Raw genomic sequence first — 72,089 nt, forward strand, 5'->3', positions numbered from 1 at the left:
CTGCACAATGACCAATCGTGATCGACCTTATTTGCGATCAATTCTGTATCCATGAATGCAAAAATTAGACTATCAAACGTAGGAGATCACATCGTCGATGCTCCTTGCATTGTTGGTCTGGTTACGATGGCAATATTTTCCATTTTTTCGCAAATAGACTAACTGTAAGAGGACATAATGCATCGGCAGAGCAGTTGAGCTATGTCTTCTTGGTCAATTTCTATATGTAGGCTAAAGCAGCTGTCCACGGTACAGTGTACAGTGTACAGTATAATGAACTTACACTGTACTGTACCGACTGAATGTACTGTACGGTACTGTACCGCGTACCAGACAGCGTCTCTACCAGTATACTATACGGTATACTGTACACAGTTCAGGTTGCAAGCGTTTTCGATCGCTCTTCTCTTTCGTCCCATGGAGAGGAATATTGATTTCATCCCCTTGGACGTGTATGGAAATTAATTAACAAGTAGACCAAGGAGGCTGTTGTTGATCCAATTGGACCATTTTGAAAATCGCTATTTTCCAACATCTTTTACTGTCAAGGTAGTCGACTTTAAAAAGTTGATCGACCAAGTTGAAGCGATCACCAAGGTGGAAGATTATGACAACGCTAGTTGCATCGTCCAGTCCAGCCCAAGATATCGTAGCAAACATTGAATGAATGTGGAGTAGTGGTACTAGACGATACTGACATGGTTCGATCTTATTTAAGTATATCCATTGCTTTCTTTTTTGTCTGCCTTCATTGCATTGCTGAAATTTTGAGATCGATCTGGCAATGGGTATTCCCAATTCGTCCGAAATCTCTCCACAATGAAATTATAGTCATTACAGGGGCTGGTAGAGGATTAGGTAAAGCTTTGGCTTTAGAAACAAGTAAATTGGGTGCTATTGTGGTCATTTGGGATATCGATTCAGCCGCCAATCAATCTGTTGCTTGTGATATACGTAATTCTGGTGGAATAGCTTATGATTATACGGTAAAAGTAACAGCAAAATGAATATTTCTAATTGTCCCATTCGCCTAGAAATCGACTACTGTACATCAGTCATCGCTGTAGTATTCAATGGCTAGTTAATCTTGGCGATCATGTTGCGCACATATTTCCCAACTAGTCTAATATTACAACAATACTTGATCAATCAATCAATCCTAATGTTATAGCCAGGTTGATATCTTGCAGCTATCGTGAATTCTCTATCTATATATACAGCACTGTGTAAAGGTTACAGTAGTAGTTGTCTAATCTGCATAAAAATCGGCTACTGTACATCAGATATTATTATTTTTTGAATGGTAGTCTTTACGATCAAGTTGACCACTTTCTCCCAACTACTCCTATCTTGATGCACTCGATACAGTACACTTTCAAGCCAAATGTTATCGCTCTACTTGATCAATATAATCCAAATCGTAGCCAAGTTGTCATCTTGCAGATGTTATTCTTTCGATAAAGTATTGATAGATAAAGATAGGAGTAATAATTCTATACCTTATAGCTCTGTATTACTTTACCATGATACCGTTCACACGTGTACAGGAACGGTATGATGGATAGCATACGTAAAGAAGGCGTTGGCTGACTGACTGCAAAATAGTGTTACATAGATACAAAAACGCCTCTACAGTATTGTAAAAGATATTCTAGCCTTCAAAAATAATTGATTAATTAATTAATCTAATTTTTAAACGTGAAATAGTAATGTTTCTCTACTTAGTTGACCATAAGTATCGCCTCAAGACGCACTACTAATTGTCCTTTCTTTCTTTTTGATCATCACTTTCAATAGATCGATATTACAAATAAAGAAGCTGTTTATGCAACTGCAGAAGCTGTCCTGACTGACATTGGACCTGTATCTCTGCTAATTAATAATGCTGGTGTGGTCAATGGTAAAACTTTAATCAACAGCTGTGATAGTAAAATTGAAAAAACTTTAAATGTCAATATGGTTTCCCATTTTTGGGTAGGTTGATCTAACCAAATATCAAGATTGGTTATGGTTAGGTCGTACTAGTCTTATTAATTCCTTAAGATTGCGTCATAATCAATGATACTGTATTAGAACTTGCCTAGTAGCTATAAATCAATTGATTACAGCTACATCTTGTACCGGTGTAGCTACATCATGAATGGAAGTATTCGCATAACTTGCTAGTGATTTCAGATTATTCGTTCAATTCATCTAGTCTTGAGTGATATGTGATTAAATTGAACTAGATTATCAGTGATCATGCAGTAAAATATATTAATTAGGTAATGATCAAGATATGCTTCGATAATCGCTTACCAAATTGACATTTTTAGATATCAACGTAGCCATCAGCAGTTGTGGTTGGCTATGTCGATCTGATACTGTCAATTAGTAGCAAATAGTTACACTAATAATGACATTATTGTAAACTTTGTTAACGACATAGCTGTCGAAAAGTTAAAGATAGCCTTCCATTGCATGTATAAGTATTGGGTTGCAATAATGTAATTAGTTCGCTGCATATCATTGTAACGATGTTGTTTATAATCAGTATTTTTAATTCTCAGCGTTTAGTTATTTTGCGCTAGACTTTTTACACTTAAGTAGCATGAACATTATTACATTATAGTAGGATAGAATAAGGATGGCAACCCGGTGGACTTTTACGATTAGGTGGCTACAACGAAGGCTAAGCTTACACTTAAAATATACGCATTTACCGATTCATAGCTATGGCTGATGAAATTATTATCTAGTTACGGCCTTTCAATTGTAGTCCACTAAAGTCAATAGGAATCTTGTTATTTTAGTTTAGTTTCTTATTGACTATACCAACGATGATAAGGACATAAATGCTCGCGGTGCAATCACTAAAGTCCATAGTAAAATTGATTATTTTCATTCGATTCCATTGACTACGCCAATTACATTATTTAATTTAATATCGGCCACTATCAACCTGTATAGTAGTTACATCAAATTAATGATAGAATAACATTATCATTTTTAAATGAATATTGCAGACAATTAAAGCTTTCTTGCCTTCCATGATGGCAAAAAATCACGGTCATATCGTTGGGATCGCATCTCAACTCGGATTTATTGGTGCAGCTGGTCTAGTTGACTATTGCTGTTCTAAGTTTGCAGTACTTGCTCTTGTCGATTCATTAAGAGATGAATTATGGATATCAAAATTTGATGGTGTACATTGCACATGTGTTTGTCCCTTCCTCATGGATACTGGTTTATTTCATGGTATTACTATAAGGTAAGCTCTCAATTTATCGAGTAATTGTTAGTTGTTGTTTCGTTATTATACGTATATAATGGCTGTTATAGACAAGTAATAATACAGTCGGTGAGCGAAATGAACAAAAATATAAACTGAATAGATGTGCTTAATCATATCACGTGAAGAGCAAAGTTTAAAATATTTAAGTAAAGATACCTCTAACTTTAAGTGGATTAGATATACATACGTATTCTTACGTATTGCTTCATACTCGTAATTAGAATAAATTTGAAACTTTTGTCAAATTAGATTCTTACTCACTATGTTTTTTGATATACACCTATGGTAATACCACAGATTTCCTACGTTATTCACTGCCATTAAGGCCGATGATGCTGCAAAATATATAATTGATGGAATTCGTCGAAACAAGCAATATGTTACTCTACCGAAATTATTGTATTTGGGTACCGTCCTAAAAAGGTAATTTGAGATGGAAACATGAGTTCATAATGCGTGTACTAAATTGAATTAATAAATTAACGTTACCGTAAAACGTTAACATTAACGAGGCAGTGATATATTGCATTAATTTGTCTTTACAGCATACTACCTGTTCCAGCACTCAATGAATTGTTGACTTTTGTTGGAATGCATGATGCAATGAAAACATTTCAAGGACATTGACAGCGACTTTGTTCATTAATTGTATCGTATTATGTAATGATATGCTATAACATAAGTGCTTTTATGATGCATTATCTAACATTATTGTGAATTATGTCTTTGGCTAAAGTACCTGTAGAACGATATTGAGATAATATCAGAATTATTCTTTATTCTTTAAGCTGATTTTATTTTAAGATGCTTTTTTTAGAAAATTTAAATGAGATTTACAAATCGTTGTGTAATAGTCATAAATACATGCCCTGTTTTGTTTTATTTTGCTGTCATGTTCCGTTCAATTTGACGTTGGAATTAATGCATTCATGAAGCTATGCACAGAATATTCAATTTGCTTTTAAGGAGAGTAATATCATATGTGTTTACAAATTCTGGATTGGCAGGTATATTTTATTATTTTATACAGAACAGTAGAAAGTTGATGGCATACTTTGATTCGGATGGGGCAGATCTTCATTATATGTATATATATCTGTACCAATTCAGTCTTCATTACAAAATGTTATAACTAATCTGTAATAATTTACAGTCTTCATTAACAAATATAATCAATTGCAATGTTATCGAAATTTCATAGAGAAAATCTAGCAATTGTATATGGTACTCCAAAATAATTGAGAAAATATCTTGAATTGTATGTGATGTTGTCCAGGTGATAAACATTCTATTAATTAAAATATGGTAGAATAAGTCAAACCTATCAGCAAGAAGTTTGTTTTTATTTTTTTATTCTATCCTGTTAAAACGAAAAAGGAACGAACGCATTACTTTCGTCACTTAACATAAGCTGAAGGTTAAAAAATTTTATAACCTAATGGCACTGCAGCCAAGTCAATCGCTATATACTGTTTCGAATATACACATGTTGTAACCTGAAGCTACTTTAGTAAATTAGTCATATATTTTACGCTAATTCTATCATTAAAAGTCCTTCTATAGAGTTAAACGAAATAGAATTATCGATAAGAACGAAAGACTTCTCCAATAGCTACCTAGTTAGAGCGTAATTCCTACTTTGAAATTTGCTTTTGGAAGCCAATATTAATCTCGCTTATAACAAAATATATCGATAACTAAGCAATTGCAATATATTACATCTCAATATAGTAGAAATTTAAGTTATGATAATTATATGTATATGTTGCATGGCTATTAAATGGCAGTTAGCATTTAGTTTCTATAATTAATAAGATTCTAATTGGATATTGCTGTATCTGTTAATTTTTGCTGGCATTAAAATAAACGATCTCTAATCCTTTCATTCATATTCGAAATCATGTTTTAAAGCTATTTCTTAAATTGTAAAGTAACAACATCAAGACCAAAAGTACTAATGCGTAACAGCAAAAAGGCAGAAAAAAAGTACAGTTTCTATTCTATTTATTATCTATGTACGAAACAAGGCATCATAAAGTGATTAGTTTAATTTCATAGATATACAACGCAGGTTATAATTATAATTTCACAGTACATAAAAGATTACGATATAAAATCAAATTGTTAATCAAAATAAACAATTCCATAAAGCCATAGAGATGATCTCATTGCTTTATAATCACAGAAAATATTAAAAAATCCAACCGACAGTTCATAAAGTAACTGTATGTATAATACACAAATGTATTGTACATGAGAGTCGATTTAAATCCTTTCGAATATAGAATGCGGCAATATAAATAAATGGAGACTTTAGTCGATTGGCTAATCATTTTACTAATAATATCTGTGCATGCCATGATATATTGTACGTGTAAACTGAACAATTGGTTTTAAATAATATCAGTTTAACATTTGGGATAAAAGTAGAAGATAATTCGATATTACGGCAAATACTTAGCAATTTGCAATACAATTACAGTATTATAATAAGTTTACAAAGTTATATAAATGTTTACTGATTTGCCGTTATATACTATAATTGTAACGAAAATATTGCGTCTTTGTGCGGGTTTGCTGCAGCACTGTAATATGTACAAATGTAACTAACTTGAACATTTTTATAGATCCAATTACAATTGGGTCAAGAATATTTACGACATTTAATTATTAAACCATAAAATTAGCACGGTTTATAGTAGAAATGCAACATTCAAAAAATTTATAGTCTTTTAATAGTGATAGGTTTCGTATTCTTCATCTTCATCGACATCATTAATTAATGAAAGCTTTTCTTCGTTGTATATATTCATCGCGTACAGAATTTGTCGGCAAATCTATAGGAATAAGTAGAGCATCATAAATAATTAGTTTATGAAGTATACAACAGGTCTGGTTAAGTCTACGTTAATCTAAAACCTAAAATACCTCAGATGCAATAGTATAAATAGAAAAGAAGCTACTTTAACTAATGTTATAAATTATATAATATCGATACCAAGTAACTTAAGTTTTCGGATAATAATGAAAAACCACTACTGTACCAAATTAACTTATTGATTTCTATGAATTAATAGGGGTTTTTAACAGTCACATAATTAAATATTTAGGCCTAAGTAGAAGAGTATACTTACTCTTTGAGCGCAACGCTCATCAGAACATCTGAATTGTGGTTTACTGTATTCTTCTCCACTAGTATATGCGTAAGCCTTAGAGTAATCTCCTTTATAACATATTTCGATGGCATAATTATTGCCACTGACTAAATATTGACAACTAATCACATCCTTCAATTCAATAGTTTTTATTATTGACTCATCCGATGGAGGACCAGGTTTGACGATATAAATTCGTTTCGTTGATATAACAGCTCTAATTTGCCCACTCAAGTCTTCATTAAAGTTTTCAAAGGCAAGATATCTAAATTCGATAAAAAATTGTTCGCATCTATTAGTCGATCCAACTATAAATCGCTCTTTATATGATATTGTTTTAAATAATCGCCTACCTTTCGGAATTTTTACAATCTGAAATTTCATGCAAATAGTCTTGACCAAGCGCATCACGAGCTGAGTATCTCGGCAAGGTTCCACCAGGTCCCATACACACGCGTCTAGGTCGGCACCTCTTAATTCGATGACTGGAATCGGAAGACGATGAAGTATCTCTAAGATAAGCTGCTGTTCCAGCTGCCAGATCCAATACTCCAGCAGCGGGCTTGGCTAGGGATCCAACTATCCCCTTCCCTAGACCACTGATAAAACCCTATGTATATTATCAACGTATAACGAATAACAATCATTACAATAAATAAATAAAAGCTACAATAAATTAATAAAATTTTCGTAGCTTATGTATTCCTACAGAAAATCCCTTAGTGGCAGCTCCTTCAATTGATTCAGTTATGACACTAGTTACACCACTTAAGCCAGCGCCAAATCCTTTTATGCCAGCCTTAAACTGCTCTGATCCTCCTCCACGCGCATGCTCTAGTCTTATTTTTTCACGTCTATCCTTAAAATTGCTGTCAACGGAAGCTAAGCGACTTGAAATATTATCGGCAATCTGCAAAAATACCAATAAGAATAGTCATGTGAATGCTTAAGAATTTATTGCCACTTAAATAATTATAATAAACCTTGGATGTTGAGTCCGAAATACCATGAGTAACTTTCGATAAGAAACCTACAAGATCTTGGTCAATTACAAGCTCAGATAAACCGGAAGCAACATCTTTATATAGACCAATAGGATTACCGAGGAAATCTACAGCGCCAAAGATTCTCAATGATTGACGTATGACTTCCTACAATAAATAATTGAATAGTAACAAATTAGTAATTTATAATTACAATTCCAGGAGATTGTAAGGGCGATTATGAAATTAATTATAGGAACGCACCTGTAAATAATGTCTTTTTAAATCGTCAAAAATCCTGTCGCTTTCATTTATCAAATGATGACGATTGTATTCACCTATAATTAAAATAAATATGTTGTTTAGATTGCATATTATTGTAGCCCAAAAGTATTTAAAATATCATTGGAGTCATAAACCAAAAAATTGAACTGTATGAGAGTAGTACTCACTAAGTTCAATTTGTGCATTTTCAAGTTTCATGAGGAATAATCCTAGTTGGCTTCGCATTTTTCTTAATTCATTACTCAGTTTACTCGCAGTTGAAACACTGATGCCGACTTTGATTTCAGGTATTCGAATCATGTTAAAGTAAAACTGTACAACATTATCGGCAATAGCATACCTTGATCTATGAATATTAGGAGGCAGATACACATAACGTCAGTCGGATTAATTAGGGTAAGCATATGCAGAAGTAAAAGATCTATGATGGCTATTTACCCTTGAAAATCGAAACCAGCTTCACTAGCAAAGCTATCGTGTTTTATTGCTTTCGGATAGCCAATCATTTGAAGGAATTTTAGCAGCAATAATTCATCGATATTTAAGGCGATCGGTTTCAATCCAAAATGCAAGCGCTATAAATATAATTACAGATTACCTCGTCAGAATCATGGTAATACTTGTAGACTGTTTATACTGTAAACAGAAATAAAATACCTTAATGTTGTGTACATTATCGAAATGGCTAGGTAACATTACGACTGCTAAATGTAGAGCTGGTTGTCCATATTGTTCGTCATCCTTACTGCCAGGAGGCGTAATATAAAAAGTTACAGGATGCATTACATTTTCTAACTGATTGTCAATTTGTATATGCTGAATATTAATTTCCGCTGTTCGAGACGCCGATGTATGTATATAACTAATTTCAATTCCAGTTAGACTAAGGAAAAGTAATTCCTCTGGAAGAGATGTTACCATAGATACTCCAATACCGCCGGCTAAAAATAAGTGAATTTCAAACTCACTCTTGTTTGTTACTGTATCGGATGTGCCGTAAATAAGCGATTTGTGTGCGTTTTGTTCTATCGAGCTGCTTTTGCTTTCATTCATTTCAGTTGGCACAGACTTTATTCGGTTCATTTGAATTGGGAAATCTGATATTCGCAAAACACGCGTCGGCCCCTCACTTATCACAACCATTGATAACATTCCTGATCCCGGTCTTACTTTTACGGGGACAATAATCTGATCATTAGGTTTCTCTTTACCACTATCCAAGTCTTTGTGTGGAAAGTTTGTAGCAAGATCTAGCACCGCTAGACACCCATGTTTTAGTTGCAAAGACCCTCCAAAAGCTTGCACTACTAATCCTGGCAAACGACAAGCTAATTGACCTTCTTTGGTGAAATGCCACGTTTGTGTGTCCACCCTTCGTTCGTCAGGCCGATTAAGAAATAACTGAAAGCAATTTTTCATCTTGCTCTCCTTTGCATCAAGGACTAATCCAATATTAAGCCCTGTGGATTTTTTATTTGATAAAATTGATCCTTCATTGCATAATCTGCCAGCACTCGTCATCCGCCACAATTGCGATTTTCTTTCGTTTATTTTAGACCTAAAATAGACTGTTGTATCTCTGGGAAAAGGAGCATCTAATACTAAGGCCATATTTTCTATGAAATCCTTTGATTTTGATCCTTTTTGTGGAAGATTCGCAAACTGTTTAGCAGTCAAGTAAATGCAGTTATCGTAATATAAACGACGCTCTTCGCCTACTTTTTGTAAATTAATCTTTTCCTCTGATCCAGTAGGTACACTAACTACTAGCTCTGGTTTAAACATTGGTTCATCAGTAGCATAAGGCATCGTACAATGTGGCATGAGAGTAGTCTGTAAATCACTTCTACAGGATTGATGAAATAATATTGACACTTCAGCCATGTTATCGATTCTGTACGGAGGCAACAGTTCACTTGCTTCACTAAACAGAACACGTATAGAAGCGCCACTCTGCAGAATTTCCACTCGCAAAAATAATGGTTTATTATCATCAACTCTCATAAAGATCTGAAATGAGTCCATTTTGTCAATTCGAAAGCCACCAGACCACCTGCACCCATTTACGTCTTCAGCTTTAATAGCTAGTAATCGATCAAGATCTAGTCGTGGCCAATGAAAAAGCGTAACACATCCAGGCAGTGCATACAGAGTTGCATCAGGATTAATTGACTTTGTATTCGTTGTTACATATTGTTGAACATAGGCTAATTTATGATGAGTTCGATTCTCTAGCTGATATCTACAAGTAAAGGTAACAATTCTTGTAGCACTATATCGTCCTGATCCCGGCCTGGAATCGATACCAATTTCGTAAACTTGATCAGGCCTTCCCCCAGTTTGAATAGAATGAACTGATAGATAACTAGATGCTTCAGGTGAGAATCGTACACTCCATACAGGCTTTCCAGTATCGTATTCCTTGCCAACTCGTATTGAACATAAATTATTGGCTTCTACATCATTGAAAGAAAACAATAAAGGCTCTACATTTCTCGCAATTTCGTGTTCATGGAACTGACCAGCTGCTTCATCGCTTGAGTTGTCTTGCTTAAAGACGAGTGGGATACCACTTTTATTCATAAACCAATAGTTACAGAAAACAGAAATTTTTATTGTTGAATTATTAACTAGTGATAATTTAACATTAAGATTTAGCGGTCGTTGATGACGATCAACCAGTGTTAAACGTCCAGCACCAGAACGACAACCGGGAGGAATAGTAATACTGTAAGAATATTGTTCGAATCCTTCAATTGTTGCTCCAAATTCCATAGACGATAAAGGATCCATTTCATATAATGGCTTTTCTTTACCAACATCAGCTACACCATTTACGCTACCTAAGACAAATTTTATTCTGCACGGTAATAAATTCGCGACTACAACTACTGGCATAAAGGAGATTGTGTGAGCCGGCTGCTGAATATGACGTAATCTACCATCCAAAGAGGCTAAAGTGACATATTCGCGTGGATAATTTTCTCTTTTGATCTTGGCACAGAACCAAAAGGATGAATTATCATCCTGACAATTACAACTATAAAGCCTGTTACAAACGGATTCTTCCTTACGAACTAAATGCCATACTACATTATCTGCAGGATAAGCCGTACCCCAGCGATACGGCCGAGCATATAGTTCATGCATGCAATATTGTAGCGGGACTGAAGTAGTAGAACCAGATTCGAGTGGTGGCATTTCAAGTGATCCTTTAAATCCAGTATAAGTAGGTGTCTTAAAAAATAATTGTATCGGTGTATGTAGGAGATTCTTTATTTGTAGTGCAGAACGAACAGTAATAATCTTCTTTGAGCCAAAAACGGTAACGTCGAAAACGATACGAGCTGAAGGGGATTTATTCTTATCTGTACCCGGATGATTTTGTGGTAGAGCTTGCCGGAAAAAGACACCCACGCGATCTACAGTTATCGGAGATACCATTTTCCAGCCATCAACTTGAACGGAAATCTGATGAACTTTAGCAATATGAGTGTTGGTATGCCTAAATTTTTCGCGATGTTCAAACGTAAATGGAATGTCTTCCTCAATACCGACTGGAATCCACGTTAAATCTTCAGACTGATCATATGTAACTTGCTTCCTAATAATACCACTTTGCCCATAGGTAGCGGCAGTATTGCTGAAAGATAACGGCGCTGTTGTAATTGTTGCAAAATGTAATGAACATCCAGTACGATTGCGAAGAATATACGGTATGTATGGTGCACGTCTTCTATTTTCTTTCACTTGTTTACTGGTATTAGTTGCAGGATTATTCGAAATGGCCGACTTGAACCTGTAAAAAAATATTGTCTGATTAAATTATTTTGTTAAATGCAAGTCCAGTATTAATGGCCTTATAATTATAATACTTGTTAAATTCATCCACCCAGGTTTGTTGAGTGTTTTTGATAGTTTCCAAAAGAGACGATGTAACGTTTACGTCTAAACGATGCTTAGCTATCGCGGCAAAGGCAAGATTTTAGTGAATATTTTGTAACGATTTAACTACTAATGAAGTTGTTCCTAATAAAGTATGACACGAGTTTCCACGAATTTTTCGATAAAGACCTATTTTGATAAGAACGTTAACAATTTAACGTTTTACCTTCAATCTTCGCAATAAAACGTTCCGGTTTGAGTAATTCCGATGATCTTTGCTTTCTCCATTGAATGTTATATCTATATTTTTACAAAAGAATGTTTATAATCCTTACATAAACATTTGAAAAACTTACGGTATGGAGAGTAATTTCAGATACTAACGCCCAAGTTTCGATAACGGGCTCCCATGCGGATACACTTCGATTATAGTAATCAACACATAAACTTCCACGAAAATAGCTTCCGTTGCAGGATTGCATATCATGAGATAATGTTAAATCTAAAATATGGTGAAACCTCTATTTAAGAAGATTCAATAACTAAGGCTATTACTATATTAATTTAGACATTACCGTTGATAGAAAGTTCGAAAAGAGGTACGTCATGATCACCGCAATCATCAATAACACACACGAGAAGATAAGGGACACGAATCTGTATATAAATGTAAAAATTAGTTTATGAGAGTATACCTTCATACACATTCGAACGTTATCATGAAAAGTTTTTTATACGAGTAGAAGTGATAATCTGCTAAAAGGCTGAGCGCAAGTACCTTAATTCCTGCAATACCAGTATTTGAATCTGCTCTTTCGCTATTACGGTGGATTCTTGGAGAACCATCGTGATTTCTTCGACTCGAACTATTATCAGTATTTTCTTCCTGTTCGAGTAACCAATTTGAAGCTTCTTCTAACTGATCTGATGTCCGTTGTAAAGCTTGAATGCATAGTTGTCTGTTAAATCCAAGAGCAAGCAATTTCTCCAAATTCGAAACTGCAAAAGCAGTAATTTAAATTTTAATTGTCAAGTATTGTGACTATAAGGAATGTGCGTATGATTGCATTCGTACCACTTATTTCTGTAAGATCTTCGTCCATTATAGATTTTTTATTTAAACTAGGAGCCTCATTTGCAGATTTTTTACTTTCAGAACCAAATTTCGTTCTTGATAACGTATTTAGAATGGTAATAAAAAGTTGAACGTCTTGATATGATACTCGTGTATTCAATGATGGAGTTGCTGATAGCTATAGCAAAAGGAATGACTGAATTAGCTAGCAGCAAAGGTATACTTATAATATTAGAGATTATATCAGATAAACTATACCTCCAGAGCTGGTAGCTGCTGCTGGGTTGCATCTGTTAAGCCAAAGGCTTTACTCGATAGTTCAGTTGCAGAATTGAGTTCTATCAGCAGTTGGAACGGATCTACTATCGAGAGAGCGCTACCGTCAATATCGCTCATATTGCACGAAAAAATTTCGAGACCTTGTAAACTGCAAGACAAAGGACGCTCAGAGGCTAGATGAGGACAAAATTTAAGAACTGCTGTACCCTATAATAGTAAACGAATGGCCCACCATTATTATTTGTAGTATTCTATCATAAGCTAAGAGTTTACCGCATTATGACAACGCAATGAAATACATTTAGTAATTCAAGTGAAATCGAACCTTTAAAATAATTGCGTTCGTGTCACGACATGAAGCGTCTTCCACAACTATTAATTCAGTCTCCGTCAGATTGAATTTTATTTCAGTTGGTCGCGTATCCTAATACAGAATTAATTATTAAATGGTGATATTTAGCGTTACAGATGTTAATGTTGTAACTATAATTGTTAAGGCTTTCGAAAATGTTCTATTGAATAACATACTCCATATTTCATGGCCATTCGACGAGTGAAAATTCCTGTACCCATCGATAAAATTGGAGTTCCTACAAGTTCATCCGGTATTGAAGGTGAAGCGGAAAGAGAATCCTCTACAGAAAGTGTGATACGCTTTCGCTATTACAAAATATTCGTTAACTATCGGCTACATAATTCTTTCAAATCAATTGCGTTACGTAATACCTATAGGTTCCACTGTTTTCATTTCATTATCCTCAGCTTGAAAGAATGATCGCAATTCATTGAACCAGTCCAGTATACATATTATTCTTACTTCGTTGAAAATTATAAGCAATTTTGTAGCAGTTCGTGTTTTCCGGTAATTTAATTCAGCTTGGACTGTATTAATTTCGTCTGCATACTTATTAGGATACGGTTGGAGCACTTTGCCAAAAATATTTTTACCTATAGTGTAAAAATCGTGTATAAATTATTTCTTAATGAATAATACATTAATACTATGGTTTTATTACACAGTTAATCTTAATAGTAAAACTTTAATATCTACCTTCCGATCGAGTATCGTTAGCAATGATTGCATGACAGGATATATCAACAGTAATTGATTCATCAGAAAATCCATCATACATGATGCATGAATCAACCAGCTCGAATAGCGCCAACGAATTAGGTGTATTTTCTTTTCCAGTTTGAGAGCTCTTTAGAAATTCGATACGAAGATTAAGAAGGCCAAATTTGACGTGATTCATGATATAAACAGCTTCGTCTGCATTGGCCTAATTCCAAATTATTGAACATTTACTTCTCATACATCAATAGTTCTTATGAACTAACGAATTTTGTGTGGTTACTGTAAATATAAATTACCTTTACGAATGACCTTTGTACTTCTGTTTGTGGCGAACTTATTTTTAGATTCCTTAACTCGGCATTACTTGCCGATAAATTTTCATTCATTACTCCCATTAGCAAATCAAACTGCACCTTATCAAGTACGAAATGAGCGGTGGATAGGCTTCCAGAGATAGAATTTTCTGGTACTGAAGAAATTAATATCGAACTGAGTATTGCGCTAGGAAATGCAAAATTTTTTTATGTCTACATACCATCATGTCTTGTGTAACAATCGAGGTTTCTGATGACCTTTAAATTAAGGGCACATTTATCCTTAAGATAACGTTCACCATCATGCTTAAAACCCAAACGGTTATCTTCGTCGTCAGTTCTTACTGCAGAATATAAATCCATGTCTATAATTTCTATTTTAATACAGTCTAGAACGCAATTACGATAGCTTTCATCAATTGAGAATTCCTTCAACAGGACATTAGAATAAGAGGGCCTTGAGATGTTTTTACTATTCGATGTCGTTCCATCATTGTAAGATTGAGAGATACAATTATTTATACGTAAGTGGCCTAAGTCAGCTACAATTAATTCAGAAGAATCGTGATTACGAGGCAAAATAATAACTGGGCTTCCCATTTCCATATTCATTAGCATCCTTGATTTTTGTTTCAATTCATTACCACCCAGCTAAGTTATAGAAATTATGATTCTTTAGTATTAAAGATAATAAATTGGAAATTATAGAAAGTGCTACTATATACCAAGCTTTCTTCCGTAGCTTCTCTCATTTTTTTAAAGACTTCTTCCATATGAGTAAAATGATTAAAAAATGCCATTAACTCATCCTGAAAAAATTGAGTATGAACGTAACGCACTGACGACACACGAAGTTTTAATTTCATGTCACAATCACGATAGTGGTCAGGATCTTCACTACCATATCTGAAAAAATAAATAAGTTTATTGTCAGCAAGAATACCAAAACCGGACATCCTCGAGCATGCTACTAATAACCTGAAAAATTCAAAATTTAAGGCTTCATGATCCATAGTTGAAAACCTAGTCAAAGAAAAAAAAGGTAACATAATGATTGCAAGATAAAGCTCGGTATCAGTATTAGCTTACTTTTGTCTAAAATATATATTACCTTTCTTTATACAGGGAACCAGACGGCGATAAATCTAATAATGCGATGTTACCAAGTCGTCCTTTCACAGAAGTATTTCCTTGGCTTAATGCAACTTCCGTACATAAGTCTGATACACAGGCCTGAGCCAGCTGATACTCATTCTTGCTTAACCTGATGGTCAAGGATCGTACCTTAAATTTGATTTCATTATCAGTCATATTACCTGATCCACCAGACTGTAATTCTGTGCTAGAATCGGCGATATTCCTTCGATCATAATCTTGCTGTAGTTCGATCTCTTTAATAGGAAAGCAGTCGATTAGTAATAACATACTCTAAAATTTATTGCAGAAATTAGCGAAAATTCATTATTAAGTCAACAAGGTACCGGAAATGTTGTTATTTGTTTGATTTTGGAAGCACTCTAGTAAGCATAGACAAGATTCTAGGTTGACTACCATATCCAGCGAATTGAAGTTTATATCCACTTGTCGTTTTGTCTACACATGGTAACGGAAAAAATTAATTAATTTACTCATAACGTAGTACAGCATCGGTGTTGAGTGTCTTTGATGAATAACTTCATTGATTAAAAAACTTACAATATCGTATCTAGGAGCAGAAATTCCAGAATTTCCATTTATTATTGTAATATTAATTTTAACTAAGGCGCTATCCCGCTCTAGCTTATTAGATAAATTATCATCAATTACTGGATCAATTAAATCAAGGTGCGTAGAAGACACCCGATGAGAAGATTGAGATTTGGCAACAAATCTGCTTTCTGAATTTGTTGAAACCATAAGATCTTCTATTTGTAAGCTATACAGCTTTATTTCCACGAAAGTTATGAAATTAGATGTATTACTAGCAGTCATGCTGAAATCTTGCAAGGAAAAGTTCAGCAAAGGAATCTCGTCGCCGCTAGCTTCCTTGACGAGGGTAATTGATATGCATGGAATCGAAAATCCAGCTTCAAATTTCATATTCGTACTTGAGGTATTCATTAACACTGATGATTCACCTTTCTCTTCTTCATTGTTATTTATCTGCATCTTAGAACTATCGTTTTCAGCTTGATCTACTAATAGGTTCTGTAACGTATCGTTAATGTGATTATATATTTTAGGGTTAACAGTCACTTGCAAAGGATTAACGATTTCACCAGTGACTTTTAGCAATGGAGACTCATTAGCGAGTTTCATATCTTCGGAAAGAATATCACGACTATCAATAAATCTATCAATAACAAATTTAATTGTTGTATCTTTAAGAATGTCATAACCATTATAACACATTTCTTTTGTGTCGATCTTTGATTCAGAATCATATACGGCAGATAAACTGATATTTTCAATTTGTAGAACTATTCGATCTCCTAAAGTTTGTTTAAGGCCCGCTTGAGAGACGGTTAACGATTTATTCTGTAGTGAAATTTCGCCGAGGCGTGCAACAAGAGCTTCACTAGCAACGTTACTTCGTGGTAGTACAATCACGGGGCTTTGAATTTTCATATCAATAACGAGATTCACATTTGCCTTACTGGAAGAAGCGCAATCGACGCTCGTGTCTCCGGTAATAACGTTGCCTCGATCATCAGCATCATTTTGAGATTGGTAGCAATCAGTATTCCTATTTACAGGGTTTGATAAAAACTCAAGTTGATTGGACAAGGTCTGTTTTTCACTAACAATATTCCTAGCTACTCCACTAGCTGCGGAACGGATTGACCTGCCAAGGTTTTCCGTAGAAGTTCGAAATTCCCCGATACAGGAATGTAACTCAGAAATAAATAACGGTTTATGTACATATTGAGCAGAGGCCATGCGCAATGTTAGAGCAATTTTCGTTGATAATGGATCTTGATTTGATGACTCATCTATAGCATTCGAAGCATAGATTTCATTTGTTTTGATAATTCCAAATGATAAGGCTTTCGTTGGATTATTAGAATCTTTCGTTAATAAATTCGAAATTAAAGCGTCTCCTTTTGCTCCCCCAATACCAAGAGTTGAGAGATCGCATTGTTCAGAAAAGCTACCAAGTAAGAAGACAAAATTACGAACTGCAACATTCGTAAGGTCTATGCAAGTAAGACCATCTATTGCACCATCTAATTTTAATTCTCTTCCAATTGTCGCACTGATTCTTGCACGATTCATACCAATAATTGCAACTTTACGACCAATGGTTGCATTGTTAGCTGAAGTAATCCCGCGTACTAACACCACGCTTAAGCTTTGAAAATCGACGATAATGTCCACTTTATTGGACGATAATACCTTTGATACGGCCATGAAAAGAAATTACAAAAATTTGTCTAAATATCACATATTTGAAATTCAAAAATATAACAACTTACCTTCATGACGCTGTCATTGTCAACATCAGTATGGGTTTCCTTTGCAATGTTGACATTGATCTCAGAGGAAATACGATCAATAAACGCCATTATTTCTACAATAAGTTCTTGGTTGGCTACGGATGAATATAAATAGAACAGGGCTTTTACTCATGATGAAAGCGGAGTAAAACAAGTAATTTGTAAGTCTACGTGATCCATGATCTTTTTGCAAGTAATTTTGAATTTGATTACCTATCATTTCCAAAGTGTTGCAATGGATAGATGCAATTTTTAGACCTTCTTTAGGAATACCCTCCGAGGGATAATTTCCGTCGACCGCTTGATATTCAATGGAAATAAGGGTTCGAGAGTCCGAAAAGCTCTCCAGTCGACTATTAGTATCTTTTTCATCTTCTTCATTTAGAGAAGTCTTCTTAGAGGTAATAAAAGTGTCAAAGTCTGGTCCATACAACTGAAGTCTATCAAAGACCGAAAAGAGTTGCACTGATAAAGACACAGATATATCGTAAGGACACTTCGTAAAGTTTGCCTTCACTCCCTTAACTTCAACTTCAGCAATATCTCGTCCTACATCGATTCCCGTAATACGATATTATTAGTGATAGATCGTACTACAAATATTTAAGCATGTATGATATTAGGAGCTAATGATTGTGTACCTCTGCTAGAAACTATCAAAGTTGTCGTTTCAATCTGAAATTCTACTAGCAATAATTTCGATTCTACAACAAATTGAGGTTTGACAGGTTCTACTTCGATGTCTGGTACTTTACTTTCGGATATCCTAATATTATTGCACGAGCCATTATCATACGTAAGTGAATAGAAACGTTAAAGACATTTAATAACAGCTTGTATGTTTTTAATTATAAAAGCCAAGTAATGCTATATTACGATAAAAACACGTATATTAGAGTGTGTACCGTTGACTTTCAGTAACATCGTTAGAAATTGACGGATTGATGTAGGCTGATAATTCGTCATCGGACACTAGTTTCAATTTTATTTTCGGTTTCGTGTATGAAATAAGAAATAATTAACGTTTACTATAAAGCTTGGTTATACCCAAATTAAAATAGAACTATAAGTAGAATGATTATACTTTTTCCAGTTGACGTCAGTATCGGAGAGTCAACGCTATCATTATTCGCCAAAGCAGTTAGACACGAAACGAAAGCGATAAGCTGTAACAACACAGATCGATATTAGCATCTGTGAATAATACAGCTTTTGAATTTCAAATAAGAAAAATCTAGTAGAGAAAAATTGGCTACCTTTTCTTCATTTAAGTGTACCCTCAATTCTGGTAATGTGCCAGACAGTGTTGCGCTAGGCCATTGGGGATCGGTGGTAGGATAAAGACGTCTTAATATAGATCATACAGTATATTAGTCAGACAACATCACTTCATTATAAAAGTCACATCATATTAATTATTAAAACGATTAACATTACATTGTACAAACCTTTCCATAAACAATAAAATACTAAATTTATCTACTAAATAAGCATCAGTAGAATCTTCCACGAGTAACGTTTGCCAATCGTTACCAAGTTGATTAACGGAAATTTGCAAGTCACGCATCAATAAGTTGAATCTATACAGTGTAGTATGACACGATAATTAGTTATTAATTCAATAGGTTAAGTATCGATGTTGCATAAAAATATACATCGCTGAAAGGTACCTTTCGTATAGTTTATCGTGAACGGCATCACTAATTGATGATATATGGCTAGTATTTGTAATTATACTTTTAAATATGGCATCTTCTTCGTCCTCTGATGGCGTCGATGGTGGAGTTAAAAAAGAATCTAAATCCAAATAATGCAATCAAATGATTTAGTACTCTCAATATAGAAATAGGATCTATTATATTTGTAAATACTTTCCTGTATAACTTACCATCATTATTTGAAATCTGGCGGGTAAGATCCGCTGATTTTGCCTCTACATTAGGTAAATCTTCAACGTTGTGAAATAGCAGATGACCAAGATCGAGAATAACCTGAGATATAGCCATATAATATGCAATTAAGCATAAGCAATACTTACTATCAATAGACATAGTTTTAAATACTTGTCGCTATTCAACTAAGCATTTAATCCTGTCATACTTACGATTGGAGCATTAACATTAGTAAAATTTTCCGGGATCACAATCTGTGGAGCAGAGATATCTAGGTATACACTCCATTTCTTTGTCTAAAAGTGGTTTTGAATAAAGTATCTGTGTGATATACTTCATATTTGGTGAACAATCATACTTTTATAGCAAATTGGAAGTAGCAAAAGACCTTAATAGATCCATGCAAAAGCTGATCAAATGTATTCCGCAATTCTTCCTTCGTTTGATTTTTTAAATGTTCGTAACGGCTACGAGCAGCATCAGTAATAAGCTTAGATCTGGATGTTTGCTTCTGGTTAAAAAAGTTCATCAGCTTCGATATCACAGTAGAGTTATAAACAATAGCTAGCGGTTGAGAATGAACGCGTAGCCTAAAGTATATTTAAAATTAAGCATTTAGTCTGATGGTTAACAAAATAGTTCAATTTTATTTTCTTATGATTTATTGCTACTGTTATAGAATATCTATCTAGAAAAATAGTATAACCTATAGTCCACTTTAGCATCAAGTGGATTTCGTTCAAATTGAAGATGAAAGATATCTTCTGTAGATTTTTCCTGCTTCTGCATATGCAAATCAATATTACCGGTAAACATTGACAATTTAGCAGATAATAGAAGCCTGTATACGTATTTTACAACGCTTTATCAAACTAAAATGATGAAAAGTTCCGTTATTGTATCATTACATCCTGTTGATATATTGTCATACATTATACTTACCTTTGGAGCGGGAGAAATTACGTTTGGCAACAAAGATTCCTTAGTAATCATATCTTTTACTACTAATGACCCAAGGGACATATTGACATCAATAAAATCAGTGCGTAGTCCAAGCGTAAGATTTGCAGTAACTTTCATTAGGTCGATAGAAGCAATTGGTTGATAAATTGCTTTATATCCTAATTGAGTGATATTACCCGATTAATGCAGGGAGTTAAAATGGGGGCTTGTAAGAATGGAATAAAGTTAGCATAGCACGAACTACAGACAATCTATTACCCTGTGGTTCAATGAAAGTGATAAATTTTTACCTTGAGTGGTATTACTTGATGAATTTATAAATAATACCGATCCAGACCGCAAGCAGAAGTTAATAGATGCGAATATCAGGTCACGATATAAAATACTACTATCGACGGAGGTGTTACTGAAGGAATTGAATAATTCTTCTTCTACGAAGAAAAATGATCGGTTACAGGCGCATTGATACTGATCATAACTAATAAGTTGAAGTTGTACTTATAATACTAACCGAACTCAGTAATATCTTCATTTTCTTTGGGAGCGTCTTTAATTGGCTGCTTTGATACAACTGCAGCTTTTTTGATTTCAACTTCATTGGAATTGGTATCGCTTTTACTACCCCATGAAGTCCATTCAGGAAACCACCGATTAGCAGTAAGAGGGGCTCTATCTGTGTCAGTAGTTTTGTTCATCTCCTATTCGAGCATACAATATTTTTTCAGTTGACTGGATACTATGATATATAACATAAAACCTAATGATCTATCATATAAAGATCAGCAAACTTAATTGATCGACATCATAGTTAAAGTATAAAAAGTACCTTTTCTAATAATTTCTCAGCGAGAATTTTTTGCATGACCAATTCGCGCAAAATTATAATCTCGTTGATATTCATTTCATCTTCAATCCTTAATCGTTCTTCCTAAGATTATAATTCATTTTCGTATGCTTATATAAGACTGATTGCCAGTGATAGTGTAAAAAGTAGACGTGTAGTTATTAATAAAATAATTGGATTTTACGTTTCTTTACCGTAACATAATCTTCAACTTTTGATTCAGTTAGATGCTGCTTGTACAGATTCATATACAGTAATAGACTGTGAACACGTTTGATGACAAAGGAGCGTGATCGACGATGTAGGCGTTCTCGCACATCGTTCAAAGTAACAGTTATGGCAAATTGCCACCATTTCCTCGCACTAATTATTTAATTGAAATGAGCAGAATACATCTGTTAACTTTTGATATAAATATTGTATGCCAATATCATTCCATCAATGCAGTAATACGATTTAAGAGATCTATTATACGTATGTGTATTAAGTATAACCTTTGCTTATTAATGGGAACTTTTGGTTTCCATTTTCTAAATTTTCTTGATATACTATTTCTTTCCACTTCATCCATTGTATAAACCAAATTTTGTAACTGATGTGATGATAGTGTTATTGAAATTTTACTAAGTTCAGTATCAATAATATATCTTGGTTTATTTCGAGATTTCAAAGGTAACTCCGATCTATTCGTAGATAACTTTGTGACCGCACATAATGGTTCTAGAAGATAGCAATGCTTCTGCAAGATAAATAAGTTGCCATAATATGCTTAGTAATGAACTACACGGCAAGATTGTAGAAAAAACTTTATTACAGATAATCTCCTTACAATCTCTTTACCAAATCCATTGACTTGCAAAATGTCCTTAAAATGAATAAAGATCAAGAAGAGTCAATTAGACATAAAAATCGCTAATGGTATAGCTACTAGGCAGATTACCTGAAGCTCTATAATAGGAAGATCGCCGTAAAGATCAGTATCATCGTCATAATATATAGCAAGATTGCTTAGTGCAACAGATTTTACAATTAATGGATCTTCATCGGCGACTTGATCCTACGATAAAATACATCATATTCAAAGTTAAAAAGACATCAGTTGATTATTAACGTGGTAATGTATAAATGTAAGGTTACTTCTTTCTTTGCTGCTTGAACTCTTAAGCTAGAAATTGTTATTCCACATGCCACAGGCCTATTATTGTAAGCAGATGGTCCTTCATAACGTATATGGACATCGCTGATAACAATCTAAGACAATAGACAAGAAACTTAACCATGATTCTTTAATAAGCTGCAATGATTACATTAAAGACTTTCGTTATTAGGCAATACTCATGTGTAAATATATAAATAGAAATATCTAGACATTAGTATAGGTATTTTGACTATGCAGTAAGAATATTGACAGAAATGTTTACAATTCATGCGAAATTTTTACTTGTAAATTTTCAATGATGCTTGTAAATAGAGAATTTGATACGAAGCTGGAAGCAAACGATGTTGCAGCTGACCACCAACTCACTGACTCATTTGCAGTAAGACTTGCCTAATTTAATTGGTAAATGAGAATAATTATTATAAAGTATTTACTAATGAACGATTCCAGAACTGACCAAAGTATGAATATCACGAAGTTGTTGTGGTGAAATAATATTTACCCTCCATTGACTTTCCATGGCATCTAATTGCTGCCTCTTTCTATTGTTTTCAATTTGTTTTTCCTCTTCTGCATCATACGGCTAGCGATAGTACGTAAAATAGCGATAAATTTAGCTAATTTTATAATGTAGTGGAGCAGATATTGAGATTTGTACCTCATCTTCAGAGTGAGGTCCAGCTACTATATACAATTGCTCAATATGTATTTCCCAAGAACTCGTAGTACTTCTTCGCAGTGGTACTTTTAACTTTAATTTTCCTAAGAATCCTGTTAAAGATGAAGTATAGCGTTTGATATGCACCATTTAATTCTTTTTCTATGCTGACGTTATCGAAATCGGTATCCATCGCTATACTAGGCTACTGAAATGATAACCTATTGTATATAGGTAGTCTTGTAGCAATTATACTTCAATTATAATAAATGAGGCGAGATCAATTTGGCGCACCTGATTTAACAGCCAAAGGTAGATCCAATTTTCTCAGAGCATCCTTCCTGAGAGGTAAATTTTCCAACTCGACGGCACCTAATTGTGATAATCATTGATCCTTTCAGTTCCATTTTGAATTAAAGCACGATATGTTTTGCTTACGTGCAGTACTATTGCGATATAATAGAGTAACTAGTAAAGTCTATTTATACAGTCAATACGAGTCAATATTAAAACTTATGTAGGAGTATTAGGTATACTGTAACATTGATGTGAGAGTATCGTATAAACTCGTGATTACTATCAAGCTTTTAAGTAGGTTGAAAATCTGTGCCTTCATTTAAAGGGCGTTTTCTAGTACATTGCCCGGGCATTCTATAGAATGCCCGGTTCCGTACATGGACCTTGACATATATGAATATAAACATATCATCATTTAAGGTTAAAGTTGTTCATCTATTTGTTAATGAATAGATTGTAAATAGAGCAAAGCATGTTCAAACTCGATAAGGTAAAATTTCATCTTCATGTCCACAACACCAATATAGTCTATCAAGTTGTCCCTCCATGACATACTGTACTGTTGTTATCACTAAGCCATTTCAAATACTTCCTCTTTCATCATCAATTCATGAATTCAATTTTGGAAGAAAAGGCGTCTTGTTTTTTTTTTAATTTTAATAGCTCACTTTGCCCCTGCCTGGCTGCATTTTTCGTCTACGATCGCGGAAGAGTCTATCCTACGTATGAATTTGTCATCTATGCAAGAAATCCGATTGATTGTTGATAGGATGGGTTGAGATTAATGGATTAGAGTTATACATGTCGATTAGGGAAGTAGTAGCATATGGAAGTGGACACTATATCTATTACCAGTGAACATCATCTGATTGAGCTTGTGATATACGCTGTACATAATGTCAATTCAACTGTATGAGTTGAACTTAATTAAGAGAATAAGCTATAGCAAGCGAGTAGCATTGGCAAAATGAGGGCATGCCTTGACTTACCACTTAAAATGCCGATAGAGAGCTGATCTGTATTCAAGTTTTCCACATACTCTCCAATGTAAGTATTAATGATCCACGTCGCTAATTTCTCTAACATTTTGCCTCATTAATTCTAGTGTACTAGTCACGATTCATCTACGCTGTATAACCTAATATTTAAAGGTAAGATTAAGACGATCTTTTGCCATTTACAGCTGGACTCGATCTTGCATGAACAGCAGCAACCATTTTGCAGAGATTATTTTGCAGTGATAATGACGTACCGTATCGACTGGCTGGTTGTCCTACAGTATACAGTACAGTACTGTACTGTACACTGTGCAGTACTGTCTACTGTATGCAAGACTTACAGTAGTATTCGGTGTACCAGTCTGTACTGTAGTCGAAAAGGACGATAGCGTATAGTTTAACAGTTCGATATAGTAAAGCTTTAGTATGATATGGGGAGTCTTGAATGAGTATTTCTTTTACTATTTCTCTATCATGGCAAACATATCCATATTCTGTCTGTCCGTGTTCTTTCTAAATTTATTAAAACTGGCAGTATCTGCTATGGAGGATCGTTATGGACACTCTTGTCAGTCTATTTTTATACCTTTAAATCTAGTTATTAATTCATTACACCATCTACTATGGAGGATCGATATGGATACTCTGTCAGTCTATTTTTATACCTTTAAATCTAGTTATTAATTCATTACACCATCTACTATGGAGGATCGATATGGATACTCTTGTCAGTCTATTTTTATACCTTTAAATCTAGTTATTAATTCATTACACCATCTACTATGGAGGATCGATATGGATACTCTTGTCAGTCTATTTTTATACCTTTAAATCTAGTTATTAATTCATTACACCATCTAGTACAGTACTTTTGTACAGCATACACTACACGGTAAAAAGTTACTGAACCTCTGACAGGTCTATCAAATGGTAATACTATCTGTTAAATGAGCACATTATCGTATACTGTCTGCAAAGCGACGGGAGTTTGCACTAGTTAAATCATGAAAGCATCCACTATCAGTTTATTTGGATGCAGTCAAATCTAGTTATTCATTCATTAAAGCATCCACTATCTGTCTATTTGGATGCAGTCAAATCTAGTTATTCGTTCATGAAAGCATCCACTATCCGTCTATTTGGATACAGTCAAATCTAGTTATTGATTCTTTAAAGCATCCACTATCAGTCTATTTGGATACAGTCAAATCTAGCTATTCATTCATTAAAGCATCCAATCTAGATGATCGATATGGACTCGGTCAGTCTATTTTGATACATTCAAATGTAGTTATTAATTCATTAAACTATCTACTATGGATGATTGATATGGATACTCTTGTCAGTCTATTTGGATACATTCAAATCTAGTTATTAATTCATTCAAGCATCCACTCAGGATGATTGACATGGACACTCTGTCAGTCTATTTGGATACAGTCAAATCTAGTTATTAATTCATTCAAGCATCCACTGTGGATGATCGATAGGGACCCTACCAGTCTATTTCGATACAATCAAATCTAGTTATTAGTTAATTCAAGCATCCACTCTGGATGATCGATATGGACCCCGCCGGTCTATTTCGATATAGTCCAATCTCGTTGTTAGAGCATCCACTAGGATGATCGATTACTGTCAGTCTATTTTTATACAGTCCAATGTAGTTGTTTAAACCATCTACTATGGATAATCAATACTGTCAGAGGATTTTAATCCAGTCCAATTCAACTTGATGATTAAGCGAAGGTATACGTACAGTAGAAACCATGGCAAACAGATCTTGATCCTGTCCGTCTGTATGTTATGTTATTTATTAAGTTAATTCATTAAAAGCATCCACATATGGATGATCGATATCCATTGGACACTGTCAGTCTATTTTTATACAGTTCAATGGAGTTATTGATGAATTTATTCAAGTATCCACTATGGATGATCGAGATAGACACTATCAATCTATTTTTATACAGTTCAATTGAGTTGTGAATGAATTCATGAAATTATCCACTATGGATGATGGATCTCTACTGTACACTCAATGAGTGTAGAGTAGACAGGGCCAGTCTATTTTCATACAGTCAAATCTAGTTGTTAACGAATTTGTTCAATTATCCAGTATGGATGATCGATATAGTCAGTCTATATTTATACAGTTCAATCGAGTTATGAATGAATTCATGAAATTATCGACTATGGATGATGGATCTCTACTGTACACTCAGTGAGTGTAGAGTAGACAGGGCCAGTCTATTTTCATACAGTCAAATCTAGTTGTTAACGAATTCGTTCAATTATCCAGTATGGATGATCGATATAGTCAGTCTATTTTTATACAGTTCAATCGAGTTCTTCATGAATTCATGAAACTATCCACTATTAATGATCGATCGATACAGTAGACAGTGTCTGTCTATTTTCATACAGTCAAATCTAGTTGTTAACGATTTGGTGAAACTATCCAGTATGGATGATCGATATAGACACTGTTAGTCTATTTTTATACAGACAAATCCAGTCTTATTGACTACGATAGTAAATGATGCCTATTATTGATTTGTTTACTCTTTCCAAGTACATCACTCGAATTTGACTGGAATCCATTCTCATTGCTTATTCTCATTCCATAACATACACTATAGTAGTCGTGGATTGAGTGGACCTTGTTGACAACATTACAGCTGCACTACTCGTATAGTCGGTGAACTCAGTAAGGCTACGTATACCCATGGACGTGCTAGAATTGTCAAGGGGTTAAGGTATTGGATATTGATATCCAAGGGTGGGCAGGGACTTTTAAGGAGCAAATTGTTAGGGATTCAAGTAGAATTTCCTCAGACAAGAGAAGAATTTTCCTCAGAAGTCGGCAACCATCTTGGCTAGTGGTGCGCGATTTTACAGTGTACAGTACCAACCTCGACCGTCCTGTACTGTACTGTACAGTGCATCCCGTCCAGTACAGTACTGTACTGTAAACATGGACTGGAAAATGCGATACTGTACACTCTTCTACAATCCAAAGCTTACAGTACGCCGCGGTCAACGTGTACTGTAGTACAGTACATATACTGTACTACAGCCCAGCGACGACGACTAGTGGCAACCTCCCCCCTCCGCCTCGCCAGTATTGTACTAATACAGTATGAAAGTAGATCCAAACCAAGTGGAAGGATAGTCCTCCCCCCCCCTTTTGCTTATACGATTTCTTGCATGGTTGTTATTATTCATTTTAATTATTATTCTGCATCTAATCGTTCCATCGTCGTCTCGATTTGAAAGAGAGAGATTGGGCAAATCGATCAAGAAAGAGTGAAAAACACTCTGTATCTTGTCATTGAAGGTCTTGGGGGTAGTAATTGATCCACCGAGTGAGTTGATCGTTGTCCAACGCCAATTTGGTGGGTGTTAGTTGTGCGTTGAGGAAGCAAGTCATCATCGCAAGCAGACATGGTGGTCAATGATATTTGGTCAACCAATAATTCAATGAGTTTAGCCATTGATTTTTTACTCCCTACTGGCCTGATGATTACGTTAGAATTCTCCAAAAGTATTACTATATCCCAGATGAAACAACAAGTATGGGAAAGAGCAGCGGCAATGCCATTTGGAGAGTTAATGTTTGAATGCCCATCCTATCATTTAATGTTCATCAATCATCGTGGTGAACGAGAGGAAATGACCGACGAATCCAGACGATTATCCGATATTCGACCATTTGCGTAAGTGATGATATGCTAGACAATAATAACCAACATGGAGGATATCCTTTTTAGTAAAGGAACTGCCTTCAATAATATTGAAAATGACCTTGACCAAGCCAATACAATATCTTAAGCTAACGCTCAAATAGGTTAGCTTGGCTTCTTTTTTTTCTCTCTCTCTCTATGCCCTTAACATGTAGCCGTGGCATGTTTTTCTTCATCGTCAGCGGCGTTGATGGCCTAGTCTTGATTGCCAACAATAATAAAAAATCCCTTTCTCTATTTCCCTACTCACTCTTGTTTCATTCACCTAGTCTATGTTGAAAATCACTACTTGGATAGGTTTACACGCTAGTTACACATACCGTAGAAAAGTAGCTTAACAGCGCTCGACAAAGTAGCCATACCATACAAGATAGTGCCTTTTCTCCTCCATGGCAAGTAGGCTATTACAAATAATATTATAGACATTATTATTCAAGTCATTTTTACACTACCATGGACTGATCTTTTCCATTGAATAGACATAGAAGATACAACATTCTAGGCAATACTTTTTCTACATGCAGATAGGACAAGCAAATAGAATAGCTGATTTTTTTGTAAGGGGTAGGGAAATCATCCACGTCTCTTCATTTCCGTAAGCAATTCTCTCCATGACAAAGGGTAAAAAAAAAAAGGAATTAAAATACTGTTAAAATCATCGATGGATGTAGGATATGCTCCATCCTAGCTACACTCAGTCAATACAGTAAGGAGTAAAGTAACAACATGCCTGGGAAAACACCAACTTGACATCAAACTCTCTTTTAATACGGTTTCAAAAACGAGCTGTAAAAAACCCATCAAGTCAGTGACATGCAGAAGGCTTGAACATTGACTATCAATGCCATCTTCCACTGTCACTGTCAATAAAGTGTGGAAAAAAAGACAATTCGACTTTCGATGATCATTACAATCTGTAGCAATCTTCATTTGACGTCTTCAAATGGTACTCATTTATCGTTCATTAATTTTAAAAAGACCATACTGTAAATGGTTCATGCGAGTTAAGCCAATATGGACAACCACAACGATGTCTTCATTCTTATGCACTTTCTATATAGGTGGAAGAAGAAAGTACACCTTTGTTAATACTACTATACGACAACAGGATAATTTTCCATTGGTAGAAACAATACGTTTTCACTATCATCAAAGATATTTTCCTTGCTATATCCAATTACCATTACTGTCTCTTTTTCTGCGCTCCAACCGTCATCAAAGTAGAACTTACCGCCGATGGACGATCGATATTATTGAACGACATAGATCTAATAACAGATTGATTCATGTCGGATCGATTGATATTCTAATAGGCGATGGAATGAATGATGAGGAGAAAGGATACATCGGCTATTTGCTTGGATAACACGATATACTCAATGATTTAAGGTACAAATTGCCATTTGACTTTGATCCCATCCATTGGATAAGATGATCGAGCATTTGCACCGTACCCTTGGAGGCGTATGCATCAAATTAGTCTGCGATCGTCATTAACTATGAACTTTTGCATTTTCACCCTGGACTTAAAGTTTATACATTCGGACGCAGCGTTATTACTTTCTCTATCCATTTAGTGATAGGATCGAACAACGGATGACATGATCCCTTCCTGCATACACGTCTATATCAATATTGTGCGGTTGGTTGATCCAATATCCTGCAGTAGATATTGATTCAGTAATCTAGGAGATCATTTCACAAAAACAAACTCCAACAAGCACAGATTAACGTCTATTCTTACTTGGTGCTTACTATTGTACAATGTTGTCTCATGTTTTCATCTACTTGCATGATATCCTCTTAGACAAATGAACGTAGTTGTAGTGGCTTGTAAATTCATCGTTAAATCCATTCTAATCACGCTGACAATGATATGCTTGTGAAAGTTAAATACAGCTATCGACGAGTGTTAACATAGAATTGTACTCCCATTAATCGTGATAGACCAACGATGCACATGTTTTTGACATCGACACTGTAGAATCTGTATAGTATATCGTCTACCATGGTAGATTGTAATAAATGGATGAAATAATGTAGTAAAAAAACGACTTTCTTGCTGGATTGGATGCCATAGACTCTACAGTGTCGATTTTTGGGGCGAACAGTAATAAGCTCGTATTTATACTTATAGCCCCAGCATAAGCTACAAATGATAGCCAATCGATTGTCCTCATCCATCGTATAAAAATATAAATTGGATGACACTTAAAATAGACTTTGTATGTTGATTCAAGATTGAAATCAACGACGATGTTCATAATCCTGTAAGTAGGAGAAAATCGGCCAAGCGGCTTATGGTATTCGGTTTCCCATGCGCTCTTATATTCAATCTAGAGTCCAGACTGCACAAAAAATCCTGAATCGACTTTTATTTGTTCATCAACTGTGCTGTAGCAGAGAAATTGAAAGTTTATCGTCATCTTGATGTACAACTTTCAACACACTAGATTACTTCTTATCCCTCAAAATTATCACGACTGTACTTCCAATCGACGACTTGAAATACAAGAACAACGATGACCATGGACTATTGTATTGCAAATAGAAATAAAAGTAACTTGCTACAAATAATATGACATGCTGGATGAACGTTCTAATCTTGATGAGATTTTGACATTGTGATCTCTTCCAAGAGATGCCCAATATTATCGTTCTATCAATAACCGTGTCCATGGATGTAATTATAATATCTTACAGTAGTCAACAAGCGAAACCATATGATAAAGATATGGAAAAATGGACAGCATCATTTCACTAAATTAATGTATCTTCTTCACCATCGTATAGATTGTGTGTTATGTGATTGTAAATTACTAACTCAATTCTACTACATTATTTGATAATACGTAAGCGATTGCCCATTGAAACTACAATGTCATCTACGTCAATTCAAATGATCAAGATACGGGAAAATTGACGACATAATTTCTGTAAATTAATGTATCCTATCTACCATCGAATAGATTGTGCGTCCTTTTGATTATTATAAATTAGTAACTCAATTCTACTAAATTATTTACAAATGTGAAAGCGATTGTCTATTTAAACTTTAGTAACCCCATCTATCTGAATTTATTGGTACAATTAGCCACATCGAAATTATTCATGATGAAAGTTAGACAGTGTTAAACGATAGCTGCAGCCATCGTCTTTAATCTATTTTTGTTAAACTCATAAAAATGAAAACTATCCCATTAAGAATAATGCTAATCACCTACAGTCGATTTTCAACAATTGATACTACACAATTTTTCTCCATCAAAGTTGAATGAGAAATCAGCCATGCTTATTACTACATTAAAGCTGTGATAACGTTATGTTTCAATAATTCTAGTTAGAAAGAATAATTAAAGTAAAGCGGATATCTGAGAACGCAGTAATAGTCACGTAGTATTGGTAAGATATTTTATTTATTTATTATTAATAGCTGTCTCTCGGATCAGCATGGTAGTAGTATACACACCGACTTCCTTCCTTCATAGCTACCTTCTGTTTAATCGCTCGTCCAATGGCACTTAAATATATAATATTATCGATGCATTGTCTCCACTAATATTGAAATCATGATAGTAAAGCTTCTATCCTAGTAACTTAATACGAACGTATAGTGTACTTTTCTTTTTACAGATAAATTATGATAATTAACAAATATTGTATTGAATAGCTAACGATAAACTCTATTGCCTTCTATAGATATTGACAGTCTTTGAAAATGTTTTTGCATTTATTATTAAACTTTTTTATTAGTTGGCCAGTATAAGGCTCAAATCAATCGATTGATATATGATGGGCAGTAGTACACTGTATCAATTCTCAAATATCACCGCTACACATTGCTAATCCATCAGGAGAAAATACTTTTATTTTTCTTACATTGATACACAAACATTTGCGAGAAATCGATATTCATATCTAAACAAGATCTTAATACTCAAAGGGTTCAGAATGCATAAAATTGTGTCTACATATTTATACCTACACTTATGACTTACTGCTCCAATTGTAGACAGGGTGTAGAAAGTTATACCTTTCACAAAATGCTAGTTATAACTGTTTAACCTTTCAAAAATACACTTACATTACTAAAATTTCTTTTTTCATATACTTAGAGCAATATTTAAATTTGTCGAAAGAGTTGGTGTTCCACCGGAGAAAAGATTAGACCAACAAATTGCAGAATTGATTGAGTGTAAATTAGACTTGAGTGAAATACCTCTGAAAGTGGAAATTGAAGATTGTCATCAATCTCTTCAAGAATTATGCCATGAAGTTGTTACCCGGCGTGCCAATAGCTCAGAAGAAGACAGAGCTAATTATCTCTATAGACCTCCAATGTCATTATCACAATTGCCATCGTACTTAGAAGAGGTATGGTACTCGATCACACCGTAAATATTTAAAAAATCTGTTTTTTTCCAGGGAATATTTACTTTAAATTTGTTATAGCACCCAAGTGTTGATAATGAACCATTTCAATATTATATGATCTATTGTTATGTTTTTTACCTGTCGTTAATTATTGCAGAGTACATAATAGAACCTTGCAATGCAATGCAACTCTGATCGAAGGCTACTATTAGTGATGATAATAATACTGACAAAAATTGAACCACTTTTGATAGTATAGTATATGGACAGTAGAAAGAAGTATAACGTTGCCTTTTGCTCAATATTGCACAATATCAATGTTGCCGAATTTTATTGATAATTATTGTTGCCAGTAAAATAACATGAGATATTAAACTTATGACTCATCTCTCACATTTTATTAGCGTTATGAAAAAAAGGGCGGAATATTAATTACTGTATTATATCAATCGGATGATCGCATTGATGACGGTTGCAATAAGCATACTACTTCTGTACCACATAACCAAACTGCTTCATTTGTGGTACGACAAGTTCTAAAAGCTAAGGCTAAGAAAGGTCAAGGAAACGTTCACCAAGAAGACTACAATAGTTATGTCTTAAAAATTTGTGGCCGTAACGAATATCTCATCTCAGAGGTTCCAATCCATCAATATAAAGTAAGACTCTATCTATCATATAATGTAAGAGTAAATACTCACTTCACTTCAATATTTAACTCTCTATTTATCTATTATTGAAGTTTATTCGCCTGGCTATGATTCGTGATGAGTCTCCTATTGTAGTACTACAAAAACGATTAAAACTAAAGTTAAAAGAATGTGATTTACCCAATGAAGCGTATACTCCACCTCCTCTACCCAAGAAAATCGATATCCAAACGAAAACTGTATGGGATATTGAAGCCAAATATTCAATGGAATTTATGTATATTAGCGATATGAATATTGGAGACGAAACAAGCATGGTGAGTAGTTAATTACATGGTACAATTTATTATAAGTTCATCTGCAAAGTTATAAGAGAAACGTTATTTAGTGATCATTTATAAATAAGCTGTTACTTTTATAGTTACGGATAAAAGCCTGTCTGTACCATGGCGAAGAGCCATTATGCCCTGTAGTTCAAACAAATGATGTCAAAGCCTCATCGCCGATCTGGCATGAGCTAGTCAAGTTTGATATCGATGTGGCTGATATACCACGAATGGCTCGCCTCTGTATCGCTCTTTTTGATAAACGTAAATCTAAAAAAGCAAGAAAGGTATCTTGTAATATTTCCGTATTGTGTTTACGCGTATTCCATCTTCTATACAGTATTATAAAAATATTTATCTTATTTAAACTTTCAATCTGAGTTCTTTTTATGGGTTAAATAAGTAACTAACTTTCCAATTGGACACTTTTATAGGGGGATCTTCCAATTGCATGGGTAAATACTATGTTATTTGATCATAAAGGATACTTAAAATCTGGTGATCAGCATCTTACGTTGTGGCCGAGGAAAAGAGAAATGGAATTTGAAATAAATCCGCGTGGAGTCATTGGCCCAAGGCCAAATTATGAACGTTACACAGACAAGCATGACGATGTGGATATGGAGAAGTATGGTACATTATCTATCAAGTTTCTATCTTATGGAGACAAAATTATCTATCCACCTTTCCATACGGTGAATCTTGGTCAATTCATTTCTATTCAATTAATTGTATTCCTAACATTATCATTTTGATTTACATCATTAGGTTCTACAATTGGCTGCGGCGTATGCCGAAACAGAATTGGGTTCTTTTAAAACTAATGTATGAACTTAAAATACAGATTTCGCTTACTGTAAACATAGTTTATCGTAGTAAAGTAACATAGTAACATACCAACACATCCATAAAAGCAATCATTTTTAACAAACTTTAAAACGTACAAAATTTAGGCTAGGGATCAGGCCGCAATCGAAAATCTTATTGAAGGTGATTCTCTAAAAGTTATGTCTGAAAGTGAAAAAGAAGCTTTATGGACTTTTCGAGTGAAATGCATAGATGTTCCAAGATCGTTACCTAAATTACTTCAGTCATTGAAATGGAATCGTCGAGAAGAAGTCGCTCAAGTACGGTACTTTTCGAAAAAGACTTTTCTTTACTTGTCGTGTAATTATGTATGTTTACCGGGTATTTCTAGATGCAAGCACTGTTACAAATTTGGACTGAACTGCAGGCAGAAGATGCCTTAGAGTTATTAGATTACAAGTTTGCAGATAAAGCTGTTAGGGAATTTGCGGTAAAATGCTTAAGAAAACTCAAGTAAGTCGGGCTGTAATTACTTGATAACTAGTTTATTATAAAAATTAAAATACTAACGAGTCAATTAATCGTTTATTTAATCTAAATAGTGACGATGATCTATTTCAGTACCTGTTGCAGCTTACTCAGGTTTCTTTAATAATAATTATTATTAACACTGATTAACCACATTTATAATTATTTTATATAAATTGCTAAAATTTCTTTTTATTGTCAGGCGTTAAAATACGAACCCTACCTTGATTGTGCTCTTAGTCGATTTTTACTAGAGCGAGCTCTTTTAAGCAGAAGGATTGGACATTTCTTCTTTTGGTATTTAAGGTATCTTCGATTAATAATAGTTTATTCTGCTATTTGAAGTACTTTGTGAAAAAATGACTTCTTTCCAATTTCATTTACAGAGCTGAAATGCATGATGATGCCGTTATAATTCGCTTTAGTATGCTCCTTGATGCTTACTTACGAAGTAATCAGTCCCATATGAAAATACTGCAAAGACAAGTAAATTCGATCATATAAACTCTGCATATACGTGTGTCACTTTAAGTGCTGTATAGAAGGTTTAATTTTGTTCTTGTTTGAGCAGTGTGACGCCTTAAAGCAGATGGCAATATTAAATGAAGAAATGAAAGAATATCTAGATGAAAATGCTGTTAGAGATAAGGTAAAAAACGTTTTGTATGTTACATAAATTGCTCAATTAAAATGTACTTAAATGGTCTCAATTTTGGGGATTCTATAGCATGAACGTTACAAGATATTAAGGAATAAACTAGAAGATCCTAAGTTTAAAAGTAGCCTATGTGACTTCTATTGTCCACTCGCTCCTACTTGTAAAGCTGGTAATTTAATGTAGGTCTAACCGGTCATTACATGACAATGTGATTTTAAACCAGTTACAATAGTTAATTTTTCAATGCAATTGACTAATTTACACTTTTCGTTGTGTATAGTATTCATCATTGTAAAATTATGGACTCAAAGATGAAACCATTGTTGCTGGAATTCGAGAATGCGTCAGATCAATTTTCACTTGGTGACCGCGCTTCTCGAAAATATGGTGAACCAATTTTGATCATGTATAAGAAAGGAGATGGTAATATATTTTATGTTATTATTTATTCTCATGATTCAAGGTATACAGAATAAGCTAAACTCTTATAACGATTGTACCATATTACGTTTAGATCTACGTCAAGATGCACTTACATTGCAAATTTTTAAAATTATGGAAAACATTTGGCAAGAGGGCGGTTTGGATCTTAGGTATAGCCATACTAGTAGTATGATTAAGAGTCTCTATGGCCTCTTTTATGTAGAATGCCTAGCTTATATTTACGAATTTACCTAATAGTGAGACAATGAAATTTATGTCTTAGAATGATTCCTTACGGCACCATGCCCACCGGTAAAGAAACAGGATTAATAGAAATTGTTCAGAATTCTTTTACATTGGCTAATATTCATAAAGAAATTTATGGTAATACTTCTGGTGCATTACGAAAAGATACATTGCACACCTGGATGAAGAGGAAGAGTAAAGATTCAGAGTAAGTTTAATAATATTTCATTCGATGTTATAGAATAGTAATTAATTATATTATTATTGATAGGAAAAATTTAGTCCCTACAAATAGTATTGAGGTTAAAAATGGCTTATTTTTTTAAAGCAATTTTCGGAGAGCTATACAAGAATTCCGTTCATCTTGTGCCGCATATTGCGTAGCTACTTACATTTTAGGGGTTGGTGATCGTCACAGTGATAATATTATGATTAAAGAGAATGGTCAAGTATGTTCTAAAAAATATAAATTAACTTTCGACTTTATGGTATCATCATTTTATTCAATGACAAATAAATGATAAAGGTTAAATTATTATCTTTGAAGCTTTTCCATATAGATTTTGGCCACTTTTTGGGGAATTTCAAGTATAAATTTGGTATCAAACGTGAACGGGTCCCATTTATTTTAACACCAGATTTCGTGTATATAGTTAAGAATGATCGAGACGACAATAATACCGAGTTATCAAGGTAATATTGCAAGAAACAATTTAATTTGAGTAAATATTTTTTATCTTCATATATTTTAACAGTTATTAACCCTTATATACAGGTTTACTGATGTATGTGAAAAGGCATTTATGCTAATCAGAGAAAAAGGAAATATGTTTATCAATTTATTTAGTATGATGGTATCTGCGGGAATTCCGGAATTAAGCAGTATACGTGATATTCGCTATTTACTAGAAACATTAAAGCTATCTAGCCATGAAGCAGAGGCCCTTCGAAGCTTTCAGGGCAAATATAATGATGCTGTAAGAAATGGTTGGAAAGCAACCCTAAACTGGGTTATCCACAACAATGCCAAAGATAACTAGAAGCAACTATCATCAATATGCAATTAATGATATGCACGAAGCTATAAAGAGTCACTTTTGTTTGCGTACAGTCGCTAATCTAAAAGCAATAATACTGTAAACATAAGCATAGACAGCTAGAAGAAACCTTTTAGTAGTGCATGGCATAAGGTGTATTGGAGCGAGCTTAAATATATCTGAAATGATTTTTCCTTTGTAAAATATATCAAGTCTCGCGCATCTTCATACTGTATTACTGAATCCTACATATTCAATAATTCATTTTATTTTATTCCTTTCAGTGGATTCAAATTTCTACGTCGTAGGTATCCAATTATAATTATGAAACTGTTACGACGCAGAATAGCAAATTTAAATTTTATTTAAGTAATTGAAATTATAAGTTTTACAGCATGAATTATGGTCGCTTAAAATTTATGATTGCTCTGATTGGAGATCAGATTATACTGTTGAGAGTTTATTCTTTCACGTACTATAATACAGCATATTACGAATACTAGAGGGTTTAGGTATGGTCTTTGATTTAACCTACCGAGCAATTTGTAGTATAAAAATAGTAAATTGATTTATTGCACTTATTTATGGTAATTAAGTCACTTACAACAATACCGTGTGCTACTTTTATATTTTGAATGCTTGAATACTGTAATTTATACTGTGAATAGTAATGCGGAAACACATACATAAAGACAACTATATTCATACTTCATTTGAAGTAGAAATAAGTATCTAACCGATATTTGTTACTTAAGATTCTACGTATTTAGGTTTTCTCATGTCCATACTCGCTATATATAATTATTTTCTATTAAAAATTGTAACATGCGCATATATACGATACACCCCGTGTAATTTTCTTCGACAAGTCATTATTACTGGTTCTCAAATAAAATTTTCTATTTTAAATTATCATACTAGTATTCGTCGTTGTCTGATTAAACAGTATACGTTTTATTTACGTTTTTCCTTCTACTGAATTCTAAAAAATTCAGGCATTATAAATAGGTTATAAAAACGGTTTTTCCGCTTTGACTACAATGCAATACAATATTTTGGTTACATACAGATATCATGTATTGTAACAACTGATTTCGACTGCACCGCAACGTATGATAATCTGAACAACACGAAATTGTGTTCGAAAAGTACTCTTATGATGGTAATTCATTTAATTAAAGAAGTCGCCGTAGTATGTAAAATTATGGATTATAATAATTTTATAATCCATTCTCTAACACCAGTGAGATCTGCATCTGATTCGTTATCTCCCTTTGCATTGCATTCCGTTGAAGTTACACGTACTGGCATCACATGTGAAAATTCAAAGTCTTTGCCTTTTTTACCAATAAAATCGACAGCCTCTTCAGAATTATCATTACCATCTTTCAAAGCAGCGGTACGAGTGATGCGTAACTTGTCCCTGCGAGTAGTAACATCCATTATTTATTAGATCATTGAAATCTAGAATATATTTTAATTCAGTAGGTAATCTATTTATTTAAGGCCTTATATTGCATGATACTTACATCTCCTGTTCCAATAACTTGATTACAACCTTCTGCGATTTAGCGGTCGTGCCATCTAATTAAATTTATAATGAAAATTCTTACAACGTTCATTATGGCGGTATTGATGTATATGTAGACAAAATTTTTGTATCATCCAAATTGACAGTTTTATCATAAAGATAGGATAGCATATTAAATTTACCTTGCTTGTTACAAGCAATTAGCACCGGTACTTTATTCTTAATAACAACTTTATTAGCCAATATGTCATATAAAAGGCTGGATAATAAGAATACCACAAGTTATTTATACTTTTAAAAATAGCGTAATAATGTACGTGATTAAAATTAAATAATTATTCAGATAATTTGTTGCAAGCACGAGAATATCTTTCCTATGTACTACCTTGAGACATCCCGTAGTTCACGTTGAATATTGAGACTATCGACAACAAATACGATGCCTTTCAGTGAAGAAACTTGATTGCGAATATAGTTGAAACGTAGTTTGTCATTACCGGGAATGTCAATCAGATGTAAATATCTTGCCTAAATACGGTATATGTAATGAAAAAGTTAGCATTCGCAATTATGTAATGCAAATTCCACTGAAAAAGGAGTATACCATTTCAAATGCTTATCAATTGACTTAGTACAGTATCCATATCTTGACATAAAAGTTATGCAGTTATAAAATCGAACAAGAAACATTCAAATTGAGTCTGCAATTATGCCATACATAATATTGAATTAGTTGGATGTAGTTTACATACGCCTTCATTTTTGTCTTTAAAAATTCCAGTATTCTCTTTGATTGAAGTATACGTATCTACGTAATCGCTACTGGTGAGCTAAACGAAATCGCCCAAGAAAGTACAAACAGGGGGTCATTGAATGTACAGTAGCAAAAAGAGAAAATCTTTACATACTATTAAATTACATTATCATAATATCCAAGTGCAATACATCATAGTCATGACTTACCCTATGAAATATTAATGTTTTACCGCCATTGCTTAAGCCAATGAACGCAACAACATCTCTTTTTACGCTAGTAAAATTACAATATAGCCAAATCACTAGATCGAGAACAATCAACAAGTAAGAATTGTATTAGTCAGCAATATCATCAGTAATCTTAATACTACTGCAGTGATAGTTTACCCAAGGCTAAATTGGTTAAGATCGATCACATAGTTATGCATAAGATGAATTAATAATCATCATCTTAAATTATTGTGGTAGACTCTACACAGCGAGTGTAATTGTTGTATTCTGTTGGCATTGCATGATTGGCAGTAAAAGTATAAACTTGCAGGACTCAAGTGATAGCTAGTACTATCCATTTATCATTCATCAGTTTTACTTCACTGTTCTCTATCGATAGAGATTTTTCAAAGTAGGCCAGCCTACAATCTACCTGGTTCCTCTACGTCCAGTACTTTGACAGTACAACATTGCCTCACTCCAATGGTATACTGTCGATGAAAGATGAATTTTAACTCATGACAACATTGCTAATCTATTTCTGACAATTCTACTTTACAGTGGATTTGCCTTAACTTGTCATTCTACCACAATCAATACTAGTCATTGTTAGTTTATTGAAGCTCGGTTTTAATGACTAAAATCCATTTGCTCTTTGCCATAGAAATGAATATCATGGCCACTATCATTTTTTTCAATGAATGGTTTTCCAGTCTAGTGTACTCATTATTATCACATCAACACCAATAGCCTTCATAGGATCTAGTAGGCTTGAACTACAATACTACAGTAGAAGTGAATGGAGAACACGATTACAACAGGTACAATATCATCTTTTACCTGCTGTAATAATGATAGCAATAACAGCAACACCGATGCCCATCCATTTGAGGTTTTCTTCCTCCATTTTCCCTTCCAACGTGCTTTCGTGAATAGATTTGTCACCGTGTATTCCAGTCAGTGAGAAGGAATGGTAAAGCTCCAAGCCAATCAAGTGATCTTCACCGTTTAGTATGGTCAGTATTGATACGCCAATCACTGCTGATACTCTACCGTACTGTCCAGCGGTATTGTGCAAAAAGCGGTCACCCATGACCCGTACAGAGGAATTCTTCAAGGGATGAAGTCACTTCTGCACACTGACTGTCCGGGATGTCCGGCGGAGTGTCCGCGACATACTTTACCTTAATAAAAAAAAAAAACATGGACTTGACTATCTCACAAGTCCCTGCTGTAAATACTGCAGGACAGAGCAGTATCGTCGATCTATAGTATAGTTTTGAACTTTAGATATGGAAACTGGATCCAGAAAACAGTCAACACAATGCTTGTTGATAGTAGTAGTGCAGCAAAATGGTGATCTAGACAGATAGTACAGTACAATATCTCAAGTAGCACCATGAACAATAATATTGCAACGTTCCAGTTATAATATCCATTTACGATCTTTATTGACAGTGCATCCATTTTGATGTCTCGGCATTTCCATTCTATACTGATGAATCCACTTTTTATGGAATCGTATTTCATAAGCAGCTTGCCGTAGTTGTATATATATAAACTGGACGTTGGCCAAATTGAGGAGCCCTTAAATTCAATATAAATTCAACCTGGCCCTTTCGGTCACCATGTTACATCACGGTTAAAAGTGTCCATTTTGCAGGTCTCGTACAGTACTGAATTGTACTGTACGAGTCGGAACCGTACTGTAGAGGCAATTTTTTCAGTAGTCCATGACAGTACTCTCGATAAATTTATGGCACAGTATAGAAATTGATAGTCGATAGAGACATTGCACAGTGCACGCGTACAGTCATGGACTACAGTACTAACATTTTAGTACTGTAGTCTACTGTTCTCATATAAACTCACTGCTATCCATTGGACTACGATATAACCAATGCTAAAGCGCGATCTCAAAACGTGCATCTGCTGCTCTCCACATCCATCCAAATTATTGTTATTGGAATTTACTGTTAAACAATTTTTTCTCCAATTTTAAATGGCTGCCCTACGACTGCTAACATTGGGTATGTATAGAAATAATCTTATTGAGTATGCAGTAGATAAGATAGTCAATTGTTGAATTCTTGTCGCGGTTGGAAGCTGTAAACTTTATGCGCGATCATCCAGCTAATGCTATACCTGATCGTTCTATATTAGCAAAAGCAACAACGACCTCCTGGAATCCTTACATGGCCAAGGTTAGTTAGATTGCATCATCATATGTTAAATAGTGTTCAATCAGGATGTATGCATGATTGTGCATGCATGATGTTGAAGGATCACTCTATGGCTGTTATAGTATACAGTATATAAAATTATTTCTTGCTGATTCACCATTGCATTCAAGTCGCCAATCCTGTGCAGATTTTGGTTGATGCTAAATTTTTACCAATTGAATCCACAATGTAGAATGTTAGAATGCCTAGTTGGTTTATAACGGCTAAATAGCTTGACTTGTCCATACAGTATGGAATTGTTAATATCTTATTTTAATGTATTAAGTCGTATCATTAGCTTTATGATGGTACTGTTGTCAGTCCAGCTAGTGTTGCATTCTTTCATCACCGAAAGCCATAATAGACGAATACGGACACGAACAATGCTTGCAATTTCGTAAAACAGGCTTAGCACTTTTGTGAATATTTCAAAGTCGATAGATGGAGTCGTGAAATGACTTATATATTCTCAATACTAATATATGATGATTGCTTATGTATGGTAGTATTTGAAACAACTTATTCTACTAATAATCTCATGATAACGGACATGAGTTAGTTCAACTGCAGTACGATGCTAGCAATTCGAACCATCATAAGCTAAAGGATACTTTTGAAATGTTTAGGAAGAGTAAAGTTTTGCTATACTACAGTATACTGTAGATCAAACTCTCAAGTCTTTCTTTCCTATTCTATTGAAAATAGGTATGCTAAAGTAACTTAAAATTTGCAATACTTCAAATTGTAATGCAGTCATGTCTACAATAGGTGCAAGCATACACAACATCACCCTTTCTAGGAACGCGCATTAAATCGAATTAATTTGAACCAGTGCATAAGTACCTGTACGGTTACCTAATTCGAAAGAATTTCTTATTTGAGATATTTCAATTTTTATAGAATTCAAGAAGATGGTTATCTTCATTACTGTATATGTATAAACCATCGATGGCAATGGAAAGTCGTAACTTTGAACCTTACGCATTGCAAAATAAGCGATATTTTTTTCTTACATCAGCAAGAAATAACAAGGTATTTGTTCATTTATCTAAAATAATAACCATGTAATTTAAATTGTACACAATTTATTTACGTTCAATGTGACTATTCGCTATAAGGAAGACGATACAACAATTGTTACAACTAAAAATACTTTCTGTAATTATTTCAATTTTTACAGAGTGAAAATAATAACTCTGGTAAACAAAATCAAAAATCGCCACCACCTGCCAGAAAATTTGGATCTGGGGGGGTAATTACCAATGTTATTACAACGAATAAACAGTACCGAACACGTGTATCTGTTATTTAATTATGGCTAATAATGATACCGACACTACATTATGATACGTTAGCATTACATCACTTGGATCTGATAACTGACTGATTGTATTCACATGTTTGGTAAATGTGTTTAAGCCCTTCTGAAAATATTTCATTGATTTGCTTACGATATTATTATCTATCTATTCAGCCAGTATCATGGCAATCATTAGCGGCCATCCTTTTAGCTGGTGGTCTGGTAGCTGCATATGTTCGCTGGGAAAAAGGAAATAAACGTGAAGGTATTTGACTACCACTGTATCTATGCCTAGCATGTACAGAGACCGTGTACCGCTAACTAACCTGGAAAATTATTTTATTAATCAATATAGAAATCCGTAAACAAAAATCTCGAACTATTGGAATTGCATCCCTAGGTGGTGAATTTACCCTAACCGATCACACTGGCAAAGTAAAAACAAATGAAAGTTTCCTTGGTCAGTGGATAATTATTTACTTTGGATTTACTCACTGTCCAGATATTTGCCCTGATGAGTTAGATAAACTAACTGCAGCAATCAAGATCGTAGGTAAGGATGGATTTTAAAATTTATCTGGGACCATTAATAAATCTATTTACTACAAATCTAAACTTTCATACATATAAAAGCCAAAATAATTTTTCTGTGATCTTGTTCGTTAAAGACGATCTCAAAAAGGTGCCCTATAAACTGCAACCGCTGTTTGTCTCGGTCGATCCTGAACGAGATACGCCTAAGCAGATGGCTGAATATATTAAAGATTTTCATCCGAGATTGATTGGTTTAACTGGTACCAAAGAACAGGTAGATAAAGTTACCAAGGCGTACCGCGTCTATTATAGCTTTGGGCCCAAAGATTCGGACAACGATTACATTGTAAGTTTCAACAGTATACCGTTTCCCGTTGATCTTTTCGGTTGTATAAAAAATGATTCACAATTGATGTGTACAGTATATATATACTAAATCAATTTATTAAACGTGCCCATATCTTAGGTTGACCACTCTATTATTATGTACCTAATTGATCCAGAAGGAAATTTTAAGGAATATTATGGGCAAAATCGTTCAGCTAAGGAAATTGCTGCATCTGCCGTAAATCATATGCTTAAATACAAAGCTGTAAATGGCTAATTTACTCTCTTAATTTTAATCACGATAATATTATGATAAATGTAACTGAGTGATATATATATTTAATAAAAGCAGCTTCATCTACAACATAGAAACACATGTTGTAGATGGTTGCAGACTTAAATAGGGGTGAACGTGGAAATATTTAGCGTAAGATAGAGCAGATTTATTAATCCATTTTAGAGAATACATCATTAGAAAGAATTCATATTATTTTCCCTTAGAGCTTCCAGGAGTAGCTGGAGCCAATTCTACAATAATAATTTTTTTAAACGGTGTTAACTGATGAAACGATATTATAGTATTCAAACTGTCTAGTTATTACTGCTTTACCGCATGTTGGCCGAGTCCGAATCGACTTATAAGTAGATACTTTATCATAGTGGCCTGGGGTTAACGAACCCGGTTGATCGTAACTAATTTGCAAAGAATCTGTTTTCTCATTATCTAATTACGATAAAAATATAAATTAATTGAACACCAATGATGGTCTAAAGTCCAACAATAAATACCGGCAAGTTACTGACTAGAAATGCATGGTTTACCTTGAGAGTCGTTAGGAGCTACAGAAATCTGTTTTAGCATTTCTTTTATAAGAGTTGTTCTATGTTGAAAAAAATTAATCCGTAATTACTAGATAACGAAATGATCATCACTTAAAGTACGTAAATTCAACTTTTAACTTACTTAATTGCATATTCAGCCCATAATTCCTTAAAATGTCTAACCGTTAGCTTATGGGCATCTGAAATCAACACAGCAATAAGTAATACTACGTAATAATATCAACTTAACACTACGGTAAAATGCACTCATGAAGTAGGAAATATTACAGTAATTATATGCTAGAAAAGTTATCATCATCACTAACAATCGTCGTAAATCCATGATATATCTTTATATGCACAATCGAATAGTACCAACGGAAATTCTATTACCACGAGAATTAGAAAATGTACAATCATTAGCGACGAAGATGAAAGTAAAGAGAATGATAATCGTCTGACAGTAAACCTAATAAACTCCGAGCATACGTACGCATACCTGAGGCCATTCCATATTGGGGTTTTTTGTTGCATTTTTCAATATCCAACATATAATTGATGATCTGTATTGCAGTAAAAGTAAGATTGTCAATATAGTGCATAGATAACTTATCACAATAATTATAACGGTCGCAAAACATTAATTATAATTATCAACGCAATTACCAGCTAAATCTTAAAACATTTTAAAACAAGTAAATCGTGTATATTTAAATTTCTAATCTAAATATCAATGCTAACATAGTATCATATGATATTACATTAGCATCTTCTAAACCTTGACCAATGAGAAATAAAATTGCAACCATGCAACGGACTTGATGCCATAAAAACGCTTTCCCACAAACAATAATTTCACACATTTCGAAGCCTTGATTCCTTTTAATCGAGTATAGAGAGGTATAAGCAAGAAATTTTCTTTTATTAACAGAAAACAATACGAAAGTACCACTGCAATACATACGGTGTCTCTATGGATTGGACTTTTATTGATAAAATTTCGCGGCGAAAATTCGAAACATTAGCCAAATCCATCTACAGTAGGTACAATGAATGTTTGAAGTTTAGATACTAAAGGCTTTCAAGCAAAAGCAAGATTAGTACTATAGACAGCGATCTAAAAAATAATTATATTATTGTATCTATTGAATGACCTTACAAAAATTTCTAAAATCGTGTTCTCCTTTGAGGCGTTGAGCAGCTTCATTCATAGCCTATTGATAACCCAAGGTCATAAAGCGTAATGAATATAATGTCGTTATATTATCATGTAGTTGCTTTCTATTATATGGGGCTAAGATAATATCATAGATTGCGTCCAGTTCAATAATTCGTACTTCTATATTCATATTTGCTCGAGGAAAATAATACTTGTAAGTTCTAGACACAGTATTAAACCTGAAATAATTACAGAATGTAGTATATTGAGACATCGTAATACTAGTATACGCTACACTTTACTGTTTCAATTTAGTAATATTACATACCGAGCACTGAAATCATTATCTACTGGTGCCCAAGCCAAAATTCTGATATCTCCAGGCAATACTTTATTTAGCAGCTTAACATATGATAGCTCCGAAACAGTTTCTGATGCATTATGAAATAGGCAGATTTTAATAACTTTAGAATAACAAGTCAATATAATTGTTACAATTACAATTTTAACAACGATTATCATATAAAAAGTTACCTGTCTGTTTAGATGAGGTATTTGCATTTTTACCAACAATTACACCTGGTCCACTCGCTAAATTCGTTCTAACATTAAGTGAAATAACCTAGAGACATTGGAAATACAACATTACTTAACAGTACTTGCCTAATTCTAAAATAATTTACGAAATTTTAGTATAATTTCAAATTCTATTACTGGTTTGTGCTTGACAAAGATACACAATTTGTTTCATACCTGGCCAAGAGCACTGACACCTTTATCAGTCCTACCCGATCTAGAGTAATTACTATTAGTTCTATTTTCAATCAAACATGTCTTAGTAAGCGCATTGAACAATTCGGCCTAAAAAAATATACTTACTATAAGTATAAATTCATAGACATAGCAGCAAAAGAATATAATAATAAATGCAATGTGTTCAATTTTTGACTATCCCATTGCAATTAAAGCCTTAAATTATGGATAAACACTTTCATATGTAATTAAATTTATATTTGCAGATAATTATATAATACCTCAATGGTCTTTTCAATTCCTTCTTGACTAGCTAAGCCATAATAATCCCATCCTATGTATGCTAATTTGAATGCAACACGACGTTGATTATATCTATGGAAATGAAAGCAATTAGTCTTAGAATATGCTCGATCATAGCTCTAACTGCATTGTTTGCTTAGACAACAGATAAGTACAAAATCGATGGCTACAACAGAATTTATATATTTACAAAGTATTAGTACAAATGTGTTTGTTTAATACTGGTAGATATTTAAAATTATGGTAACAACCCTATACTATATATTGCTCGTAGTTCGAAATCATGATAAAGATATTTGGAAATATACAATTGATTTCGCTGATACTATTCGAAGTATAATCGCCATAAAAGAGCTGCATATATAATGTGCAATTACAGTAATGTATGCCGGCAATCTCTTTCAACCTTGTAAAGTCAAATATTCTAGGTGATCTCTTCGCTTTCTTGGATGTTTTGTATTGACTGCTTCCTTTTCTTTTCCCAGTTGATAAAGTCTCCATTATACCAGTACTACTTGCCTTATAGTAGAAAAATGTCGTAGCAGGTATAGCATGTCAATTCATAAAATTTAATTAATTTAAAATTGTTACTCGTTTGTAGAGATACGTATAGTACTATAATCATAATTATCATTAATTATTAAGCAATCACTGATTCCGTGCTGAAAGCTGCAATTGTAATTATTCTGTGTCGTAAACTGACTGCAGTACTGTATCCAGTAATACGAATATACAGTATATGACATATATATACAATATATACTGTATTGTTGCTTTTTAAGATCGTAAGCTAATAGTAATCTAAAATTAAGTATTAGAAAGTGGAGTATGAGTAAAACACGCAGTCCTATGCTACCGGGGAAATGGCTACCATCCATGAATGGTAGTAATTACTCTCTCCAAACTAGGTATAACCATGGACTTGTTGCTCTTACCAGGTAAAGATCTGTAAGTTTATCGCATGCGCGTAGATTGCAAAACGCATAAACTGCAGTACTGAGTCAAGAATACTTCGATAAGCTTAGATTACTTGCTTCATCATTATTATTACACCATGCATTAAATACCGAACCTACTTACCTTCTTTATTAATCTCCCAGCCTGCTTACAAAATGCCAGTAATGTCAGCATAGGCTCAGATAGTTTCGTTGCTTATGTGCAAAAGCTGGCAAGGGTTCCTATTTATTTTTGAAATGGTCAATTTTACGTACAGTACGGTACAGTACCGTAAATTAAAGAGACCTGCAGATTTCCATACTGTACAGTACAGTACAGTACAGTACGGAGTATTGTAGTACTTCACTATTTAATACTGTAGTGTAGTGTACTGTACAGTACAGTACTGTACTGTACAGTACTATACTGTGCAACTTGTGCAAGGACTACAGTACTAAAAAGAAAGAGACTCAAGAGAAGAGAAAGACGACGGTCCGACTTGCCGTCCACTCCGAAAGTGAAAGGCAACAACACTTTTTTAGCGTGGAAAATGCGAAACCAATTCTACTATTGTAAGGACGAATAGAGGTGGCCAGATAATCTCTAAATGGCGATCACATGATAGTAGTGTTACTATGCGTTGAAATTTTAACACTAAAATACAATAACATAATACAAAACTCTATGGTTGGAGTGCACAATATATAGAATCAGTAAGGTGGAGAATGGAAGGCTACTGACGTCATTTTTAAGGTACTTCCTTACCATATCCAGTTTCCATAGATACGGTATCCTTTGTCTGATTTCAACCCTTGTTTACCCGCATTTTATTCATTGCAAAGCCACGATGCAACAAAAATATCACTTTTATCTTTGTATCCACTAGAACAGCGACTGTATTACCTTCCAACAAACAATGCATTAATTCCTTATTATTGCCGCGATAATTCTATCATATCAATGTCATGATTTAGCACTTGATATATTCGGTATACAATCCAAAAAGCCTCCGAAAGTAGCACTGTCAGTTCATAGGATCATCTACAAGGGCACGCTTGAGCTAGGATATGAATACTAACTTTGGAATATCTAAAATGGTGTATAGCTTAAAGGGGCCTTATCTGAAAATATAATAAACTGATAAGGAAATAGCTATAATAAATACGACTAAAACAACACAACATAAACTGTAGCCCTGATAGATCCTGAACTACAATACAGTACGTCAAATCCGCAACATAATTGATTGAATACTCCAAAACTTTTAAATCATGCTTTGTATTGATAGAATTTATTGACACAATTCGATATGCCCGACAAACTCTAGTATTGTTGACGAGTAAAAATTCTTACTAAATAAGATCATGGCTAACGCAAGATGTGTTTGTTATTTCATTCCTAAGATGAGAATACAGTAGTCTTTCTTCTGGCGCAAAATATAATCCTAAATCTTAGTTATAGTATGTCGCGAATGTAACTATATCATAATCGCAAGCTACCTCCTATGTAATATAAATCACTTATATTAAAGTTATATTCACTGTTTCAATATAGCGTGGTTTCGGTCATTACAATAAGGCATATCGGTATTAAAACAATTTTTATTGAGGAAAAAGACATAGCATAGGTAATTCGAAAACTATTTTTAAATAATTTATGCGTACGAGTCAATTAAATGTTGGAGATAACAGTTATCTCGAATGAAATTTACAAGAAAGTTTTAAATTATAATTTTTACAGATTATTTCAATACAAATTTTAATTTGAAAAATAGGATCATTACTTAGAAGCACCTTAAAACGATTCTATTAAGGCAATTGCTATTATGAGTTAGTACTTCAGGCTGTAAATTTTATTCTAGGTAACTGCAGCGTGCATACTATATACAGTCAATTTTTAATGATCAACATTTAACGTACTGTAATAATCTTTCATACAAAAAAGGTACATATAAACTCGTAAGTTACAAAAAATTTAGATTCATCACTTATAAATTTTAGAGATTTTATAATTTATAAGTTTCAACAGTCCTGACAAACTCAGTTTATATGATTGTAATTAAATATCTGTATCCATATCGAAAACAGTAATTAAAAGAAGCATCTCACAGATAATTACTGACCAAAGCATAAAAGTACTTCAAGCATTAATTTCAGGAGACAATTCAATCATCTCAAATTTAGTTGGTAAAGTATCGAAATCTGACCATATCACATAGTAAATAATCTCGAAGAGTGTACAGTTAAGCTTTTGTGCGAATCCTGTAATTTACTTAATTATCAAAAATATTGGAATATGTCTGGTCCTCAGTGAATATCTTATTCTATAAATAGTTCTAATGCCTATCATGTGTACTCCAGAGGCAAATAAACGTATAAGATTTAAAGAATTTACATTATCAGTTCGACATTAATTTACCTTGACCCGACCTTATACCTTACAACTTAGTTGAATACATATATTTGAGAAGTATATGGATAAGTATCTGAAATACATTTCACTGTTGCTAATATTTCTAGCACTATGGCAAACCTTTTAAAATTAAAATTCTGCCGATAACGCAGTGGTAAAAGCCCTAGGCCTAGGTTTGATCGGAGGAAAATCTGTATTTTTAGCCTTACCTACCTTCGTAGGATTTTCATCATTAGCTGTGAATATACTTGTAGGATCAGATACAGTAGTCGCTCTTAAACGTCTTCTATTGTCGGAGCAGCTTTGTGTTCTCGATCGTAAATGATAGTTTTTACTCAATAGTATCGATTGATCGTCAGTTTTTTCTTTATTTAATTCTTTTAGCTTTAATTGGAATAACTCATCGGTTGAAATTGCCTTACTTGGTGATTTTGGCGTGTTTTTACTTGCCGGAATAGTTAGATACCGTGTATCGGCTCTCTTCTTTAACAGTGCAGATCGTGCCTTCAAAGCTTTACTTGATCCATCTGTATTAGATCGGCAGCGTAAATCTACTGAATTAATTTTAGGTAGAGTTTGCGCTAATCTATATCCACTTTTGCCTAGTTGATCTGGATCAGTAAAGGTACGAACTCTCTCTAAATCAGAAAGGCTGTCTTCAAAGTTGTCCTGCGTAGCTTGCTCAGCGTGGTATTTTTCTTTCAGATGATCGGTGCGTTTCTTTAATAAAGTTAACGAATCTGAGTGGCTGATAACTCTTTTACTAGGTGACGACTTAACATCCTTAACAAATAACATACGGTCATAAAATAACGCTTCCGTTGTCGATTGCATTTTATTATAAAGCCACCGGATATCCATCTTGTCATTATATATCTTGCTTAAGTTTTTATCATTGACGCGCCTCATCTCCCGTAATTTTCCTTCTAAGAGTCTATCTTCTTTCATGTTGCTAACACAAGCACGATCGAATTTGTGGCCCGATAGCAGAACGTTTGAAGATTTTGCCATTTTTCAATTCACTATTATGTAACTTAATTGTCGTTAATATTAATCACTGCAGGTAACTAGAAAGTTGTAAAATCAATTTAAATCGTGCATCAAGGACAATAGCTAGGCATTGCACTAATTAAGCATCTGCAAGATATCATTGAAAGATTATTTTAAACATTTATCGGCAGCTTAGGATACGCTATCGAATTTATTTTCGATCTTCGTTAGTCCATCATATCAAACTACTACAAACCTCAAAACGCAAGACAAAAATTATTATACTACGCGTAACTAGTGCCTATTTATAAAAGTCGAGCATGATACTACGATACGGTTCAAAGCCTTATTATAATCGGAAATTATTTCATATTAATCACAACTATTATTATGTAAATTGAGAGTACGGATTTGAATTTATAACAATGCCCATTAGCTATAATGACTATGCAATTAACAACTCCACGGTGAACAACAACAGAAGGGTTTTTTACAAATACGCTTAATTAACTCAGAATGATATTTATCTCTAAAAAATTAACTGACATTTGACTTTGACGCCATCCTATTCCTATGCCTATTACATTAGTCAAAGGCAAGTTTGTTTGCGCGGTATTGTAGTAGCTAATAAATGACCACAAGCTTCATCACAACAATATTACCGAAAATCCTACATGGTGTGATCGGACGACGTCAGCTATTAAGCAATTGCTTTTGTACTTCAATATTTTATGTCCAATGATTAGAAGTGTTAAAATAAACTAGAAGTTTGCTGCTATGTAAGCTACTGCTTTCTATTCTATAGCTTTAGATCCAAATGTACAGTACATAAGTAATTAAATAAATTTATCCAATAGGTCCAATGGAAATCGTTAATATCATGTACATAAAAGTGATAATCATAACTAGTCATAATTTTGCAGTTCACTTCAGTTGCATATTAGCAGGCTTATGAAATTAAACGGAAATTGGTCCCGAGAGCTGATGATAATTTTTATAGATAGCAGATACTAGAGTTTGTACTCTAAACTTTACACTAGCAGAATTACTTTTTAGAGACGTTATCAGACTCTGACATTGAAATATCTTAGAAAATACGACACCAGAATGGCGATATTTTATTCCCCCAAAGTCTCTTCATTAGCTGGCTTTTAATGAACTAGCCCTGCTTCATTCAATTATACGCATATTTCTTTCGTTCCCATACTTTATTATATGAATAAAGTAGTTAACCAGGATATTATTTATCAAAATGAACTTCATGGTATACCATAGAAAATTACAGATCTTAGCGCACCGTAGTATCTAAAATATTAAAACCTGCATGCAGATTAATTAAAATTGCTGACGAAAGAAAATACAAACTCTTCAGTTACAGGGCTTACAGTAATTTTAATTTATTTATTTTCGTTTCACTAGAATCGTAAGTCAGATTGTTACGTAACTTGTAGTGTTGTAACAGTTATATTTGATTTTTTGGAACTTTGAATTAGTCACGCGGAAACTGTTTTCAGTAACAATAGTATTTCTACTTACGTATATTCTATCATATTTTGTCAATTTATACTGAAAATATAGCTGTACGTTAATTGGATAACATAGACGTAATTCCTTTTAAGGTCTACTCCATGCAGAAAAGATTAAATCTTTTGAACTGTAAACTGTGATACTTCATGACGTAAACTTACTTTATACAATACATAATTAAATCTGGAGAAGTACAACATTTATACGCTAGAAAAGTTTCATTAAAAGTCTACGCTTTTAACCATAAACATACAGTTGATTGCAGGTCACTAGAAAACGTTAAAGTTCAGATAATAACATAATCGCTTGGATGATGCAAAGGTTCATTAATCATAGGAATTTAATCAAATTTCAACCTTATGCTTTGATTTCTATCTGTGGAAATATAAGAGGCAGATTTCGCTCCTAGAATAGTTACAATTTATGATTTTAAAAATATTTTAAAAGAATCTTATTAAGACTTTTTAATTCTGAATAGGTGTCGATTACTTATTGTAACGCTATCCATAGAGTGTAGTTTACGTAAAAATAATAGGTTATATTCACTGCCTACGAATGTAGTAATAAAATACAGATTGCTGTTCGATAAAATGAATGTAATAATATGCCTATGATACACCGATGATCATGTTGCATTTAATTTTACAATTTGCGATTTTATATAGTATATCATTACGTGAGCGTACCCTTTGCAGTATTTGTCATCTACATAAACAGTTACATAAATGTTTTGATCTTACGCAAGGTTGTCACTAAGATAAACTTAAGCTCTAATTTTAATTAAACTGTATTCATGCTCTTGTTATTTATTTATAACACTAAATATCAATAGTAGATTATACTACGAGGTATTGCATCATGAATTAGCTATAGCTAAGATGTGCATAGGCGCATTAGCTCACCCATGTATTGCAACTGTCGGCTCTTTCTTTATTTCGTTTTGATTGCTCAGAATCACGTCATAAGTTTACTTTATACTTTAGGCTGTAAAATAGGATATAGATAAGATCTATCTTATAGCATAAAGTTAATTTAGCCTTATGTACACATGTTGACTATATCAAAGCAGACCGATGGACTTCATTTCCATAAATCGGCCTTTGATATACAAGAATGTTCCGATAGTCATCTAAGGCTGAAAGCGCATAAAGATAACTTTCTTGATGCGACTGTATAATTTTGTTAACATTTGGCTATTAATAAACTGGTCCTAATATTATAAGTAAATTAGAGAGTAATCAGCAGCGACTATTAAACAACTTATGACTGTAGTTATTTATACACTAGTAAGCAAACAGCTAACATTTGTAGATTATCTATCGTTTTGGTTCTATTTTTTGGTAATGTACGAGTGTTTAAAGTACTGCATAGACAACATGGTAGGTTTGATGTAGTAAGCTAAAAAAATTTCTTTGAAGCACTCTGAAATATTTTTAATTCTTTATACTTTTAAACTCACGTAGTATTTACCGAATTGAATTCATGTAGCTTGTTATTTCAACATGAACTAAGTAAATTTAGATAATGCTTATTTGTATTAAAAGCAGCAAAATCAATAACATACGCCCGAATATCTATGAGCGTATTTTGCCATTTATAGTAGGTAGTCGATTTTCGATACATGTACAGTACAGTGCAGTATACGGTACAGTGCATATTTGACAATGAAGGAGAAATAGCTAAATAAAGCCATATGTAACTTGTCAATGTCGATACTGTCAGAATGAGAGGGTTTAAAAATTAATTTTGAAGCCGATTTGCTTGATCCTAATCTACATCCATGTTTTATACTTAACGAAATCAGCTTAAGTACAAAAATAATATAAATAAATATAAATATGTCGTAATGAAATAAGGAGAAAATTTCTATAATAATACTATTCATGTCTTATTTCGAGTGGGGTAAAAAAGTATTGTCTCCTAGACCTGGGACCTTCGTTTTAGCCATGATTGGGATAACTGGGTTAAGATTAAAGAAGCAATAGCAGACCGATCATTGTGAGGCTGACAACTAAATAGTTTATATTTGAAGTTTTAAAGACAAATAGAGCATATTAAAAATTAAGACGTTGGTTTACTTTACTGATGTTATACTTATGATAAAATCGGGGTATCATAGTGCAGCAGCGTTTAGCTAGCTGTATAAGATATATATTTATTAATTTTATGTATGTACTATCATGCTTCAATTATTTTGCAATCTTAGATTAGAGATTATCTCTTCATTTAAAATTTTATTCATTTAAGACAATATTATACCGCGAAATCTCAATCTCAATATAACTAACAAGAGGGTTACCTACATCTCTAGAATGATCTCGTTACGATAAGGAAATCCAATAAAATTGCCGAATTTATTGTCTGTTTTTCATAGCTGAATAGCCAACTTATACTAAATTTATTTAGAAATCAATAAAGCAATATTTTACTGAAGTCATACAGTAGTCTGTTCGATACGTATGTATATGTTATATATTAACTCGAACTTAAATTTTTAAGCCTTGGCTTGCATTAACAGAAAATTATCAACATTATTTGTGGTTAAATGAATGTAACGAAAAGGAGTTTTATTCGAGTTTCCAGTAAATACCCGCAAATATGGGTTCTATTAAAATTTATCCAGTATTTAACAGTAATTATTAGGATATGATTACAATTGCATGTTGCGCAGGTTTACAAATGAAAAAGTAGGTTAAACTACAAACCGATGGATATGTATCTTCTGTGACCTGAAACTATAACTTTTGGATTATAACGTTTTCTTTTAAGATCTCTTACTTCTAGTTGGTCATAGTGTTGGCTATGTTTGCTGTTTATCATGATATCTTTATTTTATTGATAATTAAGCAGTCTTCTAGATAAGAAATCCCAAGATAGTGCGTAATCTTGTTGATAGAAAGTCATGGAGATACCATATACAAGCTGATTCTTGAATTAAAGATGTCTCTTTTCTCAATTATGGCGACTTTTTCCTTCTTGTTTATGCCAAAATTCGATATTGGTACATTTGACAAGTATCTATAGCCATCATCATGCTTACAGTCATGCATAGTGCTACATGTGTCCAGCCGACAAAGAATGTCCAACCAAAATACAAATTTGCCGTTTGGCGCTCGTAAATAACATATAGAACGAGTGCAGTGATGGAAGCTATAGCTATAATATAAAAAAAAATTTGAAAGTAATTGGTCACTGAGGAGATAAAATTAAATCAATCATTGATTTATCAATTTATCTTTTTATCTTGTATCTTAGTAGCCAAACTGATCATAAGAAATAGCGGTGTTAGAAACTAAAATAATCAAAGGCGTATACAATATTCACATTTTATTAAGAAATTTTTTGGACTCAGTTATTACAACGTAATGTGCAGCAATTTTTGTTTTAAAATGTATAAGATTATCTCTGTTAAAAACTTGAAAATTTTTCTGTAACTGGATTGGATCAACCGGTCGATCTATTCGCTATACTGGGTAATAGAGTAGTAATACAGTAAGTTATCCCTTAATGTAGGAAAGCAAAAACACTTCCCTCTCTTGGAATAATTGATATAGTGGATTGTTCAATAAATTAATAAAAGTAGGTCGATTTACTCTGTAAGACAGAAATTATATTCTTGAGTAGCAAGAACTTTTTAATCGAACAGATTTTAAAATCAATTTCGGTAACGAAAAGTTTAATTAAGCAATCACGCGTTGTTCAATGCTCAAAACTTTCCTCATGTACTACTCTTACCATTAAAGAAAGAAATGGCGGAACTTATTTGTGCCCATCTCTTCTTTGCTGTCCATAGTGTAAGGAAGATTGAAATGAAAGAGAGGAAAGATAGAACACTACCAGCAATCATGATTAATCTGATCGCTAGTAACCAGTCTAATTTATAAATGGGTAGATAGTATTAAAAATTGTTTATAGAGAAATTTATATCGTGGTAAAATTATTACTATTTAATGCGGTATTCCTAATATATATTTCAAATCGGTAATTATGATATAATCTTTATGAAAGATTTAATTTGTAAAAATAACCATTATAATCAAAGCAAGCTAGTCTGTATTAAATTGGATCCAATTTAATTTTCACATGAAACAAATCGACTTACTTGGGATGACAAGGTAATTATAGCAATAGGTCTCGGCATTATATAAATCAGAGCAAACAATCCATAGCCCCGAGTAAGTACGAAGATTTGATGTAGCCAATTCTGTAATAGACCATACTGGAGCGGTTATTGCTACCGCGCAACAAGCCATAGAAATAAAACTCACTATCATAGAAATTATTTCTATGATTTTGGGAAAACACAAGCATGTCGGTACAGATCTATTTCCATCGTCAGAACTTATTGTAGATCTTAAGTTACTAGTCGATGCTGTTGGAATTGTAGAAGATTGAATAGACGGCGAAAATCCACCAGATTTAAATGCTTTCATAGCTATTTAATTATTCCTGTTTAGCTTATCGCTACAAGAATTTGTCTCGTATAAAAAGTGGATTAAATCATATCCGTACAAATGTCGACAATTCCTAAAGGGTATTTTAATGAAATTTTTTAGATTATAGTGAACAACGCCGCTATTTTATTTTTAGCAATTTTTTGAAAGTTGATTTTTGAAGCACGTTTACTGTAACAGCTTTCTGCCGTTTCATTGGATGTTGTGATAGAATAACTTCAATGTAATGTAAATAGACAATGCAATTCGCTCGTGATGGAAAACATCGATAAATTGAACGAAGAATATCGAGGAATTAAACTTATCTTTCTTTGCTATGAAGTAATACTACAATAGCAAGATACTCCTTGAGAGATAATACCTCTTTTTGAAATTTTTGTATCACCTCATCGGTAGAATAGAGGGATGTCAGTTACATTTAGAAACCATATTAAGGTACAATGTAACTCTGACGGTTACATTTTATCCATAGTTAGATAATCCTATTTAGTGTACAAAAGAAAGAATGATGTGATTCTCTTCCCATATTAAGGTACAGCATAACTCTGACGATTATATGTTGTCCATAGTTCAATGATCCTATTTAAGGTACAAAAGAAAGAATGTTGCGATGATGCTCATCTGTAGTTAATTTAATATCGCTACCTAAAATAACAGTATTTAGGTACTGTAGAAATGTGACAGCTCTATACTTTATCTCAAATTACATTAATATTATTAATTAATGACTATACCCTCTTGTATTATGTATCATATATTTAACGGTTGCACAATGTTATCATTATATTCAAATTGCTGTATTCTATTATCCTATGCAATTTATATGATCGCGTGGTGGCATCTTCCTGGCTTTTATGACCATGTCGTCGTTTTTATAGACATAACGGCAGTATCAGTCATTTTAAAAGATTAGATTATGTTATAATTATTACTGCTAACAACTTTACATTCTTTGCCTATGGTACTCAAGATAGCCATGTACTTACATCATTTTAAAGATAGGAGTATTATCCGCAATCTACAACAGGGCAATGTCTTGATATTCTGTATATAAGAAATGCACTTTACGTATTGTAGGAGCTATCAATATTTATCCTGGCGATCACAGATTACAATACCTGTTCTACTGTATTATGGTAGACTTTTAAGTCAATTCGGGAAATCATGCCTACAACCCTAGAACTATTGGTCAATATAAAACTTGAGAGATTATAAACGCATCCAGAAAAATAACTATTCATTTTTTTACTCGAATATGTCAAGAGCAGACCTGAAGCAAGTGAAATATACAGTACCGTAATATTTTAGCGTCTGGAAATGGTATTTGGCTTTGTAGTGCTTCGCATTCCATATTCTATAATTCCTCCTTTGCTCAAAGTGAAAATAAAAGTAATTTTCGATATCGTACGCCGCTTGTTGTGATACCAGCAATAGCTGTAGTATACTCGTAATACACATAATTGCACCAGATGAGCGTTAAAAAGTCCCAAATTGTCAGCGCTGTAATAATTCGTATGTCATCGATACAAGTACTAAGCTTTAAAAATACCATTTTTATTTTTTAGACCGCTCTAATTTAGTTCATTGATATTAGTTCTTAATCTTGATTGACGAACCATATTCCTATGGATAATATTACATGCGAAACCTTGCGTTCAGCTACACGTTCCCTGATTGACTTTTCGATAATTATAATAAATAATGGATTTTGTTTGATTAGCAAATTGTGAGCAGAGCAGCATAATATGCAACTGTACATGCATTACGTTAAGACTGACTACGTATACTCTATCCAAACATCTTTGTACATTACTGCATAAATCCGTTTTAAAGTGCTCATGTCGTTACCAGGAACTTTAATGGTAATTCCTTTCGATATAGATATTAGTACAGCTAACTGTACTACCTTGCAAGTGCATAAAAAAGACATGCAGGTATTACTGTAATGTTGCACCTCGCTAGGGACGACAGTACCTGTTGTATTTTGTTGCGAATAACATTAGTAGATTTTTAAGCTTCAAGAAACTTTTTAGTAATAAATTCATTTAGGAAAGTACAGCCTCTTTTTAAATTAATTATCGTAGCTGACTTTACTCATTGAGTTGCAAGGTTGGATTTTGTACAGTATCATGGACTTCTCGAAGAATCTTCTTGTGACACAGAGGAAAACGCTATTACTCTTCGTTAAGTTTCTTTGGATGGACATTATTTGGCCTAATTTGTGTCCAATGGTTGATTACCTTATTTTAGTATGCAGACAGCCGATTTTGAATAGACTGATTTTTTCTAAATTAAGTAATATTCCATTGATTCCTTTGCCTGTTGCTAAGCTCTGCTTGGAAGCAGTAACTTTAGATCCTCAATGTTATTCAAATTAATGCGATTGATTTAGAAAACAGACAGGAAAATCCGCTGAGTAACTAACTATTTGTTGACATTTTCGGCCTCAGGTGGTATGAAAAGTCCGCCCATCCGAGGCGAGTATTTCGTCTAGGTATACACTATAGTGTACTGTACATTGCAGTATACGCACTGTACTGTACTGTGCTGTCCTGTACTGGGACATTTAGAAGAAAATTCTCTTTTTACAAGTCCGTCCAGTAGTCCAAGACTTTGTAGACTGGGACTGCTCAAGTACAAATACAGTATTCTACCTATTTTCCATCTTCCACTTCTCTCTCTCTCTCTCTAACTATAACCCCGGGGGGGGGCATAATACCGTATAGTAAGAGAGAGAGAGAGACAACTGTAGACGGTGGAAAAAGGGGAAACATTTTTAATTGAGTAACACTAGTCCCTGCTCTGAATGTGTTAATGTGCATCTTCAGAAAAATCGGACGGAAGGAAATCCACCATCTCCACTTGCTAGTGTGTTCAACTTCCAATTCAACTTGACACAGGCTGACGTTACTGTTGAATGACCTACCAGGCCCGGTCCGGTCTGGCCGTCTAAAGGTGCATGTCAAGTAAACGTGAACTACAGCATACTCTACCTAGTATACAGTACAGTGTACACTCAGTGCAAAGGTAGTACAGTACAGTATATTATTGTATATTGCATCTAGAGAGTACAGTATGGATCAGGATAGGTTTAAAAGGCGCATTGAGAATTCATTGAAGCAAAGTCGGAAAAGTCCCTTTGAAAAAATGTTACATTTTTAGTGGCAGGGCATTGCTTTCCATCAGTTAATTGATTGATTACCTTGCTGATAGTTTCTTTCCATCTTAACCCATTTAAAGGCAAATTTAGATAGTGGTCAAGACGCGAGTTTAGAGAGCGTCGACTTTTGCAGGTACTGTATATTGCAATTTCATTGACAAGGTGGAAAAGTAGTTGGTACAGTTGGCTTTCCGTTCGAGCTATTCATTGAATAGACACGTCAGCAATACTAGCAAATTGATCGTTTTGGCCAGCTTACAACGAGATCAATGCAGTTATAAAACTAGGCTGCAATACTTATATTCCGGTAAGAATCCTTCAATAAATCACTTTAGTATTAGTAGCAGACTGTTAAAACAACAAAGCTTCTTGTAATTGACTCCATGTCCAAAAATGAACCTGTGATTCATTTCATAGACCGTCTATGAGCCATTTCGGTCTAAGCGTATGTACACAGGAGCAGAGAAGTCCTTGGATTCATTTATTATCACTACATGTAAACTGCATAACTTAACTTTGTGGATAGTTTTGAACATGACGAAGTAATGCAGTTCTTTTCCCGATGATATCCAAACTGATCAATGACAAGCAATAGGCTAGGATAAGCTGGTTTACGTTCGATACTGGTTAGTAATGTAAAATATGGATTTCGATCATGATAATGAATTCATAGTTCATTGCATCTGTCAATTGATCATAGCCCCAAATTGGGCTGGTCCACTTTTTTCCACATTGGAAAGGAGAAAATCATCCATCAACTGAGTTAAAGATATAAATGAGTGTTTGAAAGTAGCTGTAATACTTTGATCAATTGTTCATCAGTTAGTACTGAATGGATGATGCAAAGTGATGTTGGACAAGTCGTTGTCTTTACATTGATCAATGATACCGGTAAATGGCAAGAGAGTGAATAGAATGTTGTTTTTAGAAATGAATCAAGATTACCGGTTATCGCTGGCCAAGACTCTAGGATCCATAACGAGAGTTAACCAAGCCTTAAAACAAGATTATAACTGTACTGTACTGTACTATCCAACTCAATAATTTTAATTTTTTTACTGGCTGTTACGTATTTTTGGACATTTTATTATCCAGCAATCGACTACAAAGGGGATTATAATACTGTAAAATACTACTTCCCCAAACCATTAATTATAACTATAATTACTACTACTTGCGGATTGTAACCATCAACGACTTCTATTGCTATCAGTGTCATCAGTTACTGATCAGTCTATACGTGACATATATGTCATATACACTACAATAACTATAAGGCGAATAGCAATGTAGCCTCGCTATCACGAATTCAACCACTTGCTATTTTTCTGCTTTAAATATTCTTGATGTAGACAAGGACTGCGCGTCTCTTTCTAGTAGTCCTTAATTTAGACTACTCTTTACTAACTGCAGTTACATGTTTGATAATACGGATTTGATCAAACACCACATCATAAATGCTTTGGATCAAAACCGTTCATTAATTGTTAATTATAATTATCGCTATATATGCAGGTTGTAGCCATCAAGGATTGTTATCCATGTCATACGATTACACAGTATAGTACACTATACAGTATATTAGACAGTAAGGTATTTCTTCATTTCACAGTGATTAATTACATAAATATCAGAATTTGACTTCGTTTAAATTAAAGAAAGGAGGTGCTTGGAGCACGCATGTAGACCTGATGAAAATTGAATCAGTATGATTATATATATATTATTGTCTGTATTATCCTCTAGACCTACAGTATTTTCGTTCAAGTCTTTTGAACCTTGAACCACTATATTTACTGATGTGGAATTAGAACTCTTATTACTTTTTTCAATGGCCAACATTAAAGGGGATCATCCACACTTCAGAAATTGCTAAACCTTTTAATTTCCTACATCACAAATACTCTTAGCTTGTAAACGCGAAATTAATAAGCTAGATAACAAGTCTCATACGGTATACCAGTATCAGGCGATTCTTGGTAACCGCCGCTTGCCCCATGAATGCGCCTATAGAGCTCTTAAATCGCCGTATCATTCTTTTAAAACACATACAATATAACAATCCAGAGCAGCTTACTCCTTTTTTTGCACATATTCAGCGATGTATGATTTTCTTTATTGATTTAATTTTATTTAAAATTTACCACTTAATATGCACCCTCATTATTTTTGAAGGCCAATATCAATCTGTGATGAACTTAAAGCAAAACACAGAAATTGCTGGCAGTCTTGCATTCTGTGTCATGTGCAATGAGCAGCAAATGAATGATAACATTGCTGTCTTATATACGTTCACAAATAATTTATTTACAGTAGTCGGGGTATCTCAAAATGGATACATCATTCCTTTTCAATTGATAAAAATAAATACTCATTCGATATCAAATTTGCTGCTTCTTTTCATTTTACTTTCTGCTATTTATACGTACAATGAAAATATCTTCTTATTTGACATATTTTATTTTCTTATCTTGTCTCCGAGTGTACAGTATAATGCACGGGTATATCTCGTAAATACCACAACACAAATGAAATTAAATGTCCATGTATTGCATTTATAATTATAATTTAAATATTTTGTAGATTGTATCTCGCAATTGCGGAATAGATATCTGGCTCAAGTTTTGCCGTGTCCATTAAATTACAATGGCAATTTCCTCCCGAAAATTCAAAAATACACTCCAATTCGGGTTCATCCTGGTCGTTTTCATCTGTTTATTTTATGGCATGTTTACTTTTCGCAAGCTAAATCAACGCATGGAAGATGCAAATGAACAAAATAAGAAGCACAAAGCCGAGAATGAGCACTTATCTTCACAGTTGAAAGGTTGCTTTTTGAAACAGTACTAATGCAGAAGAAATTTAAGTGTCATTATTTATCCGTCAAAAATCGGCTACTTTTAATTACCGCAATACGGCAAAGATTTTCCAATATACGTAGTATTTACTGTTTACTTTTAGGTGCAATGTAACCGAAAATATTTGGATAGTTAACCGATACATACTGTATATAAATATAGATTGACTTACTGAATATCAGTATACTGTACGTAATTTACTACCTTAGGCATACCCGTAATTCATTACTATAGTCATACACTGAATCTCTGGGTTTTGAAAATATCTAAACTTGTACTCACAAGCATAGTTAGGTTTAGGAGATTACTAGTACAGAGCTTGTGTTTTCTGTACAATATGATACGCTTTCGTTTTAGACTCCAAAAATTATCCAATATCATGATTACTTGTAATTATCTTAATTCATACAGTAGTATGCGTATATTCGTATCTTATCATCCTACTCGTATGCAACTACGTTTTTGTGAGCATAATCCGGAATAGTACTCAAAACTTAAAATTTTGTTGCATAACACTGTCTTTTACAGTACCTTGGTAACCTGTATGTGAATATTGAACTAAAATACTGATGCCACAATTACTTTATACTGCACCATAATCAATATCGAAATTCTTTTGTTAGCTCATCTCCATCAATTTGCTGCATAGTACGCACCATTGCGATTCTTACTTTAGGAAAATCTTGCACATGATGTAGAATTATCACCCAGTTCTTATTGCAGCAAGTCGTCTTAACCGCTGTCGTTACTTTTATAAATCGCAGATGCACATAATAAGAGAGTTTCACTAGAAGGATCTCTAGTAATCTCTAATAAGAAGTTAAAACAAGTAACAGCAGGTATGTTGAAGATACATTTCTCTACATGTTCTACTCGTGTGTTGGCTTTTGTATAATTTTCTTATAATTAATACATATAACGAGTGCTGACATCATTACGCGTATAATACCGTAATAATAAAGGACCGAGTTGCAATGCTAACCATCATTATTTTAGCAAGAATACAGTAATTTTTAGTAGGTCACAGCTATACTTACTGTACGAAGCTGAAATGATTGATAATGCACGAGATGTAAACTTACGAATATCGATTTTAGCGTTATAGTATATTAGTGAGATTAAGCAGGTCAGCCGCATTAATTAGCCTTTAAAGTAACTTGATTTCTATTTTGCACAATTTCTAGATTTAAGGGATCGTGAGAAAAACATAAAAATTCTACTGAATGAAAAGGTAAGATCGTAGAAATTGTTGCGGTAGTTACCTTGTACATATACAGCAATCTGAGTTTTTTTATAAACGGTACGCAATTACTTGTGCCAATATTATAGTTACAGTGCTATGCATTTGTCAGAATAGCCACTAATACTTATGCAATCAAATAGAACGCAAAGGAATCAAGCATGAATCAGATTAATCAACAGCATGATGTTTTACAGGTATTAATATTACGAATTTGATGTAATCATTGTTAGCATATTGAGCAATTTGCGAAGTTTAATGAAAATGATTGAAAATTTTTAATTAAGATATTTATTTTTTGTGCTGCCAATTTAGAGCAAATACAGCTCATTGCTGCATGATAATAAACAGTTGCTAAAGAAGCACACAAAGTTACTTTCGGAATATCAGAATTTGCAATCAGAGAACGTTAAGGCTAATCAAAAGGTGCAATCCTTAAACGATCGCAAGGATAAAGATCAAATCACTTTCTTGAAAGGTATTCAAATATGTTCTGTAGATTTACGCAATTCACAAAATTATCAGAAATTGATAGCAAACTATAGATAAAGGTGTTTGAGTTATTTAAGATTGACAGCATTTTATGCGTTACCGTTATAGAACAATTACACAAAGAACGACTGGAAACGGCAAGATTAAAGGAGAGTGAAAATAAAATGATAGAACAAGTGTCAAGTGCACAAAAACTGTATCATGATAGCGTACGAAAATTAGATAAAGCACGTAAATTTATAAGTCAACATTTACATTTGACATCGTTGAAAAATCAGAAGGCAAAGAATAAGAAAACCTTAAATGCTAAACCCTTACGTGGACTATATCAAGAATGGATAAAGAAGCAAAAGTCAAAGGGTGACTTACAGAAATCTCAGCTAGGCCACGATAATGTATCCGCATCTAGCCAGCAAACAAGGCAAGGATCCGATAATACAAAGAAAGACTTGCAGAAAAGTAACCATCATGAAAATAACGGGCAAAATAAAGTGAATAACAAATGGTCAAACGACACTGATTTATTCAACCGCAAGAGTAATGTGAAGTTAGGCTCAGCCATTGGGGAGAGTAAAATAAATTCAAAAGATCAATCCTCTGAGATAAAAACTGCAAACAATGAATCTGCTAATAAGAATTCTGAAGGACTGCATTCACAAGAAGAGAAACAGAGTCGCAAAAGCAAATATTACAATGATAAAGTTGTCGTAAGTAAAACTGGCATGAGAAGAAGACGAAAATACAGGAAAAAAAATAGATTCCGTCTGAATGGTAGCAGTGTAGAAAGGGATGAAGGATTAAAGACCGTAAAAACGGATAATGATCCAAATAAAAGTTACAATAAAATTAATATCAACGATGCCGATAAGGCGGAACTCCAAGCTAAGAGCAATAAAGGTGATATTATTTTAATAGTAAATATACCACATACAAAATGAAACGAAACAGTTTCTAATATTTTAAAGTCATTATGCTGAATTTGTACTTATAATTGGTAGATGTACAGTATATCTAATATAGTGCAGATAGCGAGAAATTTTTCTTCACAGTTTCAAGTTTTTTACTAGTTCGATAACATTTTTATTGACTATGCCTACTTTTTAGAAAGAGCAGCAAATACTCATGAAGATAATCGATCGGAAGAAGAGGGGCCTGTTATAAAGAAGCTAATTAATGACGTTAATAAAAAATCGCATAATCAATCTAGTAAAGCAGGTTATATAATTATAAAATGTTATAGTAATATGTTTAGTTAATGATATATTCTAAATATAGTTAAATTACAATTTGTTCCTGTAAGGAATAATACAGAATCACTAAGTATTTAAGAATGTAAAGGTGCACTTTATCTGTTATCTATGAAGTAGTAGCAATTATTAAATTCTTCTGTATTGGCAGATATTAGCAAGGAAAATGTAAAACAGCCTGGAACACTAAATGACGATGACAAATCGGAAACAGTCAATAAGGAACAGTCCGACTTAAAACGAGGTAGTTTGCTATTGGCAACATTACTTATTCACATATAATAATAATATTGAAACTAATCGTGAAGCAAATCACAAAGGTTATCCATCTAAGTTTTGTTTTGGTTATAGTAATACTGTTCGAAGTACTGCACTTCCATTAGATTGACTGTCTCAAGTCATCCATTGATAGGTTTAAATTACCATAAGATAAAATTTAAGCTTTAAGAGTCGTCATAAATGGAATTAATTGTTCGCAGTAATACAAGAATGAAATACAAGATATCTAATAGCGATTGCTATGCTGCATTCTAATTTTATGCTTTTACTTCTTGTATCGTGAAATGTAACTGCCGTTGACTTTCGCGATAGATTTTACGGAAGAAAACCAACAAAAACCTAAAGGTAAGCTATTTGGAATTCAGTTATAGAGCATTCCTAATTGCGATTTACTTTATTATTGTACACTATCAGTTTAATAATAAGTATTATAAGTACTCAACTATACGTTCATTCCATTAATAAAGTTGTGAAAGATAAGAACATAAAACCTGTAGGGGAATCATCAGACAACAAAGATGAAGAAGCAAAGAAAACTAAGGACGATTTAGAGGACTCAGAGAACAAAAGTTCAGGTATGTATGCATTCTAACTCCGAAAAGTATTAATAGTGTTAATTAGGCTGTACGGTAGCTGATATATGTCCGTGATATCTAGCTGTGTGGGGAGATCTACTTGATGCAAGTGTTGTACATACAGCAATATCAGTCCTAGCAAATTTAGTGATACAGATTGGCAATCAACTATTTAGTGACTGTAATTTCTTGCTAAGAGCGTGCAATATTCGTATTGAAGTAATACAAGAGTTGAGATTTTGCTAAGCTTTTATGTAAATGAAGCTACATCGATAGAATCTTAATTGTGCGGTGGTATTTTAGATAAAGGTAAGAAGGGAAGTCTTAAATGGTGATAACGTTATGGCCCAGAACACTAACGATGACGGTAATAAAAAGAACGGCAACGAAATACGCGTAGGAAAGAAAGGTACTGAATACATAGTGATGTAATTTATCGCCTTTCTATTTGTTATGGAAAATTATTATTAACAATAATGCATCTACAATATACCGTGTAATATATACCGCGTATTTAGGAATAGGTCATTTATCGAGTGAAAGGGATCAAAAAACAGAAGATGAAGACAAAGATTCGGACTTGTTTGATGAAAACGATAAAAATGTCAGAGGTTATAAAGGAATTCAAAAATATAACCTTAAAAGTAGATGCTAATTAGGACCTGATATTTGCTATCGCAATTAGACAGCTAACATTTCCAGTACTTATTGTTTGATTATTAAGTAGTCATTTAAATTAACGAGTATAATCATGAGTATGTTGTGTATAGTACGATATATCATATTAATATAATTCACAATAAGCGACATGAATTTAATTTTAATTATAGTAGAGAGTCATCAGGACACTAAAGATCGCATTTCGGACAAGGAAAGAAACGAATCAAATAATTCTAGTAACGATAGTGATGAACTTGACAGTATGTAGGAATTAAAACATGCATTTAATATCGATAATTATACGTACATTAAGAGCCTTACACCCAATTTAGTTGTAGTACTGACAGTATTGCACTTTAATTGGGTAAAAGGTAATAGTAAAAGCGAGGACGAAATCAATGAACGTGAAGAAAAAAAAGGTATAGCAAGATATTCGGATTAGTCAGTGGCAATTTACAGTTTCAGTAACTTTAATATATTATCTGAACAGTCGTATTAACAACTATTTTTGAAATCTTTTAGTCTATAACAAAAACACTGCAAACGATTCTGATAGAGAAGATAAAGTTGATAAACGGTATTAACTTTATTTTATTTTATTATATTATTACTTCCAAATGCCTGATATGTATTAATAAATTTGTAGTAAAGATAACTATGCAGAAAAATCAGACATTCACAGAGAAACAAACGCAGGTAATGGAGAATGACGTGACTGTATATTTGCCCTTAGAGTAAATAACTACGTAATTGCCTGATAAAATGATTATTATAATTACAAACTAACGCAGATCCACAATCTTAAGTTTTGATATTACAACAACTTTACTAGATTAAGTGCGAGGACTTTCTGCCATCCTACTTTGAACAGCAAATTTGATGGATACTTTGTTAAAATTGACATTAATCTGATCTACGGACATTATATATGAAGACAAAGATATATATTCTCGGTACTCTTCCTAGAATGTTTTAACTTGGCTTGATTCGATTACCATTTCATATCGAGAATTAGTATCGCGGTGAATCTTTCCTTCCTATTTTTATAATTTAAGTGATACGATATGAAACCTGGACAAAGTCAGATATTGCACATTGCGAGTATACATTAAAACGCCAGTTGAAATGACTTACGACGTATTATGGTTAGCCGTAAAGACAAATCATTTGTTACTCTTTAGGTTCATATGAATGTATTTATAGTCGATGCTATGATCGTGTATAAGCGTGTTGTGACCGTACCTACTGTAACTTCTTCATTCAAGTCTGAAATGAATTTTTTAACACTTATCATGGCTGCGTGATCTGCCATGGATCTACTTATACGCATAATTTGATAGTACAAGCAACTGTTGCACAATCAGCAGTGACATATAAGTGATAATGTGCCCACCTAGAATCCTGATAATTGCAGAATAGGGTACTTACACATTTTAAGACAGTATGGATAACTACGCATGTTTAGGTAATATCACTATTGCACTGGCCGTAAGTTTTAATCCTCGGTAGCTAGCTATATAATTTATATTTATTCTTACATCTTTCTAAAGATGACTAAAAATTTTAGTAATTTTTGACTGAACTGATATTAATTATTGCGGTGCAGTAATTATATAATCCTTAAGCATTTAATGGTTATGAATTCATATCACCTTAAGTGGAACAGGAAACGATTTAAGATGCGCCAACGACTAATGGACTGTATTCACTATACCATACAATATCCAATTAATAACGCCGGATGTACTGATAAACTCTAGTAAATCGATGCTTATTGCATGAATATATGGTTATGAATTGTACTTATTTGATAGAGATTAATCTTTCACGTAATGAAATAAATGTTTTAAAATCATCGAGTCATGAATGATGCATTTCCATTCTAGGATTTGTTTTATGAATTAAACAAAACCTTAATGTCATAAGGAATCATTTTAGATTAGAAATAACTGCAGAATTATGATCATGGATATGGATAGTATTATTGCTATCATAAAGAATGTTTACTTCTTCCTTTATTGTTATTGGAACTACCATCACCGCAACGGCATATCCTTATTTTATCAACGAAGCGCATCTTCTTATGTCCTATAGAACACTCATACTTGATACTCAGAGATATGCAGAAAGATAATTATAATTCAGTATTACGGCTTAATAGAAAGTGACCAATACAGCGGATTAATTCAAAGAAATAAGAGAAATAAGTTATGACGCCAAGTAAAATAACGTTCTTTATAACTGAACGGATTTGATTATAGCATTGTAGTCAGCTGCTAATAAATGTCTCACCAAAACAGGTTGCAATACTGTAATGTATATCGATTACTAAAATTAAGAAGGCACAATCAAAATACTTTCTTTATTAAACATAAACCGAATAGTATCTGCTTGACAAATAACAACTGCAAACATAGCGATAATCGATTAATAAGAATTATAAGATTGTCCAACGTTCATTTCGATAACAACGTTAAACATGTTAAAAAATTCAGGTTGTCTTGAACGCTTGTAACTTCGAAGTTTGGAAGAAGGGAATTTAAGCATACTCATATAAAGCCCTAAACACTTATCGAAAAAGGCCTGCACGGTGATTGACCTACTGCTAATAGCAATGATAAGATGACTATAATAAATTCAACTTTTGACTAGTCTTCCAAGTCCATATACTTAGCTGCCATAGCAGTTTACAGGCTTTACATCAAATTGCTAATGATTGACGTTAATTTTGTTGATGTAAACAAAACATAAACTAACAAACGTCAATTCGAATACTATCTACACATACAGTATATATGTTATATACAGTACATTACATTGAGAAATCAATTCTTTTTAACTTTTCACCTCACATTCCAACTTTGCAATTTCACTAACATACTGCTCTTTGGTTTCTTTATGATTTTGAATTAATTTCTTTTTATCAGCTATTTCTTCTTCTACCTTTTTCGCTGCATTGGTAATTAATGTCATGGTTTCTTTTTCATGAGCAATATCTATTTTAATTCATAGCCGAAGATAACGATAGGGGATAGTCAGTCTACTATCACAATTTCTATCACCTATTTCAAGTACGTAATACGTAGGAAATTTTATCGGTTGGTAACACTCTTACAATCAACTTCATGTTTTAGTGATTGCTGAGGCGTGGCATTCATCAGACAAGAATACATAAAATGAGTTGGATCGGTAAATACCTATTACGTTATAAAATTAAATTGTTAGAAGTAATAATAATTCCAAAAGTTATATTGATAATTGCTTATGCTGGAAAATTCGTAGACATTATTTAATCATTTGAAGTTTATCGCAATACAAGTTTCATTAATGAATTGCAAAACTAACGCACATTTATATACTTACAATTTCATCATAATGTTCGCTAAAGACTCTTTTTCCAGGGGTTAATGTAACTGGAGGAGTTGCAAATAATTTTAACGCATGATATAACGTAACCTATCGTTGAATTTTCAACAAATGAAGGATTAAATTTACAACATTATAAAAATGATCAGGTTTTTAGGACAATAATATTGATATGATATCAAGTTAGCGATTTTGCAATAGTATTCGCTACATGCTGCTCATTCATGCATGTCTTTTATTATATCATTTATAATACAGTTGATATATCTGCTTTTCGGCATTATCCGCCAGATATCCTGGCTGCGTTGCAGGGAGGACAGAATACTACATAACGGTATTTTGTGCAATGTGCTGCAGCATCGTCAGTGCAATGAGCTATTACCATAACTATCAGGTCCATGACGATGATGATAAGCAACAGGCCTAATCATAGTAATTAGCGTACGATGCGAAGTGACCATGTGTAGATAGATAACTTGATTATACTCTACAGATCAGCAAGGTCTCCCCATCCATGAGGGTTAGCATAACACAGTATCATTACATCCTGTTACCAAGTATACCCTACT

General features: G+C 33.5%; 7 protein-coding genes across 7 annotated transcripts in view; 3 read left to right on the forward strand and 4 right to left on the reverse strand.

Moving 5' to 3' along the window:
* Nucleotides 1-698: 698 nt before the first annotated feature.
* On the forward strand, nt 699-3,901 carry TRIADDRAFT_26937 (uncharacterized protein; the record flags this gene model as incomplete). Its single annotated transcript, XM_002113341.1, has 5 exons — nt 699-986; nt 1,798-1,974; nt 3,006-3,250; nt 3,572-3,697; nt 3,820-3,901. The coding sequence occupies 5 exons, from the start codon at nt 699-701 to the stop codon at nt 3,899-3,901; spliced, it is 918 nt and encodes a 305-aa protein (XP_002113377.1).
* A 2,105-nt stretch (nt 3,902-6,006) lies between these two features.
* On the reverse strand, nt 6,007-24,700 carry TRIADDRAFT_57473 (uncharacterized protein; the record flags this gene model as incomplete). The annotated part of the gene is made up of 48 exons (XM_002113701.1): nt 6,007-6,111; nt 6,409-6,694; nt 6,783-7,039; nt 7,139-7,339; nt 7,413-7,580; nt 7,677-7,750; nt 7,865-8,043; nt 8,136-8,272; nt 8,355-11,496; nt 11,573-11,660; nt 11,809-11,882; nt 11,967-12,084; nt 12,158-12,239; nt 12,361-12,581; nt 12,658-12,835; nt 12,916-13,143; nt 13,262-13,360; nt 13,465-13,526; nt 13,663-13,884; nt 13,988-14,216; nt 14,308-14,480; nt 14,547-14,976; nt 15,051-15,231; nt 15,304-15,348; nt 15,437-15,753; nt 16,021-17,700; nt 17,781-17,896; nt 18,015-18,350; nt 18,443-18,567; nt 19,250-19,381; nt 19,472-19,598; nt 19,690-19,792; nt 19,906-19,989; nt 20,052-20,283; nt 20,400-20,476; nt 20,636-20,814; nt 21,168-21,354; nt 21,483-21,584; nt 21,695-21,863; nt 21,995-22,239; nt 22,330-22,365; nt 22,441-22,557; nt 22,638-22,751; nt 22,942-23,049; nt 23,117-23,242; nt 23,318-23,430; nt 23,612-23,689; nt 24,604-24,700. The coding sequence occupies 48 exons, from the start codon at nt 24,698-24,700 to the stop codon at nt 6,007-6,009; spliced, it is 11,979 nt and encodes a 3,992-aa protein (XP_002113737.1).
* Nucleotides 24,701-28,095: 3,395 nt separating this feature from the next.
* On the forward strand, nt 28,096-37,410 carry TRIADDRAFT_26293 (uncharacterized protein; the record flags this gene model as incomplete). The annotated part of the gene is made up of 19 exons (XM_002113342.1): nt 28,096-28,331; nt 32,474-32,732; nt 33,137-33,391; nt 33,475-33,699; nt 33,804-33,995; nt 34,143-34,403; nt 34,662-34,835; nt 34,907-35,028; nt 35,118-35,157; nt 35,246-35,349; nt 35,430-35,529; nt 35,612-35,680; nt 35,771-35,880; nt 35,982-36,124; nt 36,216-36,294; nt 36,408-36,578; nt 36,699-36,819; nt 36,918-37,063; nt 37,146-37,410. The coding sequence occupies 19 exons, from the start codon at nt 28,096-28,098 to the stop codon at nt 37,408-37,410; spliced, it is 3,072 nt and encodes a 1,023-aa protein (XP_002113378.1).
* Nucleotides 37,411-38,616: 1,206 nt separating this feature from the next.
* On the reverse strand, nt 38,617-40,997 carry TRIADDRAFT_57475 (uncharacterized protein; the record flags this gene model as incomplete). Its single annotated transcript, XM_002113702.1, has 7 exons — nt 38,617-38,830; nt 38,937-38,991; nt 39,121-39,197; nt 39,324-39,466; nt 39,902-39,968; nt 40,338-40,395; nt 40,745-40,997. The coding sequence occupies 7 exons, from the start codon at nt 40,995-40,997 to the stop codon at nt 38,617-38,619; spliced, it is 867 nt and encodes a 288-aa protein (XP_002113738.1).
* A 2,537-nt stretch (nt 40,998-43,534) lies between these two features.
* TRIADDRAFT_27323 (uncharacterized protein) lies at nt 43,535-44,564 on the forward strand (the record flags this gene model as incomplete). The annotated part of the gene is made up of 4 exons (XM_002113343.1): nt 43,535-43,691; nt 43,782-43,979; nt 44,095-44,306; nt 44,427-44,564. The coding sequence occupies 4 exons, from the start codon at nt 43,535-43,537 to the stop codon at nt 44,562-44,564; spliced, it is 705 nt and encodes a 234-aa protein (XP_002113379.1).
* A 964-nt stretch (nt 44,565-45,528) lies between these two features.
* On the reverse strand, nt 45,529-47,410 carry TRIADDRAFT_26740 (uncharacterized protein; the record flags this gene model as incomplete). Its single annotated transcript, XM_002113703.1, has 9 exons — nt 45,529-45,672; nt 45,871-45,988; nt 46,062-46,144; nt 46,264-46,323; nt 46,447-46,507; nt 46,597-46,699; nt 46,836-46,890; nt 47,022-47,129; nt 47,303-47,410. Coding segments are annotated over 9 exons (840 nt in total), but the record flags the coding sequence as incomplete, so codon positions are not given.
* A 23,171-nt stretch (nt 47,411-70,581) lies between these two features.
* The window catches only part of TRIADDRAFT_57479 (uncharacterized protein), a gene marked incomplete at both ends in the record, with an annotated part of 2,528 nt that continues 1,020 nt past the window's right edge, over nt 70,582-72,089 (reverse strand). Inside the window, 4 exons of the mRNA XM_002113704.1 lie at nt 70,582-70,737; nt 71,002-71,150; nt 71,270-71,351; nt 71,518-71,610. Of these exons, the coding sequence (XP_002113740.1) occupies nt 70,582-70,737; nt 71,002-71,150; nt 71,270-71,351; nt 71,518-71,610 (480 nt within the window). The remainder of the gene's footprint in view (nt 70,738-71,001; nt 71,151-71,269; nt 71,352-71,517; nt 71,611-72,089) is intronic.

Source organism: Trichoplax adhaerens, genomic scaffold (assembly GCF_000150275.1).
Source record: "Trichoplax adhaerens TRIADscaffold_6 genomic scaffold, whole genome shotgun sequence".
Classification (NCBI taxonomy): domain Eukaryota; kingdom Metazoa; phylum Placozoa; class Uniplacotomia; order Trichoplacea; family Trichoplacidae; genus Trichoplax; species Trichoplax adhaerens.